Source organism: Peromyscus maniculatus, chromosome 3 (assembly GCF_049852395.1).
Source record: "Peromyscus maniculatus bairdii isolate BWxNUB_F1_BW_parent chromosome 3, HU_Pman_BW_mat_3.1, whole genome shotgun sequence".
NCBI lineage: Eukaryota > Metazoa > Chordata > Mammalia > Rodentia > Cricetidae > Peromyscus > Peromyscus maniculatus.
In genome coordinates this window covers 129,064,470-129,136,558 of record NC_134854.1, presented here as the reverse complement: position 1 = coordinate 129,136,558, position 72,089 = coordinate 129,064,470, and the positions used below count along the sequence as shown (strand labels likewise).

Genomic DNA, 72,089 nt, shown 5'->3' with positions numbered 1-72,089 from the left:
ATGAGTTTGAGCACTATATGGATTGGCAGCCTTTTTGTTTTCCTATTTGGCAGGGAAGAGGAAAAGGGAACTGGGTAGGGTGGTCCTCAGGGCTATGTCTCTCATGGGAGCTATACTTGGTCAAGTCCAAAGCTGTGTCCACTTTTGTCAGGTAGGTTCACTATGGGAGCATTTCCGGAAACACAATTTTTAAAGAGCTATGTGTATATTGCAACGTGTCATAAGACCAAGCCCTAAAGTCTGGCATCAATAAAAGGTCTAACAGGTCATTTTTTATCTCCATCATGGGCTCTTCCAGAGCACATGCCCATTGCATAGAGTGGCAGATAAGGTAGCCTATTGTGCATATATATTTAAGATAGTTTGTTGATACTTTGTATTTTATCATTTGCTAAATTTTTTTTTTATTTAAATAGCCTCCCTTTTGGTTTCACTCCATGCAAAGTAGTATATTTCAGGCTGGATTGTGAAACTGCTGTAAAGGAGGCAGTCCTATGTAAGAGTTGGCTCACTGGGAAACCAGAAGTTGAATAGGGCCTGGAGGAAGGTGAGGATTAAATATGCAAAGATTGAAAGATTCTCTGCCAGAGGACAGGGCCAGAAAAGGCTTGCGGGTGGCTACGAGTTGCATGCATCAAAGTAACACACACAGCCTGTCTTTAGGCAAAGGTACAGATGTTTGGAGCAGGTAATTGCAAGGCTTGATGGCCACACTGGTTTTTTTAAATTATTCTGAAGAGAATGCCTGGAGTTTCCCTTAGTTTTTCAAGTGAAAGAGATGTGATGAAAGGAAAAGCATCTAAATCTTAGAAGCATTAGAAATAGCAAGTCAAGGAGTCTGATGGACAAGAAGCACAAGTCGGAGCTCATCAAGACGTAGGAAGTTGAGGGTGCTGGGGAGATGGCTTAACAGTTAAGAGTGACTATTCAGTTGCCCACACCCATATCAGGCAGCTCATGAGCCTGTAACTTCAGCTCCAGGAAATCTGATGCCTGCTTATGGATTCCAAGGGCACCTGCACTCGTGTGGCATACATTCACACACATACATATCAATAAAAATGTTAATAGATGTAAAAAGGAAAGGCAAAGAGGAAGAAAAGATATTCTGTGGAGAGCAAATCTGTGAATTTAGCAGGTAGCTTCACACTAGACCAAGGAGCTCATGAAGGAATGGGAGAGAGGTTGAGTTTCTGTGTGTTTGTCTCCCCAGCTAGATTTTCGTGTCCCCATAGAGGAGGGTCTCTGAATTTCTGTCTCCTCAAGTGTCAGTGTGCTCCTTAGATCAAATCAGAAGCTAAACAAATGCTCGTACTTTCTCCACCTACTCCCCACCCACACATTAATTTTTTTTGTCTGTTGCCAGAAACTGCTGTTCAGAGGTGGGAAGACGATAGGTCAGCGTGACCAAGAAACTGAAGACTTTTTCTTTCTGGGTCATATTAACATGGATGACCAGTTAAACAGAAAAATGGAGAAGGACATTGCTAGCAGACTGGAAAATTGGTTTGCTGGGTAGGTAGCAGCTTGAAGGATTTCCATGCTTTGTTTTGCTTGGTTATTGCCTTTTAGTGGTTGGAAGAATAGAAAGCTCTGAAGTGGTCCTTTGATCCCCCTTTTTAATGTTATGAGATTCCTCGCTGCTGTGGCTAGATTTTCAGGCTCTTTGCTTACAGCTTTCTGAGGTCAGGGGATCAGTGGTCTGACATGCTTGGACTGTTCTCACTGTTTAAAACTTCAGCAGCTATTAGCTTTCTCTGTGTTTTCGGTGTCACACAAGCAGACACACACACACACACACACACACACACACACACACAGCCTGTCTGCTGCCATCTTATGTTTATGAGCCTTTGAAAACCTGAGGTTACTTTAAAAATTAGATAGAAACTATTTGAAAGTATCTTTGGAGATTTGATTAACATGACACCCACATGCAACAGAAATCACATCAAGGTCAAATCCAAGCCTAATTAGAGACGGAAAACTTTCCATTTCTTTGTTTCCATTTTTTATTTCTTTCTTCCTTTCTTTTCTTTCTGAGACAGACTCTAGATACATAACTCAAGCTGGCCTGATACTTGCAATCCTCCAGCTTCTGTCTCTAGAGCACTAGAATTATAAGGAGTGCAGTATTGTGCCTGGCTTTCACACAAAACAGTAAGCTGAAATTTGACATTTGCAATAGCTGTCCTTAGTCACCATGGCAATCCACACAGCGAAAGGGACATGGAAAAGTCGGGTGAAGGGTGTCATGCTTTGGTGCTTCTGGGTTTATCATGTCACCGATTAATTCAGCTTGGTGTTATTTGACAATCTGCATTTCGCTTATCGTTGGAGTTATTTGGGGACTCAGGGGTAACATGAAAAATAACAGTCATATTCTGAAACATTTAGCTGAAGCAGTAGGGCAGGAACAATTATAAAAAGCCACACTGTACATTTATTACTTCAGGACAGATGATTCTAGGTTTCATTGACATGCCCACTTCTTTGAGCAGATGGCCAGGAAAGGAGCAGAGAGTAGAAAGCTTTCGGCAATTTTGAGTTCACTTCCAACATTAGACCCCAGGATGGAATGCACAATGAGGTGTTATGCCATCTCATGCAATAATGGTCTGCGGTTGTCCATCCTATTTCTTGCCCCTGACATGAGGAAGTCAAGCTCTTCCAGAGTCTAGTCAACTGTTACTTCCCTAAGACTGTCTTTGTTGGTCGATGCTTGCTTTCTCAGCTCATTCAAATAACCTATATGAACATGACTAAGCATGGGCCGCAAGAGACCATGGTCCCAATCTTGTCAGGTTTCCTAGTGGTAGCTTTCCCTACCACTGTTCTCTACAAATCCTGCTTTACTACAGTCCCTATGAAGACATAGTACTTAGTATCAAGCTAGCATTAGCACTAACTAATGAGATAGGGACTTCTGGTGTGAGGTAAATACTGTGCTCTTATTAACAGAATCAGAGAACCTGTTAGTTTGCATGAGCACATATTAATCAAGTTTCCTAGTCCATAGATCCATGATACATTTGTGAAGTTTTATCCTTTGAACTTCAGTGAGAGGCTGTAGCCACATACTCAGCAAATTTTATTTTAGTGAAGACTCTTCAATGTTTTGTGGTTTGTTAATATCAAAACCTTATTTAAGGTTCTGAAGATGATGGAATGCAAAGCACAAGGTCCTGGGTTCAATCCCTGAACCTCTAACACCACCACAAAAAGTCCTTTCAGATGCCAGACACAAGTCTCAAATCAGAGGGCAATCAGCTGGTCTGCTCGAGGTGAGCTAAGCCCTCTAAGAAGGTACTTGATATTCCCATTGAGAGCCTTAGGAAATTCAGCCATGAGTCCAGCACTGAACAGAACACCTGACCAATCTCTCCCTTGGTTGTGAAAGAGATAGGACTTCATACCAGGGATTTAAATATGACCATTCAGAACAATTTAAACATATAAATCTAAATTCAGCCTTTTAACATGTCCTGGTTGGCTTAATACCTGGTAGAATCAGTTCACAGGGTGCACTTCTCTGTGCCTGCTGTGGATGTCACATCCCCTGGAGGGACTAGCATTTCCATAAGCTCATTCAAGGAATTTAGTGCTCCAGAAGCGGTTGTATTTTTCAAGCTTCCAAACTTGCCCCTGAGGTGCCATAAAAGATTAAGCTTGCCTCGTTCACAGGAAGTAGATTTCTTTTAAAATTCTCATTTCAAATGTATGTAATAAAGTATTCTGATCTGCCCCATGAGTAAAAGAGAAACAAAGGGGATAGAAATCATGATACAGAAAATATTAAAAAAACAAAAATGCTTCTCCTCCAGTTGAGATGTGTTCTCAACAATACAGTGTTGGGGTGTGCCATTGTACAGTAATTATGTTTTCTCATGTTTCTGCAGTAGCCTGCCTCTTGCCAGACTTCAGCATTTTAGCAGCATAATGATCACTTTGGAAGGGATGAGCACCCATTATAACCAGAGAAAGAAGATCCCAGAAAAAAATCAAATTCAGAAAATGCAGGAGAATGTACTTTTCATTGCTAATTTGTTTCATAGCTGTCTTTGCAAGAGAGAAAAGAAGAGTGTTGTTTCCAAGAGAAAAAATGAAAACTGCAAATGAGTTAATTTAGAAGCATCCTAAGATGCAAATCCCTGAAGTTCTGAACCTGTACTTGAGGTCCCTCCCGGAACCCACAGACCCTCAGGCTGGATGCATCTCTGTACCTGTGACTTAGCAAAGTGTGCTCTGCATAGCGTTAATAGATGCTGTCTGTTTTTGAAATGTTCTTTTGGCAAGTAGGTATATAAAATGCACTAAATTAAACAACACTAACCAAATTTCATTCCTATAGAGCCAGTCCTGAATGTGCTAAGAGCCAAAAGATTTCCTCTAAAGCCACATAAAGAGTTGGGGAGATGGTTCAGTTCATAAGGTGCTTGCTTCAACCATGAAGACCCAGAACCCATGTTAAAAAGATGATGATGATGATGATGATGATGATGATGATGATGATGATGATAGTAATAGTAATAGTAAAGCAGGATCTGTTGGTGTACTTGCAATCCAGGAACTGGAAAGCTGGGGAGGTGGAGACTGTTGTCTCTCTGAGGTTCATATCTAGCCCAGCTGAAGCAACAAGGTCCTCACCAGTAAGAGGTCTTATCTCACCTGGGTGGTGGTGGCGCACACCTTTAATCCCAGCACTCAGGAGGCAGAGGCAGGCAGATCTTTGTGAGTTCGAGGCCAGCTTTGTCTACAGAGCAAGATCCAGGAAAGGCACAAAGCTACACAGAGAAATCCTGTCTCACTCAAAAAACAAACAAACAAACAAACAAACAAAAAAGAGGACTTGTCTCAAAAAACAAGATGGATAGTGCCTGAGGATTGACAGTTGAGGTTCTCCTCTGGCATTTCCATATCCACATGTGGATACACACACACACAAACACATACATATACAAACACACACACACAAAGAGAGGAAAGAGATACAGAGACAGACAGACAGAGGGGTAGTTCCCAAATACTTTGAAAACAGAACCTTGCTTTCATGTCAACTCATTCAGGGATGGGTCTTCTAAAGACATTCTCTAGGAATCCTGCTTCTGTCAACCCCTAACATTAGAATTCTACAGCTAAGGAGAAAGGTTCTGTTTTTCTGAGGTCATCCAGGTAACTCAAAGGTGAAATTGCAGATAATTTTTGTAAGGAATGCATCTCTCTCCTCCCCTGTGTATGCTTATTCCCTGTTTCATAGACACACCTGTGATAATGGCATGTTTGAAAAAGTCCACTGTTTTAAATATTCTGGAAATTTTCTGTGGGGCCCAAGAGATCTGTAATATTCTAGTTTATGCTTTCTGTCTCCCACATGAATATTATAGTATTAGAGCCCTTCTGTACTTGCAGACATAATACACCCCCATTTAGTATGATTCAACTCAATGATTTTCCCATATTAGAAAAGGTGATATGCATTCAGTAGACATTATAGCTGAAATGTTGATCTTTTCCCAAGCTAGCAATATGTGGTTAATACTCCCTTGAGATACTGGGCAGTATCAGCCAGCCACAGCACGCAGTAAGCCATGGGAGGTTTTAGCTGACACAATGCAGTACACTATATGCTGCTTGCTGCTAAACTTGGATACTAGGTTGAATGAGTGTGTTGAATAGGCTGGCTTTGTGATATCTTCAACTTCTACTGGTGCTGCTAAATTTGGATACTAGGTTGAATGAGTGTGTTGAATAGACTGGCTTTGTGATATCTTCAACTTCTAATGGTTTTAATGGAAACCAACTCTCTGATAAAAGTACCTAGAACTGTATAAATAAATGTGACACACTGTAATTGAACTCTAAATCCTGATTGCTTCACAGGTCAGAAGGCAATGTCACGTTTGTTTTTGCTAAAGTTTTGTGAAAACCTGGGTCCTTTGTTGCCAGTTCTGATTTTTTAAAGGAGAACCATTAAGTTTAAACTTTGTCAAGTAGTTCAGATTAAAATATTAGATGGACTTGTGGGCAGAATACAGCCCATGGATAGCCCATCTGTCACTGCTTGTTGTTTGGAAATTGGCTTGGTTCTCTTTATTGACTCTGTGGGTCACAGTGGGGAGAGTATTCCACATTTCTTCAGGACAGTCAGATAGATATTCAAGAGACTGGGACTGTTTCTGACCCAGTTTCCCCTTCCCTGAGTAAGTAAATGATATAAACAAAGGAAGCTGAAGATGTGTAAGATATAGAGATGAAGTGAGATCAGTAAAGAACCTGTTTGCCTCCTGCTCAATGTTTTCCTGTCTTTTCATAGATGTATGTTTTCATAGATGTTTGGGAGGGGTTAATGTTCACAGAAAAATTTAATGGAAAATACAGGAATTCCTTTGCCTTCCTTGGAGCCACACATGTTCAGCCTCTCCCACTGTCAGTACCCTACCAGAATGAGTGTCCATTGATACACTATCAAGCAAAGTGCATAATTCACATGCTGGCTCACTATCCATGTTGTAAATTCAGTAGGTCTGAACGATGCACATCATGTACCCACCATTTAAGCATCATCTAGAGTAGTTCTACACCCCTTAAACTCTCTATGTTTGTTCAAGTTTGCTTTGTCTGACATCTATCTCTGTTTTTGGTGGATCAAGAGTTTTGTGTTTTATAGAATCTCATGCCACTGCAACTAAACAGTATTTGACCTCTCATAGTGTGAATTTAGAATTTCCTTCAAAAGCCCATGTGTTCATTGCTAGCTTGGGAATCTGACAAAGTGGTGGAGCCCTTAAGAAATGAAATCTAGCCAGGTACAGAGGCACATGCCTAAAATCTCAGGAAGCAGAGGCAGGAGGATCAAGATTTTGAGGCCAAGATGGGCTATGCAATAAGAGTCTATTGTGATGAGATAGAGAAAAGCAAAGGAGAGGAGAGGAAGGAAGCAATGAGGAGGGAGATGGAGGGGAGAGAAGAAGAGAGAAGAGCAGAAGATAAACAGGCAGAAATGGGGAAAGGGTCTAATGAGAAGTCACAAGTCATAGCAGGTCTGCCCTTGGTGGGTTTATTGAGTTTCTGGTACCCTTCTCTTTGTTTTCTGACCAGCAAGTAAGAGCCCCTTCAATCATGTGCTCCCACTATGATATATTACCCCCAAATAGCAGACCAACAAACCATCAACTATAACCTCCAAAACTCTGAGTCAAAATAAACCCTCTTTTTAAGCTTGTTGTCTTAGGTATTTGTTTGCTTACACAGCATCTATCAGTTCATGTTATCCAAGTCTGTCCTTGGCTTTTGATAGTCTTTTTCTGATCCAGCACTTCTAGATACCCTATTATCTGCATGTAACACAGCATTTTCTCTGATGTTTTTTTTGGCTTGGTATTTTTATTTGTTTATATTTCTGTTTTGTTTTGAAACTGGGTCTTGTAATATAGCCTAGGCTAATCTCAAACACATGATCCTTTTGCCGCCATTTCCTTAGTGTTGGTTTTATGCTCATGAACCACCATACCTGACTCACATTTATCCATTCTTTTGCTAATGGAAATGTTGGTTTCTTCCACGTTCTGATGATTATGAATATAATCGCCATAAGGTTGTATTGTTCAGGTTCTTGTGTGAACATCAGTTTTCATTTCATTTGGATAGACTATAAGAAACATATTGGGTCATGTGGTGAAATGATACTTAGCTTTATGGGGAACTGTAAAACTGCCTTCCAACATGGCTGCACTAGTAGTAATGGATAAACCTGCTAGTTCTGCTGGTCGCTAGGCATGCCCTCAACAAGTGACTTGGTATGGGAAATGTTTTCATCAGGTGCCTGAGCCTGAGAATACCTGAAGACAAGGACTTGGCTGATTTCCAGAGTTGGACATCTCAAAGCAAAACAGCATCTCACAGGAGTTTGGCAGGGGATAACAGACCTTCATGAGCAATCTGTTCTCATTTAGTTAGGCAGAAATTCATTTCCCCGCCACTATCCCTGGAGGAATCTGGGCATCAGGGCATCATAGACAGCTGAGGATTTCCCCTTCTGGCTTTAAAATACTCCAGTCTCTAGTCTGAGCATAGGAAAATTGATCTGAGTTCAGATTTAGATAGAATTAGAAGATTCTAAAATCTGGGTTGTGGCAAACTTTACTTTTTAACCTCTGTGACCATCTTTGCATGCAGCCGAATTGTGATATGATCATGCATTTGAGGTCAGCCTAGGCTATATGAGAAGACCCGGTATCAAAAATCAGTGATATGAGAGCAGGAGACTTTACTTTCACCATTATCCTTACACTACATGGATGGAATCTTCTTCAGATTTCAGAATTTGTCAGGGTCACTCTCAGATAGTCAGAAAACCTGTTTGGAATTTTTTGGTCCCCAAGCAACTACGGTTTAAGGAATTTGCAATAACCAGAGCCCAGACTCTTACATGATTGCAGAATTCACAGCTCCCAGCTCAGCACTGCTTTCAGCCTACTTTAGTTCTGCTGGTATCTACATAGAGAATGACAAGAGCTCTGTAGGTGGCTTCTTGGTGGCTTGATCCCCACCAGTTTGACTGCAGGACCTACAAGATGAAAGGTGAGAACAGATTCCAGAAAGCTGTCCTCTAACCTACGCGCGCGCGCGCACACACACACACCAGAATGTCTGTTCTGCACCCCAGCTTCCTATGTTAATAAATGTGATTAAACGTTGCTCTCTTAATTTTGGTAGCTTACCATTGTTCAAATCATATACATTCTCTGAACTTAATTTTATTTATCTCTAAAATGGTCTACCTCATCATGGGGTTTTCAAAAATATCAAAAATAAAACAATGTAAACAATCAGAAAATGAATTCTAGTTCATTCTCCTAGCTAAACTAATGGTCATCTGTTGACCAACTCTATGCCCTCAGTGCAATGAACCCATAGACTGTTGCCAATGTCAGCACTAAAGAACTGGGTCAACTCTAGCATTTCTTCCAGGTATTTTATTATTGGAATCAAATTTATTACCCATTGCATGATTTTTGCTGGTCAGTAGTAGGAAACAACTAAGGCAGCCCTACCTAAAAATATTCTCTGTGATGGGCACAATCAGTGTCTTTTCTAGTACAACTCAACCTCCACAGCAAATGTCGTGAGGAAGAATACATTCAATTTTAGTTATGTATTTATGTGTGTATTTATTTATTTATTATTTATTTATTTATTGAACTGATTCTCTAATACAAACCTGCTTTGAGATCCATATATAGATGAAGATGACCTTGAACATCTGATCCTTTCTCCTCCCTCCATATCCCAAGTGTTAGATTTTTAAGGCATGTACCACCACAACTGGTTTGTTCTGTGCTGGGAATCAAGGTGTGGTACATGCTAGGCAAGGACTCCATCAATGGAGTGACATCACAGTCTTAAACATTCAGTGTCATATTTTACATTTAAGTGGCCATCCATAGTCAGTGGCTACCATACTGGTTCATGCAGAACCCCCAGGAGCCTGAGAAGAAGGTAGTACAAGCAGGAAAAGGAATGTAGGCCCTGACATTTTATCGAAGAGATGGTTTTGCAACTTGGTACTAGCATGTATTTGACTGCACATGGTTTTTATTTATTTATTTATTTTATTGTCTTTCTGTAGTGAACCTTTGGAACTTGGTAATTCCAGGCAAACCTAACAAAAGCTTTGTCCTAAAATGAAGTGGGGAAGAGTCTCAAAGCCCTGGGTTCTTACAGAGTATAATTATGTGTGCTTTGCAAACAATAATAATCAAGGATTTGTTAGAAATATTTAGTTCATTAGTGCTTAAACTTTTCATTATGTGTGTGCATGTGTGCATGTAAATATGTGTGCCATGGTACTTGTGTGAAGGCCAAAGGACAATGGGTGGTAGTTGGTTCTTTCTTTCCATGATGTGGGTCCCAGGGATCAAACTCAGGTGGTCCAGCTTGATAACAGATGACCTTACCTAACACTTAGGCACCTTGTGGCTACTCATTGGTTTTTAAAATGGTAAGAATTAAGAATTTAAGAGTATTAAATAAAAACAAATGGATTTCCTGCCAAGTGTTTCACTGATGGGGCTATGGTAGTGACTTATTGGGAAACATTGTATTTGGTGCCTTACGTCCCATACATTGTCTACAGCAGAAATCTCTGAATGGAGCTATTGAGAGCAGGTCAGGGCCTAGGCCTGCTGTGTCCAAGGTCTTGGCCTCTTATTCAAGAATGAAATAACACAAACTGCAAAGTACGGAGGAAACTTTATTCCAAGCAAAACAACAGGACAGCTCAGGATACAATGCAAAGAAGCAGTGCCCCCCATTAATGAAGACACTCAAGGGCCCTGATTATTGTTTGGGGCTTCCTTCTATGAGGGCTAAAGGAGGTGGGTGGATATTAAGAGGTTTGTTTTGGAAGGTTCTCTATTTTGATTAACATATTAGGTTGCATAATCATTCCTCTACTGGGAAAGTCCCTTCCTGTATGTGTCTGAATTTTGATTATATGTCTTCCTAATGATGTCAATGCATAAGATGGTAAATAGGGAATTCTTCCTAGAAGTTTACTTTAGGACATAATTTTACCTTACTGTGCATGCATTCAAAACCAGTTTAGACCAGATTGGCCTTTCCATTCTTGTACTCAGACAGAAGTGGAATATAACCAAATCTTAGAATCTGCCTAAGTTTGATGGTTGTTACAGGCAGGAGAAAATTGACTCCATTGTTCTGAGTATAGTGTGTATGTACAGCTCAGTACAGGTGCTGCCACTTGTACATGTGTGTGCAGCTCTGTACAGGTGCTGTTACTTGTACATGTGTGTGCAGCTCTGTACAGGTGCTGCCACTTGTACATGTATGTGCAGTCTTATATGGTCACGTGCTACCAAGGGTACTATTAGAAGAGGCGTGTGCATAGCCCAAGCCAAGCAGAGTGCCAGGTTGCTATGCTATTCCCTATGCTCATTGCCTCAGAAAGTTGGCCTGTCTTCCTGAAAATTCACACTATGAAAAGCCTGGTATAACTAAATGGGCTCCACTTTTATGCCAGTCCAGATAAACTTTGACCTTGTAGAAAAATGGGTGAAATTTCTCTCCTATTAACATGAAGTGGTTCAAGTAAGTCTGCTTAAGAGGTTGGCCCCGGGCCGGGCGGTGGTGGCTCACGCCTTTAATCCCAGCACTTGGGAGGCAGAGGCAGGCGGATCTCTGTGAGTTCGAGGCCAACCTGGGCTACCAAGTGAGTTCCAGGAAAGGCGCAAAGCTACACAGAGGAAACCCTGTCTCGAAAAACCAAAAAAAAAAAAAAGAGGTCGGCCCTGATTTGAAGCCATGTTTACCATTTACCTTTGGGGAAATGCCTTTGGAAAAATGCTTCTCTGCCTCAGTTTCCTCACTGTCTCTCCAAAGTATGGTAGTTGGGTTATTGCAAACATTTACATAGATAAGTGCATAAATCTTTCAGTGAGTAAGGACACACAGCACGCTATGCAATGTGTTGTGACAAAAGGTAAAAACCAATGAAATAAGTACAGTTCAGTGGGAGATTAGAGACTGTGTGTTTTCCACTGCCTTACAGTGACAGCTGCTAACAGGGACAACTTCCTGAGTCCGCTAACAAAGAGTCCTCTCAATGGAAAGAAGCTAGAAGGGACAAGAAAACAGATTCCGTCCTGCAGTTTCTTGCAATTTGTCCAGGCTTCTTGCATTTTGGTCCCTTTGTCACATCACATCAACCATGTTTCTGTTGCTGTTTCTCCTTTCATTCATTTGTTAATTTTTGATTACTTAGTAATTTTTATTAAAGAGAAAGGGGAAAGGTTTTACTAGTGGCAAATAACGTTTTAGAAATGGAGGAATCCATGTTATTGACATCATTATGTCAATAATATATATATTGACATCCTCACCTCTGTTTTAGGAAGCCCTTGTGATTATAGTGGCCCATACATGGAGCCCTAGATACTTTCCCTTTCAAATCACTTAGAGATCTCTGAAAAGTTCCCATTGCCATATGGTATACATACCCTCAGGGCTTGAGAACTGGGTGGGGTTCTCTACCACAGAATGACTAGATATTAATAAATACTATGATGGTGAAGGGTGTGGGATCAGACCTGCCTGCTTTATTCAGAGTGGAGGTTCTTGGGGAGCCAGTAATTCAGGATAAGCATCATCTGGTGACTTGGCAGAATGCAAGTACTTAAACATGCAAAATTGGAAGCAGTCCTGGCAACAATACCAATGCAAAGCCCTGGGGTAATAGTTGGAAGTTAGGGAAGACAGGGGTATACAAAGGCCGTCCTTGTCATGCTCTTGGGAGCAGCTGGCTTGCTTTTATTCTTTGTCCAAGAGAAATGTCACTAAGAGACCTATCCGTTCTTTGAAGGTTAAATTATCATTTTTAATATCACTCTGTATTTAACTTGTTTGGTCTTACCATTCTTCTAAATGGGGCTTAAAAAATGACTTGAAGAAGTCCCTATGTCACCTAAACATGATTCAGAAGATAAGGTATTCTTCCTAATTTTGTTAAGCCTAGGTGACCTTTGCAGAAGAGGGGAGGGCACAGAGTTTATCAAAGGGGGAACTAAAGGGCTCATCCCTAGTCTCTACCCAACCACCCTGTCCTTTCAATTCCTTGCTAAGACACAATAGCAGCCCTGTACATATTATTTAGGCATCAACAAAACCGGTATTGGAAGAGGTTGTGCAAAGCACATATCACCTGGTTACAGAATTATAAAATGTTAGAAGCAAAATAGAGCAGGTTCCATGGCCTTCATTCTCTAAAGGACTCAGAGGTCCTACAAAATCACCCAGAAGATCCCATAGTTAATGTAGCAGTTACAACTGGCAGCCACATTCCAGAGTATACACGAGTCAGGCAGACTCCAACATGCCAAGTAGAAAGTATTATCTGTTTTCATCCCCAAATCAAGAAATCTGACTGCAACAAGGTGAATCTACCCTGATCTCCTTTCATTATGGTTCCACAGTGTGAAGAGAATCAGTTAGCAAAATGTGAAGATTGAGTTGTTCATGCTGATACATGGGTAAAATAGAATTGAAATGTGCATGAGGAATATCCAGAGCAAGGATAACCATGAGAATATTTGTAGCTCTGTAGGGATGACATTCTGCTGAGGGCCAAGGTCATAATTTAAAAATAAAAATTAAAAAAAAAGAAACAAGACCAATAGTGGCAGTAAGCTTTATGATGTCAATGGCTTGAGCAGGGGTGTGTTGGGAATGAAATGGGGGACTCATACATAGAAAGGGAGGCCACATAGAGGAACTGGTTCAGGAACAATGAATAAACCCATATGCTAAGTTCTAAAGGCAATCCCAAAAGTTCCAGGAGTTACCTACAGAAACAATTAGGAAAATAGTCCACAGTGCCAAAGGCAACTCGCTCAAGAGTGAAGAGCCAGGGTTTCATCCCACTGATGAAAGAGCAACAGTGAGCTGGTCCAGCAGGGACGTGTGCGGCAATGCAGGTGCATCCGGTGTGGTGTGGGGAAGGGGAGCCCAGGAAGGGTGAGGTCAAAGGCATGTTGGCCGTATTTTGACCATAAAAAGGACATGCCCCAAAGGGCAAGGCTACTAACTAAAGTCCAAGATAGTTTCCCTTTTTGCATTTGTTAATTTTTGATTACTTAGTAATTTTTATTAAAGAGAAAGGGGAAAGGTTTTACTAGTGGCAAATAACGTTTTAGAAATGGAGGAATCCATGTTATTGACATCATTATGTAGAGTCAAATCTTCTAGGTGACACGGCACACACAATCCACGTTGGTTTTCATGTACAAGTTTGGGGATGTTTTTTCTCTTTTAAATTTCCAGTTGAATATTTTAATTCATTTGAATTTAATTCACTGAATTCATTTTTTTAATGTGCTTTCATTTTGTTCTTCGCTGAAAGGAAAGAGAGAGGGAGAGGAGAGAGAGAGAGAGAGAGAGAGAGAGAGAGAGAGAGAGAGAGAGAGAGAGAGAGAGAGAGAGATTCCAGTTCTCAAAACATTACCACCACCACTCCCACACATGCACCTTTCTCTGTAAATATCAACCACACCATCTTGTGGCTAAAAGGTCTTTGTGTTCCTGATTTAAGTCACATTTCGAACTGTGCACACATTAAAATTTCTCATTACCTTCAATCATTAAATAAAATATGAATTCTGATGAGATGAACTTCTGTGGTGTTAATGAATTAGATTCTCACCATAAAATATTTATTGTGAAACGAAGGACAATTACAAAAATATCAAATACAAAACCTTTACTCAACATTTATGCCTTAACACTGGCTTGTGAACTGAGAAGCGCCTCTGTGATTACAGCGACAAAGTCCTCTGTTTTCTGTTCGGACTAATGCCACTTCCCTTCATCTTTGTCTGCATCGTCTCCTCTTTGTTTCTTTGTGATTATTTTTTACACATTTTTTATTAGTTTGCTTCCCCCTCTGCTCTACTTCGGAATTTAATATACTACTTGTGGTGAGGAATTTTATTTGTGTGTTTCATCATTATATACCCAACACTTAATATGGCCCCTGGCACACCGTAGGCACTCGACAAGTATTTGTCAAATCATGATAACTAATAAAGAGAGTTTAATAACTAAAACTTATCTTTTAAATAAAAATAAATGAGAGCAGTTGTAGAAAAGCAAAAATTAGAAAAATCTCTGTGGCTGATGTGAACTGGTGCTTGCTCAAAGAATTCAGTAAAACTGACTTGGATACATACATACCTCTGGTATTTCAAAAGATGCAGCAATTCAGGTCATGTTGCTGAAAGCGAGACTGTTAGGATAAGGCATCTATTAGTCAGTGATGTGTCATTAGTCATGAGAAGCCCTCTTACAGAAGCTGTGGTCTTTACCAATGAACTGGTACCTCTCCAAATCAACAGTCAAGTCAGAACAGCTGGGAAATTCACATTTTGATGTTTGCCAGATTCTGTGGGGTTATTAAGTGACATTTAGATAACCGATTTAAGCCCTGCCACTGGGAAGCTCGTTACTTGCTGAGCGAGCGGATTTCCGTGCATAGAAAGAAAGTGTTGGAAGTCTGTCTTCTTGAATATGAACTTAGGTCACATCAAACATGCCTTTAATGACATCCAATTTATACTTTGAATTCTAATAAGTGCTGATCACAGACACACACACACACACACACACACACACACACACACACACACACACACAGGGTGGGGGAACATAAGAAGAATCTATTTGTGAGCAAGAGGACATGATAGAAAGGTAGAAACAAAATTGTACATGGGTTCAAATTTGACATTGCATACATTTTAAGCCTGGCAGACGTCATTGCACTTAGAGAGCATGTTTATAGGTTCCCAGGTGTTTGCTAAGAGGAATGCCCACTTCTTTAGAAGGTTGACAGCTTCCCCAGATAAATAAAGCAGAGACAATTGGAATGAAGCCTAGGCATATGGAAGGGCATGCCCTAAATGGCTATTCTTCCCACTCCCTCCCCTCCCCCAACTCTTGCTTCAGATCCCAGAGAACTGTGTGAAGGGCAAGAAAGTGGCATCTACTAGCCAAATTGAGTTTGTTTGTCGCTTGACTCTAAAGAGCATACTGCCTTGGGAGTCTGCTAAATGCCGAGACAGAAGTTGCTTCTTCCTACCTCTGTAGATGTGCAAGAGCAAGGAGCCTGACATTCCTTGTGTAGGTGAGATACAGGGCATGCCTTTGAGTGCCTTGGTCTCCCTCTTTTAATCCTGTAAGAGCAAGGACTGTATTTTGTTCATCAGTGTGGGTCCTCCTGACACACAGTCTGTATGGTGAGTCACTTGTAGGTGTGGCTGATGGATGAAAGAGCACAGATTCACACACTTGAAGAGTGCATGAGAGGAGAAGACAGAACCTTAAAGATTTCAAGGTCCAAAGATCCTTGGGACTTCTTCAATTTTTGGCACATCATATTTTGAGCCCCTTAATTTTGTGTGACCTTTTTTGAAATACCATCTCCCTTTGGCAACTGAGTAATTTTGTCACTTGGGATTAAAAATGATTCTTTTGTAAAATGGCAAACCATCCTGACATTTCATCTTCAAACCTTTTAACAAATTTCTGTTCTCGTACAAAACTATTCATCCAGCAGAACAGAGATGTCTATCTGGTTTTATAAAACAAAGCACTTTTTTTTTATAGTAAGTGGCCAATCAGGGGAGCCACAGATGTGGAAGCTGTGTCAAAAGGCTAGGTGACTGGTTGAGCAACCTTCAATAAGTAATGCACTGGCCTGGGCCCTACTTTCCCCTTTTGGAGAAGTGCTTTCCATGGCCCGTTGGGCTCTGCATATCATTTATTGTTGAAGTTTTAAACCTCGCTCCCACACCTCACACTTTGATGTAAAGAGAAGGCCGCTCTACAGGCCTCCACTGATTATACTTTCAGAATTACAGTTTACCCGAAGGTGTCTACATTTTGATCCTCAGAACCCCTGAATACCCTTCCTTACATGGCACAGGGAACTTTACAGACTTGATGAGGTCAATCCTCATCACAGTCTAATTGCAAAACAAGAGAACTATTCTCAGCTGCAGCCGCGGGAGAGGAACACATGAGGATGGAAGACAGGTCAAAGGGAGGCACCACTGGCCGCCTTAACCATGGAGAAAGAAGACTGTGGTCCAAGGAATGTGAACAGCCTCTCAAAGCTAGAAAAGGCAAGGCCTTTTATGAAATTTCCAGAAAATAAAACTGCCAACACTTTTATTATAGCCCAGTGAGACTACAAGATTATAAATATTCACTGCTTAAACTTGTAAGTCATGGTTATTTCTTATTATAGCAGGCTAAAAAAACTATTAAGCATATCCTAAAATTACAAGAAGTAAGCAAGAGTCCAATACTGTGTACAGCTTACTGGGCAAGCCAAGACCCATTGTAAACATATCTACAATGTTGTTTGGCCTGAGCATCATGAGGGTTCCAAAATTTAGATTTTTTGGTATTAATTTATAAGTCCTTCATTTAAAACATGTATCTATACAAATTATGTATATGGAAATACATACATAGACACATATTTGTGTGTGTGCATGCATATGTGCAAATGTACACAGTCAAATACAGTCAGTGAGATTAATTTTTCAGCATGCTCTAGGGGCAGGGAATTCAGAATGCTCTAAAAACACAGTTGGCAAATGCTACCCCAGCTGAGCTCACGGTGGTGGGTGAGCAGAGCACACACAGTATAAAACCATGCTGATGAAAACAGCCTTTACTCTGCAGCCTTGGATTACAAAAGTAATAGTTTGTAAAACTTGGAGGCTCAAAATAGCACCTATATGCATATGAAATTAGAGTAAAGTACTTGCCACGTGAGCATTTGTACATGAGTTCAATTCCCAGACCCCACATGTATTAAAAAAAAAAACCCAAAAAACATGGGCATGGTTTTACATCCATACTTTTTTTTTTTTTTTTTTTTTTTTTTGGTTTTTCGAGACAGGGTTTCTCTGTGTAGCTTTGCGCCTTTCCTGGGACTCACTTGGTAGCCCAGGCTGGCCTCGAACTCACAGAGATCCGCCTGCCTCTGCCTCCCGAGTGCTGGGATTAAAGGCGTGCGCCACCACCGCCCGGCTACATCCATACTTTTAATCCCAGCACTAGAAAGGTAGAGACAAATAGATTCTTGGGACTGCTGACCAGCTAGCATAACCTACTAGGGAGCTCCAGGCCAATAAGAACTTTATACATACATACATACATACATACATACATACATACATACATACATACATGTATGTGTGTGTGTGTGTGAGTGCTTTGCTCGCATGTATGTTTGAGCGCCACTTGTTTGCCTAGTGTTACAGAGGCCAGAAGAGGGCACCAGATCTTCCTGGAATTGGAGTTCCAAACGGTTGTAAGCCACCATATGGATGCTGGGAGTCAAACCAGAGTTCTTTGCAAGAGCAGCCAGTGCTCTTAACCATTAAGCCATCTCTGCAGACCTCTCCTTTAAAGTTTTTTTACAAGTCACTCCAGCCTAAATTATTTGGATAATTTTGATGCTATCTCTGATGTGTTTGTTCACTTAGTGAACATTTATTGGCATCTAGGATGTTAGAGCTGAGAAACTTGGATTACATAATTTTTTTCTCCAAAATTATATATAAAGAAATAGCCTGTGAGGTTAAAGGTTGATCATAGCAATACAGCTAGAGTTTCACATGTGTTTGTTAACTCTTAGCCCCAGGCTCTTTCTCCACTGTTGACTGGAGTTTAGATGATGGCTTTCTAAGAATATCCTAAAAGTCTCATAAAATGCTTTTATAACTTGGCATCATGCACAGCTATTGTCTAACCTTCAGTCTGAGAATGTGCTTCCTAGGTGAGAGTTCATGATTTGTAAAAGAAGGAGTGGTTTTTTTTTTTTTTCACCTAACTCTTGGGTTAATACATAAAAGACACCCCACTTTCTTCAGGGAGAATGAAATGAAAGCCCTAACTATCTGCTTGTGCTCTGATCATCTCCTCATCCACACTGTATTTGAAAACTATGGATTTCTCACTTTCTTCTCATCTCTCACATAATACCATATTATCACATTGTCAGCAATTACTCAGTGTAATATATACTTAATATTAGATAAAAGTTAGTCATTCAGAGCCATCTTGATATTAAACCTAACACAAAGATGTTATTAAAATACTTGAGAACCCAGGCCTTTGCTGGAGCAATTTCCTAGATCTTTGCTCCTGATTTCAATAAATTCAGTCCTTGAAAGGAGAAGCAAACCAAATCTCTACCTGTCAAGTGATACAGTTATAATTCATTTCACTGTTGATACTTAAGGGGGAGTGGGATTTCAGATTGAAGGCATCAGCATTCCATGGGGATATTTGTTATTTGTCCCCATGCTAATTTTAAATCTCATCCTGGAAATGAAATGTGTAACTAAGAAGAATTGTGTTAAATGATCCCTGCACATTAAATAATCACTTGCAAAGACTGATCATTTAATAAACTAGTCTGAAAATGTGAAGAATACAATGTAATTTTTCTTTGTTAGTTCTGAATTCACTCAAAGACTGTGCAGTGTCTTGAAGTTATCACTGGAGATAATGACTTATAATAGGTCATAGAAATTTGGGATTGAAGAAGTATTTGTTGGATCATCCCATTAATGGTGGACAACCAACCTTTGCCAACTTTAATTTGCCAAGTATAATTCATTGTGTGGATCGTGTGTACTAAGCTGAGAATTCTAAAGTGGTATTTGGACCTGGTAGTAAAACATGATGTTATTCATTAGTGACATCTTCGTTGAGTAGAGAGGAGATTGACTAGCTGAAACAGAAGTCACTTACATTCTTTTGCAATTCCAGACCCCTCCATTTTAAAGGTGAGTATCCTAAGGTCAATATTTGCCAGAATAAATGAGCTGATCTGTGATCAAGCTGGCCTAGCCACTACTATTCCTGTCATAGCATTTGAGTGCTGCAATTATAAAAAAAAAATCCTGGAAATGAAAAAACAAATAACTTTATTTTCTTGGCTATCTAAAGACGTTAGCAGAAAAAAACTAATTTAAGCAGAAAATTTATTTGGATAGTGACATACTTTACCTAGGAAATTGGTGACAGTTCACTCCCTAGTAAAAAAGAATTTGAAGGCAGTTGTCCTGTGAGACACCATGTAGTTTAAATTGGAATTATGGTTTCAGAATTCATTTTCAAACACTCAAGAAATGTGTTTGAATGTCTTCCCTATACAAGATACTATATTAGAGTGGTGAGAAAAGCAATGAGATGTTTTGGGCAAATATTCCCCAGTCTTCACTCAACAGATATTTATTGAGCCATTGCCTTGGGCCCTGGAAATTCAAAACCGACTAAAATTCTTCAATAATCAAGTTGTGAGCCTGCTTGCCAATATGTAACACCATCACTAATGAATAAAGCACACTTTGTTTTGTGTTGTGACTTAGGCCTAGGAAGCTGCAAGAAACCAAAGATAAGTGCCCCATTCTGAAGAAAGTGAAAGCATAGTAAGGATGAAACTTTGAAAATAAATTTTCAAAGTAAATGCCAAATGAAGTTCATAAATGTCAGGCTTTAAAGACTTTAAAACTTTTTATAGAATTTAACACATATATAAATCAAAAAATTTTAAAGTCAGTCGTACAATGAATGGAATCATTTCATGTATAAAGCCATCAGTCATGCCCAGAAATAGAATCTTATCAATACCAATGTTCCCTTTTTCCTCTCCCACCCAGTGACCCTAACATGAGATCAAGATTAACTACAGTGTTGATTTTGAACACCAGATTCGTTTTTTTTTCTTTCTCCTTTCATTTATTCTCTCATACAATACATCCTGACCACAGGATCCCTCCACTCCTCCCAGATCCCCACCCAGACACTCCCCCAGATTCACTGCTTCTCTGTTTCCCTTTAGAAAAAAGCAGTTCTCTCAGTAATGTCAATCAAACAGAGCATAACAAGATTCAATAAGGCTAGGCACAAACCCTCATATCAAAGCTGGACAAGGCAACCCAGTAGGAGGGAAAGGGCCCTAAAAGCAGGCTAAAGAGTCAGAGGCACCCCTACTCCCCCCGTTGGGAGTCCCAGAAACACCCCAAGCTAAATGATCACAGAATGTATGCAGACCAGTGCAGAACCCATGATTGCTGCTTCAGTCTCTATGAGCCCTCAAGAACCCTGCTTAGTTTATTTTGTGGGATGTGTTCTCCTGGTTTCCTCCACCATCTGGCTTCTACAGTCCTTCCTCCCCACTCTTCCACAGGGTTCACTGAGCTCTGCCTAACGCTTGGCTGTGGGTCTCTGGCAGATTCACTTTTCTAGTTATTAACTTTTCTTTGGGTTGGAATTATATGGATTATTTTAAAGCTGGCTTCTTTTACTCAACAGTATTTTATCTATTACCTGCACTATGAATACCTATAGTTTGTCTAATGTCTTTGTCATCTAATATCATAATGTATATGTATACTAACAGTATTTCAGTGAGTCTGAAATAACATCTTTCATATTACTAAGGAAGTTGAATACTTTGGGGCATTTAGACATCATCTTTTATGAGTCTTTCAATTTTCAAGTCTCTCACTCAATTTTCTTATTATTATTTTATTTTCCTTAACTGGTTTTTGTTGGGTGATATTCAAGGTAAGAGCTCCACTTTATCCTTGGTAAGCATGCATGCACAAAAGACAAATCAATTAGGACAAAGACTCAAAACACATATGCTATCAGTTATGTGAAAAGAGAGATTTCAACATGAATGATGGCTAGATTGATGCAGATTTTTAAGTAAGTAAGTCAAAACCAAAGTGAAAACATTAAGATGTTCTGGAGGCAGCATTTTGCAAGAAACACCTACATCCAAGTGAACCAAGACAGATGTTATAAAAACCAGAAACTTAGTGAAGGGGTGAGTTGAACTGAAATTTGGGACTCAGAATTGTCGCTGCCCAGCTAATGCTGAGTCTTTGAGGGATTGCAAGTCAACTTCTGTGAATGTTGGAGATGATTGTTATGAAAACACATTGGCACCATTGTGATGGACATGAGGAATTAGAGTAGTGCTCCTGGATGCCAGAGGGAGAAGAGAAGGTTGGAGTCCTTTCCACCTGAATCCTTAAGTTTCACTCTAGCACCCCATAGTGGCCTCTGGTGTCACCAAATAGAATAGTAGGTTGGAGCTGATGGCAAGAGAACAACAAAGCAAGCCAAGGAAGTAGAAGTATTCACTCAACAGGGGGATGCCATCTTGACAGAAGTATTGTTTAGCAGTCATTAATAGCTAAAACTTTGGTGGTTACTGCTCTTTTCTCAGGTTTCTTCACCTTATCCCATTCCATGTCACAGCATCCTTGAAGAAGTGAACTATCAGGAATTGGATATAATTCAGTGGGTGATTCCATGCTGATAAACTAGCCTGCCTCCATCTTAAGCTAAAAGCCATCTTATAGTAAAGGCAAACTAGATTCATTCCTGCTTATGATTAAACATCTGTTTCTCATGGATTGGTCCATGCCCCACCTATAACCTTAACTACAAAACAGTTCTGTACTACTTGTTCCAGAAAATGGCAACCATGATTTTGTTTCAAAAGGTTATTATGACCACCCATTGTTATAATCACCTGTTGTTATAGCTACTTTGTTATGACCACCTTGCAACTGTGTCTTTGTTTCATGGGGTTGTTATGACCAACTTGTTATGTTTGTATTCTGCTTCTGTAATTCCACCTATTTGCCTGCCAACTCCCCCCCCCCATTGGAAATCCCCTACTCCTGATCTGTAAAATCTGTTAGCTTACTCATATCCAATGCTGATCTCTTGAACTCTGCTGTTAGGGAAAGACAGCCAATATACATGACTTTTTTTTAAAGCTTGCTTTAATTAATTTGGCCATGATTATTTGGATCATTGGTATTTCTCTTTGAATTTGTGGGATTAACAATGCATAGCATGCACAAGGCATTGGGTTCCAGTCCTAGCATCCCCTACCCTAAATTTGAAATATAATCTCCACTGAAAGATTTGGTAAGGAAACAGAGGCCAGGGATTTAAGCTGTCTATCAGGGACATACAGCCAGGAAGGACCAGATACCGTGAATAACTTCTGAGATAATGCTTATTCATTTTTATCCACATGCTCAAATTAAAAAAATAAAGATGATTTATTGTAAAAAAAAAAAGCACTAAGAGATTATGGTAAATGAGAAATGAAATTTAAGAAGAGGCCTCCTCACTTAAGGGAAATTTTACAATAATCAATACTTTGTGATCACATGAGCTCATATAGACATGACATCAACATATTTCTTCCTTGACTATTTGTATAGTCTTTATCTGCTTTTCCTTGGTATTTCAAGAATCTTTGTTAGCATGTGAGAATAACCACAGACTCTGTTGATATAGATTATGTTTCCCGACAGCTTTTGTTTTCTGCACTTACTGTTGCAGATGATAGCCATCTTTGAGTGAGAACTTCTTTCTCTGCTCTAGAATCAAAACTTGAGCCCAATCTGGTCCCAATGCATCAGTAGTTTGTTCATTGCCATTGTGTGATGGTTTGACCACAACTCATCTGAGGACAGGCACACTCATAGCTTCCCCCAACCCCCTTTATAACCAATAATTGTGATCTTCCCCTTTTTTAAACCTGTGAAGGCTGAGCAGTATATGAGAGAACTCATTTGCTCCTTTGTGCTCTGTAGAAAAAGGTAAGGCAAAAAAAAAAAAAAAAAAAAAACTTCTTTTAAAAGTTCCATTAGTGTGTTAGGTCATGGACAGAATCATGGACAGCGAAAGAATTCAACAAGTCAATATCTTGGTAGAAAAGGACATGTTTTTGAATGCACTGTAAGAAATAATAGTGGCAGGAGTAGAGTCAGAAGAACTATCTGCCCCAAGACTTTGAGGCTGTGGGTTTTTATCTGGGACCTAGCTTCCTTTTGGATTTAGTTCTCACTACCTCATTCCTGCCATGCAAATGAAGGCATATCTGATTGGTCAGTGTTTGATATTTGGCAGTGCTGGGTTTGTAGTTAACGTGCATGGCCACACTCACTCACATCATTCCTCTGCTTGTGATTCAGCTGGAAAACAAATCCTGTTTTTCCATTATGGAAAGCTCAAAAATCTGGAAGCTTCTGAGAGACACCCCTTGCCTTACAATTCTTGGCTCCTAGTGTCTCATACCTCTAAACCTCTTTTTCTACCATCACATCTTCTTGGACTCTCACCTACCTGCATCCTTACAAGGACCCCTCAGACTACTGGAACTTATTCAAACAACCAAGATAGTTTCACCAACTCAAAATTTCTAATTTGGAACATTTGCAAGTCTCCCTTTGCATTGGAAGGTAGCATACTTATAGCCAGACATCTTTGGATGGCCAATATTCATCCCTGTCTTACTTCTTTATCCTTTCCTACAATTTCCATGGAAGAAACTCTTCTTCATACACTGGCTGTTTTCCCTGTCCTATACTAATTCCCTTCACTGTGTTGTTCAGTGGTTGTGGGCAGCTTCTCTTTGGAGACAGCCTGGCCTAGATTTGCTTTCCCAGCTCTGCTTCTTCAGGGATAGGGCAGCCCAGTCATGGGATAGTAGCTCTTTGGTACATTTAGGCTGACTTATAGGTGCCTAGCTTCTGGGAAACTGAGGTCATTAATTAGCATCAATGTCTCTTTTGCTTCTGTCCTGCCTTGGAGTCTGGAGGTCCATGCTGACCTGAAAGATGGCTGAGGCTTCCCTCTGAGCCATCCCTTTCTGGCTTGAATTAAGTTCAACCATTTCATATCAACATCCTATACTTTACTCATCATGGAGCATACAAAGATGAAATGATGCAAAATCTCCATCCTCAATGCCCATTCTGCAGAACAAGACAAGTAGAATGCAAGAATACAATGCCATGTGGCATGGAGGTTTTTAGCCTATAAGTCCAGCACTCAGGAAGTAAAGGCAGATCTTAAGTCTGGGGCCATCCTGGGCTATGTAGTTAAGTCAAGCCTGTACTATACAGTAAAATCCTGTTTCACAAAACTAAAGGAAAAAAGGAAGAAAGAATTGGAAGGAGGATGGAGGAAGAAAGGTAAAAAGGGCTTCAAAATAATGTAGGAAATGTCTTTTTTCCTTGAAAAATATCAGGAAAGATTTCCAGCTAAGAGCCAATTGAATTGAATGAGGCAGAAAGTAACTTTTTTAGGAAAGGAGTTAGATTATAAGCATTTTGCACTTTCTGTATTCATCGATTATATCCCTACCTGAGGCATTTGGACCAATTTCTGTCATCAGCAAGATTCATGCATGACTGTTTCAGAATAATAAGAGTTTCGCTACTTTTTTTTCCCCAGCCCAGGCCTGGCAAAGAGAACGGTTTTGCATGAGAAGAGTGAGTTGCAGGACTCTCTGCTTTGCCTGTGGCAGCATGGCATAAATCCAAAGCAGCATTGGCTGTGTATTCGTGAGAATATGGTGACTTCCTAAGTACCTTGAGTCAGTGTGGGGAGATGCCCAATGACAAGAAAGCAGCCACACAGCAAAGCTCAGAGGACATCAAGCTGAGCTGCAAATCATGATTCTCTCAATCTCTAGACCTTGACTTGGGACAGCAGAGCAGGAGACCTAATTCAACCCACCTGGTGCACACCTGTGTGGTGGTATTGTGTTCTCCAAAATATTGTGCACCATAATAAACTTATCTGGTGTCAGAAAACAGAACAGCCACTAGATATAGAGGCCAGAATATGGTGGCATACATGCCTTTAATCCTAGCATTCCAGAGGCAGAGATCTGTCTGGATCTCTGCGAGTTCAAGGCCACACTGGAAACAGCCAGGCATGGTGACTCACACCTTTAATCTCAGGAAGTGATGGCAGACAGCAGAAAGGTATATAAGGCGTGAAAACCAGGAACTAGAGCCTGGTTAACCTGTTAGGCTTTAGAGCAGCAGTTCAGCTGAGATCCATTCGGATATGAGGAGACAGAGGCTTCCAGTCTGAGGAAACAGGATCAGCTGAGGAATTGGCGAAGTGAGGTGGCTGTGGCTTGTTCTGCTTCTCTGATCTTTCAGAATTTACCCCAATACCTGGCTACCAGGTTTGTTTTTATTAATAAGACCTTTTAATAAGCCTGGACATGAGTGGGGGTAGTGAAGGGCAAGGGTCGAGGGAAAGAGAGCTTGGGGAAGCAGGAGATCCCAGCTGGATCAAGAACAGAGAGGGAGAACAAGGAATAGGAGACCATGGTAAATGAAGACCACATGAGAAAAGGAAGAAACAAAGTGCTAGAGAGGCCCACAGAAATCCACAAAGATACCCCCACAATAGACTGCTGGCAATGGTCGAGAGACAGCCCGAACTGACCTACTCTGGTGATGGGATGGCCAAACACCCTAATTGTCATGCTAGAAACCCCATCCAATGACTGAGGGATCTGGATGCAGAGATCCACAGCTAGGCCCCGGGTGGAGCTCCGGGAGTCTAATTAGTGAGAAAGAGGAGGGTTTATATGAGCGAGAATTGTTGAAACCAAGGTTGGATAAAGCACAGGGACAAATAGCCAAATGAATGGAAACACATGAACTATGAACCAATGGCTGAGGGGCCCCCAACTGGATCAGGCCCTCTGAATAGGTGAGACAGTTGATTGGCTTGATCTATTTGGGAGGCATCCAGGCAGTGGGACCGGGCCCTGTGCTCATTGCATGAGTTGGCTGTTTGAAACCTGGGGCTTATGCAGGATTTCTTGGCTAGGCCTGGGAGGAGGGGACTGGACCTGCCAGGACTGAGTCTACCAGGTTGATCTCAGTCCTTGGGGGGGGGGGGGTGTTTGCCCTGGAGGAGGTGGGAATGGGGGGTGGGCTGGGGGGAAGGGGAGGGGGGTGGGAGGGGGAAGAACAAGGGAATCCGTGGGTGATATGTAGAACTGAATTGTATTGTAAAATAAAATAAAATAAAATAAAATAAAAAAAAGATTCATGCTACATACCTGCTCTATAAAGCAAAGGACCTTGAGAAGACAGCACACAGGAGAAGTGCTATAGCACTTCTAGACCCTGACTCAGGACAACCCAAGCAGTGAACAACCCAAGCAAATCTTTGCATACTTTCAGCAGCATACAGCAAGAGCAGTAATTAGAACTAATCCACCTTAAGAAGGTGCTGATGCTGTAGAAGTGAGAAATGCAGAAGCAGAGCTTCCTTCCGGAAAGTGTCTGGAATCTTTCTGTTTCAGGCTTGTACATCCTCAGCAGAGGACTTACAATACTGCCAAAATATTGGGTGGCTGCCAGACTTCATGACAGACTGCAAAATTGAAGGCTGTAGCAAATTTTGATCATGCCCCAATTTGACTTTGTGAAAATCAAATTTTAAAGCATCTGTATTTGTAAATGTTACTAAGTACTCTTTAAGTTAAACATCAAAATGATAACCTGTGAGCTCATGTTTACTTGCTGGCTACTTTAGCTTTTGTAGGTCACACAATACCCAACATTTGTAGTAAAAAAAGGTATTTTGCCTCATAGTTTGGGGGTATAGTCCTTTATGGTGGGGAAGTCAGGGTAGAAGGAGCACGAGGCAGCTGGTCACATTGTGTCCACAATCGGGAAACAGAGGAAGATTGAATGTTAGTGCTGAACAAGACCCTAGCCAATGGAATGGTACCATCCATAGTTTCCACTTCAGTTAATTAGAAACCCACAGACATATTCAGAAGTTCATCTCCTCAGTAATTCCACATCCTGTCATCCAGTCAAATTGACAGTTAGTACACTAACCATCAAAACCTATAATCTTCAAAGAAAAGCCTAGAGTTTGGGATATATTTTCATTCTGTCTGAGAAGACCCTCTTGGAGCTAACAGTTGGTTCATGGCCTATTGAGTGAGTGGATATATATATATATATGTATGCTAGTGTGTTTTGACACTCGGTCCCCAGGTGGGAGTGCTGTTTTGGAAGGTTTTGTGATCTTTGGGAAGTAGAGCCTGGCTGGAAGAAGTGGATCACCAGATGCCAAGCCTTGAAGTTCCACTTTTTGTCCCATCTCTCCTCCCTGACCCACAAAGATATGAACAAGCAGCTCCACTTGCCCCTGATGCCACAGCTGAGAGAAGGTCCCACCATGTCTTATCTGCCATGATGGATTGTATTCTCAAAGCTCAAACAAAATAACCTTCCTCCTTTAAGGCACTTCCTGTTTATTCAATGCAATGAGAAAAGTGACTAATAGTTTATGCTAAAAGACAAAACAAAACATAAAACGGTGATTTAAGTGAAACATTCCTGTGGTGTCCTATATATAAAGCTAAGGAATGGCATCTCCCAAACAAAGCTAAGGAAAGGCACACGGGGCGGGGCAACAAGAAGCCAGAATATAGTCACGGATTAATAGTAAGAGGAGGAGTGTGAGGTTGATGGAGGTAGTGGTTGAGCAAGATCCAGTAGGACAGGACAGAAGTTAGAAAGACAGAGTGAACAAAGGTGTAAGGAGGATTAAAGAGACAAAGCTGCAGAGGCATGAACGCTGACTGAGATGCTGAAAACCCTTCAGGCTGCGCTTTCGTCATACATGGAAACTGACTTGTGATCACAGCATATTGGGATAGGTTGAGAACAGACTTCTCAAGAATGCCACAAAATTCAAAGAAACCACATGCAAAGCACACATATCAATTTTGAGTCAGAGTTAAGTGTTTAACAAACACTTGCTCACCCGTGACTGACAGACCAGTAGTAACTTCTAACTTAGAATCAAGTGCCTGCCAGGCTGCCAGGAATCCCAAGTACAGTCTTCCTGGGTGGCTTCTGTGATGGGGCCTGGTGAAGGCATAATGCGGCTAGAGAACTACTGCCACCTAGTGCTGTTCCCGTGCCATAGCATAATACTTTGCTAACGTTTGTCAGGTCACCTGTATAAACAAACCAGTCACACAAGTCACATCACTAACACACAACTACTGTATTATGTATTAATAGCTTATATATTTACTGTAATATACTTTAATGGATATTTTAGAGAATAGTCCTTCTGCTTGCTTTTTTGTTCTTTTAAGTTAAATTGAATCAGCCTCAGGCAGGTCCTTCTCAAGTATTCCAGCAGAGGTTATGTGATCACAGGAGGTCACACTCCAAGTGTTACTGATAAGGACCCTCCAGAGGGACATGATACAGAAGTGGAACACCGTGATGGTAAGCCTGACCCTGTGTATGCATCAGGTAATGTGTGTGCTTGTGTCTTAATTTTAACCAAAAGGAAATAAGCTTTAAAATATAAAAGTAAATTATACAAGTCAGATTAAAGAAGTGTATGGTAATACAATGTGCTTCTGTTTTTAAATACAAGTCAAAAAGATCTTTTAATAGTTCATAAGGTTAAGAGATTTCAATATGCTAAAACTTTAACTCCTGAAGAAAACCTTTTTAAAAATTCAGAGTAGTCTTGTGTGTGTGTTGTTTACGAAGTCTACAGGAGTGTACATAAGGTCTCCTGTCTTTATGTGCATTCATCACTCACTCACCAACTCACCCAGAAGAACTAAGTGCTGAAAGCTTCAGGCAGGGCAGTGGCCTTGCACTGTGTGCCAGTTTTCATATGTGGTACCATATCGTCACTCTGATTACATCCACCAGTACTTACCATTGTACAATAACTGCCTATCATGTTCGGGACAGCAACGCTGTATACAAGCTTTATCTTAGGAGTGATGGACTAGACCATGTAGCCTAGATGTATAGCAGACTACATCACTCAGGTTTATATAAAATTGAAATCACTTAAAGATGTATTCTTTGAGTTTATTCCTATGGCTAAGTGAAACATACATACACCACACATACACAGAAACCATGTGTTTAGCCCTACCCTAAGGCAAATGTTGCTGATATGAACTAATTCCACTTCTATGATGAATATTATTCTTTTTTTAAAGATTTATTTATTTATTTATTATGTATACAATATTCTGCCTGCATGTGTCCCTACAGGCCAGAAGATGGCACCAAATCTCATTACAAGTGGTTATGAGCCACCATGTGGTTGCTGGGAATTGAACTCAGAACCTCTGGAAGAGCAGTCAGTGCTCTTAACCACTGAGCCATCTCTCCAGCCCCTGAATATTATTCTTCATCTCCAACTTAGAGCCCTAGAATTTGCTTTGGCCAATTAAATATGAGTAGAGGTTGTTATGTTTCATTTGGGAGTGAAGGCCTTTAGGTGGCAGCGATTCATTCTCCAAGTCTTTTCCTTCTGCTGTGGCAGCTAGTGATTGTGACAGAAGAAAATTCCAGTAGGGGGGTGTTACAATAGTAAAGTATCCTAATGATCCTCCAATAGAGTATCCTGGAGAGCCCCATATCCACCTTATTTGAGCAAAAAGTAAACCTTGGTTGCATTGAACTGCTGGTATTTTGTCATTTCAGCAAAATATCAGATGACTTGGATACAGTCAACTGGTACACATCCCACCATAAAAACAGAGCCAAGGAGAAAGATGTAGGAATTATGATGTAAAAGGTAAGGGAGACAGTAGAACCTTGGCTCCCTTCCTGCTCTGTGCTCACCTCTCTGCAGTGATCCTCAGCTGTGCTGGAAGTGTCACATGCCATGGGAATATCCAGGTGAGTTGTGGAAACAATTTTGTAGAAAAGTTTAAAAACCATAAATTGCCCAACATTTTACCGCTTTGCAAAATCTTCACTGCTTTGCCTGTCAAGTCAGAGATGGATGCGGTGATAGGAGGTCTCAGCAAACTGCAGCCTTAAGTATTGTCCCAAACAATCATTTTTCACAAATAACACAACCTCTGTGGACCTATGTAGGCTCTGGAGGATCAGAAAATATTACAGCAGCTGTGAAAGCTGCACATAACAATTTCTTCAAACCTTGCATTATTCTACACATAACTGAAATATGAGAGTCATTAATAAAATTGTTGACACTGAAAAGGCTATGAAAGATGTACTGTCTCTGATTATATTCCTGCTTACAGAGCAGGTTCCCCTCTAGACCTGTGTAGAGCAGACAAGATCTGTCTTTTTTTTTTTTTTTTTTTTTTTTTGGTTTTTCGAGATAGGGTTTCTCTGTGTAGCTTTGCGCCTTTCCTGGATCTCGCTCTGTAGACCAGGCTGGCCTTGAACTCACAAAGATCTGTCTGGCTCTGCCTCCTGAGTGCTGGGATCAAAGGCATGCGCCACCACCTCCCAGCAAGATCTGTCTTTTATCCACCTGTAACTGGGATTTACAGTAGGAGGTGCTGAAGTACACATCTCACAGCAATAGCTGCCAGACCCAGCACTCGACAGAAGCACACACACCAGCATATGATCGTGGTTTCTTAATACTCAGGGCTTTATCCAAGAAGCATGGTTGCTTAGGTATTTTTCCAGTGATACTGAAAGATGAAGCTATGGATAAGTAAGTCCATACTAAAGGGATGAAATTAAGTAAAAACAAAATGGTGAATTTAAATGGAGGAGAGATGAAAGAAGAAGGACCCAGAAAAGATAAATAAATGGGAGCTCTGGTGATGCTAGAGCATTGTGGAGAGAGGGAGAGAGAGAGAGAGAGAGAGAGAGAGAGAGAGAGAGAGAGAGAGAGAGAGAGAGAGAGAGAGCAGCCTATGCTTGTCAAGGATTATAGTAGTTCTTTCTTGCCTAGACAGTTCTTCATTGACTCAGGGTTCAGACAGTTTGAAGGGTACTTTTGAGAGAAGCATGTCAGAGTAAGAGCTTCCTTAAGTAGAAACTAAATACTAGGGTTAGGGGGCTGATTTCATTCAGTAAAGTGCTAGTTGCACAAGGACTTGAGTTCAATCTTAAGGACCTGAGTTCAATCTCAAGAATCTAGATAAAATATATATTTTTTAATCCAGGCATGGTGGTAAGCTTCACTTGTAATATCATACAACACTACAGAGGCAGAGACAGTGGATCCCTGGGGCTAATTGGGCAGGCAGCCCTGCCTAATTGCTTATTCCTAGGTCAGTGAAAGACATTGCCTCAATACACAAGGTGGGTGGCTCCTAAGAAATAAAACTCAAGGTTGAGCTGGGCGGTGGTGGCACACGCCCTTAATCCCAGCACTCGGGAGGCAGAGCCAGGCAGATCTCTGTGAGTTTGAGGCCGGCCTGGTCTACAGAGCGAGATCCAGGACAGGTACCAAAGCTACACAAAGAAACCCTGTCTCAAAAAACCAAAAACAAACAAAAAACAAAAACAAAACAAAAAAAAAACCAACAAAGTTGATTTTTGGCCTATACACTCACTGACACACATGCTCCCCCATGCACCAAAAAGTGAATTCACACATGCACAAATAGACATAAAATAGAAACCAGACACTTGCTGTGTGTAGAAAATTCTACAGATAAACAGTTTATTGAAATTCTGCAAACTCGATATAAATTGATCCTGTGATATCAAAAATAGATATATATGTGTGTACAGATATGCACATTTATGGATCACGTGGTTGAACTCTTCTGTCTTTAACACTCATCTGTTCCCCTTGCTCTCTGCTGCATGTGCTCTTGGGCAGTCTAGAACAATCTGGAACTGAATAGCCCTTTCACTATCTAGAATAATACCTTAACACCACTAACTCACCACAATGGCTCATGAAGTTCTTTTTAACTTGATCATAAAAGGCATGGATATTGCATACATTATTAGAGAGGACATAGCTTGGACAATCTTTGTTCTGTTTTTGACATTGGGTAATCTGAGTGCTGAGGATATAAAAGTGGCTTGGCTAAGGCCACAGAGTGATTCAGGGACAGAAGGCAGAGTGATATGGAATTGACCGAGGCACTCTTGCAAACTGGTTTTCAGCTTGTGACTTTTCAATGAGGCAAATTTTCTGGGGGTCAGATGTCTTAAAAGCCCGGATTCATTAGTTTTCTCTGTGTGTTTCTTCCTTCCTCTCATTCTCTAACGCTTCTTCCTTCTTAATGGATCTTACACCGTTCTGGTGTTTTCCAGTTTTCTTTCTTCAGTGAAAACATGTTGATAAGGCATTGTCAGTACCAAAACAATTCTCTTCTGGCGTATTTTAATCCTTTTACCACATATTGATCCGTTTTCTCTTAGAGAAGCCATTATGACTCGGCTAGTTTATATCCTGACAGTTTTATTTTCCAGGTGATTATCGCTGTTCTTGCAAGTCTCTGCCTCATACTGATGGATGTTCATTTGTGGCTATATGAGGACTGCTGAAATTGTTTTTAAAAGTCAGCTGTATTCCAACTCTCCCTGGAACAGTCGATGTGTTTTCCGAATATTCCTTTCCATGCTTCCGGACAGAAGGGGATGGTGTATAAGGAGGTTTGTTTGCTTAAGGTGGACCCTAAGAACCCAGCCTCGAATTCTTGGTTGGGTGTGGATAGCATTGGGTCTGTTGCTGTTTCTGCCTCGGTACGATCTTTTGCAGAGCTCTCGGCTGTGTCGCCGTTCGCCTTGTTGGAGCCGCCAGGGGACGCTGTGGCCCGGAAGCGTAGCGGCAGCTTGGCGCAGACCCTCCCCCGGCGTCCCGGCACCGCCCTGTCCCAGGCTCCTTTGCGGGTAAACAGACATGGCCGACGAGGGAGATCGCCCGGACGCTGCGCACAACATGGGCAACCACCTGCCGCTGCTGCCTGGTAACCTCCGGGACGGGCGCCTGGCCACGGGTGGAGAGCGAGGCCTGGGGCCGACCCCTCAGGAAGGATGGGGACAGCAACCTGGGTGCAGCGGCGAGTAGGGGAGCTTCTCAGGAGCCTCGACCGCTGCAACCCTGCGCTTTCCTCCCGGCCTCTGTCTCCTGGGCTGTGGGGGGATGTTGGGGCGAGGGACTTTGGTTTCCAAGAGCAGGGACCCAGTCCTGTCCATCTTTCTCCTTAGCAAGCCTCCATGGAAATGCACTGGGACCAGGCGACGTCGGAAACCGGGTTACATTAGTAGCCGTTCCTTTTCTTGCACGTCTGTCTTTTAATACCACTGACAGCTAATATGTACTAAGCACTTAACACGTCACGCGCCACGAAGTGAATGCTTTGCATGCCTTTCCGCTTTTACTGCTACACCTGTCACCTGTTCAGAACCTTGCTTGTTGGAGGAGAGATGTGTCGACGAATTGTTAAATGTGTGTACAATTTAGTGACATGGAAGCACACACAGTCGCAGAGAGACAGGGCTCTGCGGTGTGCTGATCTGTCAGCACAACAGGTATCGCTTAACTACCTCTCTGTCGAGGCCATATTTGGTGTTTTTTTTTTTCAGGTGCGAAAATAATATGCTTGCATATTACCACTCAAGAGAGTGGTATTACCAATTTCTTTGCCCTGTTCACTTTATGTCTGCATACTTTGTGACAACTTACATTGTAGTACTGAATATTAAAAGGGCATGAATTAGTGGTACATACTATTCCTAGAATGCTATAGACAACACAGACTATTGCCCGGGGCTTTGGGTTATAAACCACGCAGTGTGTTAGCTTTTGTTTGTATGAAAACCATCACTATACACACCATTTTATTTTAAGGAGGTTCACAGTTGTGGTGAGTCTATTGAGGGTAATTATAATCTCAGGTGCAATTCATTTAGGGCCAGATAAGCAAGTGCTGTTAGGTTTTTTGGGATTTGTGTTTGATTCATTGCAGTGCTGATTTGGATACTCTTGAGCTGTGTCTCCAACTCCTCTTGTAATTTTTCAAAGGTAGGGATTATTCTGGGGTTAGAGGATTTGAAGAACAATCTTGTAATGCAGATTTATTTAGGATACAGTTGTGGTCTAGGTGAGTTGTAAGTTGTTGAAAACTTGCATCTTCAGTCACTTGAGTTAGGTTTTTTTGTGGGTTGTGAAGAAATTATTTCAGGTTTCAGGTAGTTGCCTCGGAAAAGCTGTGCTTTGGGTATAAATCTGTTCCTTGGTAGTGGTTTAGCCTGAAGGAGGGAAAACCTGGGTGCCGTGCCAGTGCATTGAAGGCACCTTTTGTCTAAGTCACGGGTTGTTTGTGAAGCTCTTTATAAAGTTTATAAAGGTAGGTAAGTCATCTTTCAACAGAAGAGATTTTAGTGATATCAGCTCCACTGTGGATGTGCCAAAGGTTTAGGGAGAGTGGCGGAGCGGAAGGAGGAAGCTCATGTTCTGTTGGCATTCCCCTAAAGCTCCTGCATGAGTCATCAGTAGCCCTGAAAAGTCTGTGTTTTCTCAATTTAAAATATTAGAAGGAAGAAGCTCACCGATGTTGTAGATGTAGAATAGTGGTTATCCAAATTTTAAGTTTTTATTGCTGGAGAAACTTTGGCTTGCCCCTTGAAGCTATGTCATGGAGAAAGTGATCATCTTTAAGTGCTAAGGAAATTGCTTAACATTTTAGGTGTGAGGAGTCTATACTGGACAAATTTAAATGCTCAAAGATAAACATTTCCAAGTGGGAGAAGTGGGTTTTAATTTGTTTACGAGAATGGCTACCATATATAACAAATGCCTTTAAAGAATAAAAGTAGAAAATGTCAAGTGTAAATTTTGTATAACTGCAGCCCTTGAGCTAATAGAAGATATTCTAAGTTTGCTGTAGTAGAGAAGAGAATGGGTCTCTCCAAATGTCAAGTAAAATCTAGGTTTTTAGAGTTACAGATGAAAAAAATTACTTTCAGGATGTTTTTTCTCATTTTAGTTTTGTCTTTATCTTTTGATGAAACTTCCCTATTGTCAAGAAAAACATGTTCAGAAATGCTAAACATCAGCTACCTGCATACGTCTTGAAATATGTTCTTCTCTTTAACAGAGCCTTATGTCTAGGAATTCATAATAAATATAAGGTTCCAGGCATTTACTTTATTATTGTAAAATCTTTGTATTTTCTGTTAGGAACCTACTTACAGGTGGTTTGATTTAAAAAAAAAAACAACAACAACTTTCTCAATGAAAACACCAATTTGTAATCAAACCTTATGCATTTAAAAGTTTTTTGGGAGGAGCATTTAAAAATATATGAACAGAAATGAGATTTTGTGGGGTTTGATTCTTAGTTTAGGCCAGTGTTTCCCAACCTTGAAACTCAACATTTCAAGCTGGAGAACCCCTTCTAAGATGTACCTCAAGCAGTACAGGGTGTTTAGCAGCATGCCAGGCCAACACCTAGTTGGATTCCCAGGATTTTTCTAGTTGTAACAGTCAAAGATATCTTAATACGGTACCAAATATCATAAATGGACACAATTATGCTTGGAGTGGGAAATGAACCCATAGTTGGTAGGAAAAAAGCAATTCTTATTTAATAGAGTAACACCTCTATAAAGTAGTAGTTTGTTTTGGTGTTTGGGGCTTTGATCTCTGCCCTTGGTAGCAAGAATATTTTTTTAGGGGGGGGAGGGTTTTGAGACAGGGTTTCCCTGTGTAGCTTTGCGCCTTTCCTGGAACTCACTTGGTAGCCTAGACTGACCTCAAACTCACAGAGATCTGCCTGGCTCTGCCTCCCAAGTGTTGGGATTAAAGGCGTGTGCCACCACCACCCAGCAGTAGCAAGAATTTTTAAAGTAGATCAGCTTACTTTTTATAATTTCAAAAAAATATGTGCAGAAACAGTTCTTAAATCTCCTTTAAAATTGTTTTTCTTCATGCCGTTATTTTTAAATTTAAAATAACGAAGCAATGTTTGTATGAAAATAATTGCAAACATTTAATTTTTAAATATATGATGATGACCGCTGGGAGAGTAGTCAGTGCCCTCTGCCAGGTTTTAATGGAATCTTTTTCCACTTTAACAGATCTTTCTTGCCTACTTATTTCTTCCTTGCTTTCTTTTTCACAGAGGAACTCTTTACAGCTAAAGTTTGAAAGCTCCTCAGATTATTGTGTCAAGCCTTCATTTTTTTTTCTTCAGATGAGGAAGCTAAGCTTTAATCAGTTGGAATTTATTATGTAAGGGGTCAGAATTAGTTTTGATAGAGAAGAGAAAAATCGTCCATACAAGAGATTTGCACATAGTTTAGCTGTTTCCCTTATAAAGCTGTACCGGTTGCTCTGCTTTCTAAAAGTACAGTGTGAACGGAGGGAAAAGGGAATGTTACAGTGAAGGAGCCTGATGGCTGATTCCCTAGCCAGATGATTAAGGGGAATGTCAGCCCCTAGGTCAGGTGGACTGTATGTACTCTTGATGTGAGGCGAGGAAACACCACAGTCCTCAGCTGAATCCTGAGAATTACATCAAGTGGACCCTTATTGAGGGATGCTTTGTAAAGCACCAGATAAGTACTCTGAATGATCAGGGCCTCCCCAGCCAGGTAAACAGAAAATTGGCCTGCCAGAGGCTGGAAAAGAGCCTGATACCTAAATATAATGTGGATCCTGGAGGGGAGTCTATAACAGAATAATGGAGATTAGCTAAAACCTAAGGAAATCCAAATCAGGAATTTAGTTAATAGTAATGTGCCAGTATTGATGACTTAGTTGTGACAAGAATACTGAATGAATGTATGATGCTAACTATGGAGGAAGAGAAAGCCTTGGCATACTAGAATTCTATTTTTCCAACATTCCTGTAAATCTTAAAGTATTCTAAGTTAGTTGATTGTGAAGAACAGGGAAGAAAGGAGGAAAGCACTCTCATGGCAGAAAGAGCATAGGCCGGGCTCCCCGCTGCCTCTGCACAGCTTTCTTTATAAGGAGGTCTGTCCTCGGGGCAGGCTGTGTGAAAGGGAACAGAGTTGGCTGGTTTTTGCATCTCATTGTTTTTCTCCTGTTATTCTACTTCAGCAGAGAGTGAAGATGAAGAAGATGAAATTGAAATGGAAGTAGAAGACCAGGATAGTAAAGAAGCCAGGAAACCAAACATCATCAACTTTGACACCAGTCTGCCAACGTCGCATACAGTATGTAATTTAGTCACGGAGCTAATGCAGCAGATGGACCTTTAACTGTACTTGGAATTTCCTAAATGCAAGTGACTGAAGGATCCTGCATATTAGCTGACCTGTTGTTTCCCAGTGCATGTAATTCTACAAATTGAAATAATGTAATAATATATTCTCCTGTAATTCTTGACTATTTTCTAATATGCAAACAGATAATGTTAACTTTTAAACTTATCCTGGGTGTGCCTCTTTGAGGAATTGTCTTCTTCTGAATGAGTCTACTAGTAACTGAGCCATTAAGAATGTATTACTGCTGGGATGTGGGGTGGAATTCTACATACCAACATTCTGTCATATGAGTTGTCATATTTGGACACAGAGGGGTTTTTGGTTAAAATAAGATATTTTGAGCTACAAAATGCTAATGAGAGATTCTTTATAAAAATTTGGGGTTCTAGTAGGAAATACTAGATCAAAAGTTAGAGTTTGATGGAGGTGTCTTCTATAACCAAGCTTATATAAATAAATGCATGCTCTGTTTATGTAGTTGACTCTACTATTCTTTAATCTCTTAAGGTGTATTGAGTGTCTGTCTTGACTCCGTGTGTGTTCTTGAATAGTACCTAGGAGCTGATATGGAAGAGTTTCATGGTAGGACTTTGCATGATGATGACAGCTGCCAAGTAATTCCAGTCCTTCCTCAAGTGATGATGATCCTAATTCCTGGGCAGACGTTACCACTGCAGCTTTCTCACCCGCAAGAAGTCAGCATGGTGCGAAATTTAATTCAGAAAGACAGAACCTTTGCGGTTCTTGCGTACAGGTAAGAGGATGTAAATCTGCTCCCCCATGCTGCCTTCTGTGTTGACACAGCCAAGGTCAGTGTAGCAGCCAAAGCCACCTGGAATTTTGCAGAAGATGTTGGATAAGAGTGTGAAGCAAGCAGTCTTGTCAGTATCTAATATTTTCATTACTTTGTAAGTCAGACATTTACTTTTACAATTTAGCTGTGTCTGGCTCTTGAAAAACTTCCATGCATTTAATGGAAAACCTGCCTGGAGTCTGAATTCAGAACTGTTTTTATTCAAAGACAGCTGGGCTTTTAAATTTCATACAGAGGTTACTTTTCCCTTTCAAAACTCACAAGTTGTGCCAACACAACAGCGGGAAACTGAAGCTGTCCTTCAAGTAGCCTTTGGCAAATGAAGGCAACATGTGGTGGAGACAGGAAATGGAAACAGGAAGCCTCCCCATCATCCCCAAATCCTCCCCCCAACATATATATGCATAGTGCTGCTAATTAGCAGTGACCATCATTGTCTAACAAAGTGAAAGAATGTTTACTTTGTGAAATACAATTTAAAACTCTTTAGCCGGAGGTTATTTCAGTGACTCTAACCCCCCCTTATTTAAACTGTGCTGCTTGCTTTCTGGAGCCTTGTGTGCTAGCTTTACAGTGAGGGTGACTGCTGTAAATTGTTCTCCCCTCTGTATTGCTTTTGCTGCTTTTGTGTATTTAAAAGCTAAAGCTGAAAACTCTTCCTGTAAATTTTTGTCTTGGAAGTAATATGCAAGAAAGGGAAGCCCAGTTCGGAACAACAGCAGAGATCTATGCTTATCGAGAAGAGCAGGAGTTTGGAATTGAAGTAGTGAAAGTGAAAGCAATTGGACGGCAGAGGTTCAAGGTCCTTGAACTTAGAACACAGTCAGATGGGTAAGAAACTTCCAACATCCTAGAGGGAGATGACTTTGTGGCAATGTACTGTTTACTTGATGTTTTATAGTTTCATTGTTCTCTTTGCCTTCTAAGGGGAAAGTCCAGAGTTCCCAACCTTGATGGTTAACAGAGTCACTGTCAAGTGTAAAACTGTAGGGACCTCAGTTTCAGCTTCATCTCCCAGCCCAGAATGTGACTTAATGTGGAGTGGGGCTGTGGCAGTGTTTATAAATTATTTCTGGGTGATTGTAACATCCCTCCAGGTTTGAAAAAACAATACTGTAAGCACCAAAGAAGCACCTGTTGAGGCATTGCTTCTTTGAGATTGAAGAGCTCTCTGCAGCATGAGAGAGTAGAGGGCAAAAGCTGTGCTCAGTATGCTCACCAGGACAGGTGTGCAAGTGGCAGCATTGTTCTGCTGTTTGAAAGCTACACTGAGGAAGGCATCTGCCATGTGCTACACCTGAGCTGTGCCAGCCACGGAGTTTGGGACTGTGTGCAGTGTGCGTTTTCTATCATCCCAAGATGTCTTTTATATGAGGAGTGAAGAAATGCTTCTGTCTCTGCACTCTGTGAAGTTTAGAAGTTTCCTGAGGATCCTGGCGTAGTTCACATAGTTAGGTTTTCATATGATCAGAAAATACTGTGTTTATTTTCCCATTAAGTTCTGCTAATTTAACCCATCCTCCTCAAAGGAAATGAAGTAGAAGCAAGCATTTCTTTTATCTGGTGTTATGTCTTGTTTCTGGCACACAGGAAGCACATGTAGTATCTTAGGGGACAGCCTCTGGGCTCTGCCTGTTTGTAGGGAATCTGGTCTGTGGTCAGAATTGAAAGTTCTGTCATGCCGCTTTTATTTCATATGGCATCTGAGCACAGGAAGGTTTGAAGGTTTTAGGTACCAACAAGAATGTAAGCTTCATGAGGGCAAGATTTGTTGTCTGTTATGTCCATATTATAAGCAGCTGTAAATATTAATTTACAAAAGTGTGTATGAGTCAGAATGCATTTTGGGACAAGAAATCATGTGGATATTGGGTGGGGTATCCAGAATAGAGGGGCCTACTTTTCTCCTAGACCTTCCCTAGAACATGTCATTGTACAGACTCCAAACCTTTATAGGGTTGTATGCCTGAGGTCCTCAGTAGACAAGTTGCTGGAGAAGTGACTGAAAATGTTGTGGTCTACATTTAGGACAGTGTTAAGTGAATGAGTACAAAGTGATCTGGGGGTCTGTTGTGGTAATTAGCTGGTAGTTTTGTTACTGTGGATTTTGCTGACACTAATAGTTTTTAATTTACTTCCTGTATACATCTTGTTACAGTTTGATTATCTTTGAATATTATTTTCTAGAAGTGACAAAAGAAATTGAGTTGGGAGAAAGTCTGTATGTGACTTTAATAATTGTGTAGAACTCTCAAAGACAAGCTGGACTTAGTCACTGTCAGAAAGTAGGCAAGAAACGTGGTTGCAATGTAGTGAAGATCACCATCACACTGATAGAGGTGGACTGGCCTTGGAGAGAATTCTCTCTAGTAGTCTGTAGACCTACTATATATTAAGGTCTCTCAAAAAGACGTGTCTCAGTTTGAAAGCCCACTGTGGAATAAGATTTCTTTTCCTCCACTCCAACACTGGTCCTGAAACTACCGTCACTTCAAATGGGCAAGTGAAAGAAACCATGAAGGTGGTCCAGGGCAGTCTCTTCTTTTTGCAAATGATTGATAAGCTAAGTCCCAGGGAGGTCACTTACCCTATGCAAGTAAATACAGATGACTTCATCCACATTCTGACTTCCTAACTAGCTGTCAGCCATTATACCAGGATTATTCCTTAGCATATTGGGAACTTAATTCTAGGAAAGCTGTAGTTTAAGATTCATCTTTTTGTTTTTAACCAAATGACACTGCATATGTGAAGTACATGGTTAGCTTCTAACCTTTCCTGTTAAAGTGTTTTTCAAATACATAGACTTAAAAAAACACACACACACACATAGAAGGGTGTATACGAATTGGTTTAAGACTCTTTATAAATCTGTTTCTTAGAAGTGTACAGAAAAAGACAAATTAACATCCTGTTGGAATTCTGAGACTTCTTATCTGTCATATTTGGGATAAGTAATTTTTAGTCAAAAAAGTTTGAAATATATGTATTATAAACATTTTAGCTGAAAATTCTAATAGTGTAACATTTTGATTTTTGGAGAGACAAAGTTGTTTACTTTGAACTTGGTTTGCAGATCCATTTGGATGTAGATGCTCTTGGATTTTCTTTATACATTATCCATCTAAACATGTGGGTCACTTTAACAGGCATTACAATATAAGTGCAAAATCTTAAATTTTGTAGTTTTTTTCCCCTTAATTTCTTGTGTAGCCTGTTATAAAATCATGTTGTGATAATCATAAAGTAACTCTCATAAACACGTAGGGGAGAACCAACACACACATATACATACACACACCCCAGGCGTGTTGAACAGGGACCACGAGGGCTCACTTCCTCCCAGTTCTGAAAGTTGGTACTGCAGACAAAGGCCTAGCATGGTCGAGGACATTGGTTCCACAGTGTCTTTGGTGCAATAAATTTTTGTCTGGAAACAGGGAGGGAGGGAGGGAGGGAGGGAGGGAGGAGAGAGAGTGTGTGTGTGTTTGTGTGTGTGTGTGTGTTTCCTTTCTTTCTCTGTTTTTGCTACCTGGTTATTAATGACAAAGAGTGTGTGAGGCTCACAGCCTAGAGATTTAGGGATGGAGAGTTGTATTATCTAAGAAGATCAAAGAGTTAGATGTGTCAAGATAATCTGTAGGCTGTATGCTGAGTTTTTAAAATAAATTGTGCTTCATTTGTGCCTGCATATTTATCTGAAATGTATAATCTCTTGAGTCTACAAGTGAGACTGAAATCTAAATTATGTCTTATATTAAGATTTATTAAACAATTGTTTTGAGAATTTCTTATATACATATATAGCATTTGGTCTATTTGTTTAAAGTGGGGAACTTGGGAAAATCTTAGTATTTAAAATTATCCTATATCGAGAAACTCACTCAGTGTATCTTAAAATGAACAACATGCTTGATTCTCTTTATTTTAGAATCCAGCAAGCTAAAGTGCAAATTTTGCCAGAGTGTGTGTTGCCGTCAACCATGTCTGCAGTTCAGTTAGAATCACTCAATAAGTGCCAGATATTCCCTTCAAAACCTGTCTCTTGGGAAGACCAGTATTCATGTAAATGGTGGCAGAAATACCAGAAGGTGAGACACTAATTTCTTATACATCTTCTAGACTGAAGATAGGTTGCTTTTAAAAAGAGTAACAACTGTCATGACATTGTTTAGACACTGTAGTTTGCTTGATCATAGATGGATTTAAAAATAATTCACAGGCAGTTGTTTACGAAAGATAACTTGCAGTAGTGGTGAAATGTCACACAATTGTAAGACACTGTTGATACTATGCTTATCGTGTATGTATTAACAGCCTGTGGCTCTTGATTCCATAGAAACCGTAGAAAACTCTAATCCATATTTGGCTTTTGAGTTAAATGCAGCCCTGAAGAAGGGACAGGATTGTTTGGGCTGCCATTCAGTGGCAGCAGAAAAGAATGCTGTCCTTAGACCTTTCACAGGAAAGCTTTGTCTGTTGTTTTGTGGCATACTGCTGATCACAACAGAAATTGACTTGAGAGGGTAAAGTATTGCTTGTTTGGTGCTGGCAATGTAGTTCAGTGGTTGAGGTCTTGCCTACCATGTTCAAGGTCTTGCATTTGATTCCCAGCACAGAAGAAAGCCAAGGGTGCTTGCTTGTTTGGGCATTACAACTTAGGTATTCCTTTGGCTAAACAGTTCACCTCTTAGGATAAAAGTGAAAACTGTCCTGCTTCATTGGTTAGATATGTACCTCACTGTAGGTGTATGTGTCAATACCTTTAGGTATAAAACATGCTTTCTAAGTTGATGATTTCCCCATAACTGAGAAATGTACTAATTTCTAAGTTTAGAATAAATTGGTTTTTTGGTACTTTCTAAAAATACAAGATTATTTCCATTGTAAACATAAAAGTTCTGTGAATCTTCCCTTACTCTTCTTTAAGTTAGGATAGGGAAGGCTTACATTTTGTTGTAGATAGCATACCATCCCAAAGTGATGTGGATTAGTATATAATTCTCGTGACAGGCTCTCTCTCCTTTTCACTGCTCTATCACATTTAGTGCTCTTCAGTTTCTAGAGAACTTGAGGAAGAGTGGGTGCTTGATGGTCTCATAACTGTTAAGGTATACAGCTTTACCCATTTCTGTTAACATTGATGCACAGTGCAGTATGCTTTAGTTTTTCTAAGAATGCTCTACAGAGTATAGTTAGACTGCTTAAACACTTGCTAAAAGAACCTTGAAAGTAATGTTATGGAAACTTTGACATTGTTGTTGCAGGCAGCTTTGGTCTATCTGTACAGTACTTCCTTTTCCAAACTGGGTATAGAGATTTTTAATATATCTACCCTTATTTATTTGTCAATACAACATTGGGGAATTAATGTTCATGATGATTTTAAGCATAATTCTTAGAATAAGTATGTCAAAAGGTAGTTCTATCAAGGAGTGTTGTTTTGTATTTATCAAGCAATTTAGTACTCACATGTCTGCTAAAGAAGTGATTATGTGGCAGATTAATCCTCTCAAGATGCTTGCTTCCTACATGTCATGTCAATATTTAGCTGTTCATTTTAGTAACTGCTATCTTTTCAGCAGGGCTTATATTGAGATTTTTAATTCAGACTGGGACGGTAATGGGAAGTCTTAACTATCTGAAGTTTCTAAATTTACTCCTCTTTGAAAATTAGTAAGTATAGGATGGGACTGTAGTTCATAACTGACATATTGACCTGTATAACAAATCCTGTCCTGGCGATAGGACCTTGAAATTCTAAACCTAAACTTCAGTTAAGTAAATAACACAGCTTGTGAAGTTTAACATTTATATTACTTATTGGTTAAATTCTTTATATTCTATGACAACAGTGCCTCAGTATGTTTAGATTGAATTTAGAAATTTTTAGGTATTGTCACTGGCTCAATGGGCAAGGAAGCTTGCCTGGGTACGTGTGGCCTGGATTCCTGAGTCTTCTCTGTCATCCTAGGTTTGTACTCAGGAGCCCTCACTGTGGGAAGAGTTGCCAAGGCCTTAACAGAAGGAACTAGGGAATGAGGAAGGCACATGAGGTTTAAAGAATTTTTTTTAAAAAGCCTTCAGCCTTTTTATTTCTCAGATTGTTTCAACAGTTTCCTTGTTTAAGCTTAGAATGTCTTAGGTTCTGAAATTTGGAATCTTGTTCACTAGGTTGAAAGAAAAAATGTTGCTAGCAAATGTATGTTGTTCCCAGGTGACTAGTAAACTCTGTTGTATCTCTCAGACCCATTCTGGGCCCAACGGAATATAGGCTGTAAAACAGGGAAGTGCTGCAGGGATGGTTGGTTGGCCAGGACTTCCTGTTGAGACTGCATACTGAACTTGGAGGTGGACATTCTGTTACCTTGAAAAGTGGACCGTGTATTGCTTGTGTTTAGACAGACCTGAAGTCAGTTCAGTCCTCTTCATAGAATTTATTCACACTCACTTGTACAGCCCACCACAAAGTAAGGCCATACTAGATGCATCCTTCTTCCATGGCTGAGTAGTAATTAAGGTGGCAGAGTTGGGAGATTGCTAGTGTGATTTAAAGGTGGTTATCACACTTCTAATAGGAAAGATAAAGGATCCAGGAGAATATGGTCTTCCTGGGATACAGTTAGTTATCTTTGAAAGTATATAAACTGCCCAGATCATAAAGTAGTAGTGAAGCTTCCTTAAGTGTTCTATGTAGCTTCCCATTCTGACAAAGTAGCAGTAGAGAAGGTCCAACAGACATATGCCTACTCAGCATATTGGATATTGAGAAGGAAAATGTTAGCCAAGTTAATTGGGAAACACTTTAAACTCATTCCATGAGAGATCTTGATTTCCTGAGATTCAGGCTTTGACACTCGTGTTTACATTTTTTTTTTATTTAATCATGGCTGCTTTCTAAACTCACTAGAATGATTGGAAGAGACTGTCCAAATGGCAAACTTTTTCATCCCTCTTGAAATGCAGTCCCCTTTGTCCAAGCTCTCAGCCTGTCTGTATGTAAAGCTTGCTATGTTAATTAGAAGAGTTGACAGAAATATAAAGTAAGCAATGTGGAAATTAGAAATCTGTAGTGTTTGATGCTCATCCTTCCAGCCTGTGCTAAATAAGCAAGATGTGGTTGTTCTATTCATCATGGAGAGTAGGGCAAAAATGAGGACAAACTTACAAAGGCATGGCCTTCATGCTCTTCACAGGCTGTTTTTTTTAATGCTCTAGAGTTTATAAAGATACAGATACTCATTCTTGTATATGCAGAAGCTACAAGAAAGGTCACTACTGTTGACCTTCTCATTACTAACCACGTCTTACAGGAGATTCCATTGTATCATTTGATAGACACAGCATCATTCCTTTTTAAAGCTGCAGCAGGCTGCTGTATGGTTTACATTGTAATTTACACAGCTAGTCCTCTGACACCTGCACTAAATGTACAGATTCCCTTTACAGAGGGACCTACGTATGTATGCTCAATCTTGATAGTGAGGTGGAATGCCAGTAAAGGCTTGAAGTTTTATTTTTACAGCCCCTTATAAAGGAGTTACATACCTGCTGGTATTCATTGTTGTCATGGTTTCACAGTATACAACCATGTTTGTTGATCTGCTAAGTGTGCCTTGTGGATTTAATTTTAACTTGCATAATTACTTACAGCATTTTACTTACGGGACTTGTGTATTTCTTTGTCTATGAAGTTTCTACCCATATTTTTCCTACTGGGTCACTGGCTTCTAAGAACTCTTGACCTTTATCATCTTTGTAATCACAAGCATGTCCCTGTTTGTCATCTGTTAGTGCTGGTTGTGGTGTGCTGTTTTACAAGGGGGGGAGGGGAGAATGGGCATCTTAGTTGTATTTTAGTACACTGCCTTCGTGTTCTAAATTTTAGTGAATAACTTCCTAAGGAAGAGCATGCACAGTTTTTCTCTTGATAATGAATTTCATATAAACATGAGTCCATGTGCAGTTTATCCTGGTATTAATGGCACTGTTTCCAGGTGGCTTGTCTTTGTCCCATTTAGTTTCTCAGAGTTTGCTTTTGCTCACAGTGACTTGAGGGGCCACCTCAGACCAGGTTAGTTTATCTGTTACTTCTGTTTTTGTGTCAGGCTCTATGTACTGGACTACTGTAGCAATTCTCAAGTTCCTAAGTACTGTGAGTACAAATAGGGCCTCTGGCCTTCTCACTGCTCCTTTTTACTGAAACTTTCTCAGATACTTTTCTAGAATAGGTGTAGTCAGGTATTAGCACAGAGAGACTTGTGATTTTTTTTCTCTTGCACACATACTATGCATATATATTTGTGTATCTACCACTAGTTTATAAGCCACTAGAATAGTTAAGATCCTACCAGCTTTCATTACCAAGAGATATTTGGGAAATGAAAGAAAAACAAAAACTGTCAACTTCCAGCTTATTTAACTAAATTTTATCATCTACTTTGCTCGCTGTAACAGATCAAACAAAAAATATCTCTGGGCCCCGTGTAAAAGATAAAAAGAGGTCAGTGGGATGATTTCTTTTAGCTTCCCCCCACCCCTCCATTATTCTGTTTCATTGGCCTTTCACGGTTTTTAAAAATTCTTGCAGTTTCATTTTAAGGGCCTTTATGTGTGCTATCACTAGTAAACTGTTTCCTGAATGACTGTAGCCTCTGTGAAGAATTAGTCCTTAGCCCCTTTAATTTCCTAAACTTTCTGGCTATTGAAGTAAACCCTTTTACAAAGTAAGCCTTGGAGCAGCTCTGTGAACTGCTGATTGTTATCAGCAGCCCCCTACACAGAGGGTAGAAGCCACTCAGTGCTGAAAGTCAAGAGGGACTCGGGAATTGGAGTGTTCAGTTTGGGCAGCTGCTCTGTAAAAAACCAACAGTTCTGCTCCCTTCTCTTGTGTGCTTACTGTTAAAAGCACTTTACACACATCTGTTTGTACCTGGAACTTTTAGAGTAAGAATAATAATTGGATTAAAGATTTTTAGAAGTCTTTTTCTTCCATGGGAATTGAGACACTAGTTTGCTTATAGGTTGGGGCCATGCAAAAGGATGGCATCATTCAGTGCATTCCTGTCACTGTGTTAACATGTCACTTAGCTTCTGTTTTATTATGTAAATAAATGATTTGGGCTTCTCTTGATGTGTGGCAAAATTACACTTTTGCCCTACACTTTATAATGCCTTCATACTCCAGAAGTGCTTATCTTGATGTGAAAAAATGTTTAACTTCTTAGCCAGACATGTGTCAGCAACCCAAACTGAAACTTTTCCTTGGATTCTTATAATTTTGTAACTTAAAGAATTTCTAATTTTAAGAAGTAGATTTCTTCCCCAAAAGTATAAACCTTGTGTGCTGTGATTTCACTTTTTTGTTGTGTTAGCCATCTATTACATCTCTTAATACATAAAAGTGATCAGCACATTGAACAAGTGGTTAGGGTAAGACCCTTCTGTGCATATCCTAGCTACTTCCCACTACCAAATCTGTGACCCTTTGCCTGGTTTCACCTACCTTTAGAATGGAGATACTTCTAGGGGTCATGTGGTATTCTAATAGTTCTTGCTATAGTATTGTTTCCATGGCGACTTGTAGATAATCATCTATTGTTGTTGGTAGCACATCTTTAAAAATCTGTAATTGAACCATGACAGTAACCCTTAGTATAAGGTATATGGTCTTAGATGTAAAGGATAACTTACTGGAGAGGACTTACGTCTTTTGCTCTGGCCTATTTGGCTGGACTCCTGAGCTAACCCTGATTCGGAAACTGTTTTTAGGTAGTCTGAAATAGGACGTTTATGCCAGGCTATATTTATTTTTTTTCTTTCAAGTATCCACTAGTTTGAGGTGTAGTTCATGGTACTTCAGAAAGTCTATCTTTACCATGTATAAATTCCTAATATTGGCAAACAAGAATCATGTCCCCTTGAAATACACCTCTAAACCCTGTAATGGAAGAATTTTCCTTTGACATGATTACTGAATACTTTATATATTTAATATGTATTATATATAGTCTATAGCAATATTCAGACAGTGATATCCTAGGTCTTATCATTCATTTCCTGCCACTGATCTACCCAGAACAATGAACAGTTCTGCATAACACGTCTGTGGTAAGTGCCTCATATTGGTATCACACATCTTATTCTTTTATACTTGTTATAGCCCAGTTTGTGTAATACAAAGGTACTTACCATTTCATTTTCATTGCCTATCAATCTCAGTACAGCAATATGCCATGTGAGCTTGTATAGTATAGAAGCAATAGGCTGTGCATTGTAGCTTAGGTATATAATTAGACCACCCTGGTCTGTGTTGAGTGCTGTTTGTGATCAGCATTTCTCAGAGTGCACTTGTCATTAAGGTGTTGAAAGTGTTTGCCATCTATAACAATGCCATTTCAGATAATCTATTGGTAATAATCTTTTTAAAATTAGAAAATGTTTTTGTAGGATTAATCATTTTTAGATGCTACTATTTGTAGTATTCAAATCTTTTCCTTGAATTTTCATAAGTGACACTTTTTGTTTCAGAGAAAGTTTCACTGTGCAAATCTTACTTCCTGGCCTCGGTGGCTGTATTCATTATATGATGCTGTAAGTAACGTGCCAGAAACTTATCTTTTATTAAAATTTTTATAGTCCTGACATATTTAGCAAAATAGGCTGACACATTTTTGGTTACTGAAATTATGAAGGGTCATGTGAAAGTCACACTATAGCTAAGAATTCTAACATCACAATATTGTTTTCCAAACAGGTACATTTATATGTATCTCTGCATCACTAGCATTAAGTGGTACATCTATACAGGCTTGTGTGAAAAGTATATGCACTGTCACTGCTAACAAAATCACAAAAGACAGAATACTAGGATAACTTAAAGAATCTTGATTTGGAATACAATGACTGTCTTCAAAACCCAGTTTCTATCAGTTACTCTGTGGCTTGAGGCAGATGGGTATAATAGTAGCTATTGCACATAGTAAACATTAAATAAATACTAGTTGTATTTCTTAGTGAATTCCTGCCCAGAAATCTAAAGAACTAGAAAAATAAAACAAGTAATTTGAGCATGTATGATGTATGTACGACTAAAAGAAAAACGCAGTTGGCCTCTGTCCTTCAGCAGCTCATGAGCCTTACAAGGCACAGATGCATTCTGTAAAAATGTGTTAATGCCTGGAAAAAGACAGACAGCAGTTTTTCTGTAGAAACTAGTTGCTAAGTGAGGTGTGTAGACAGTAAATGCAGAGGTATACCACCATTTGCGATGAGCCAGAAAAGGGCTTGAGAAAAGTCAGAAGAGGCCAGTTCAAGCAGCAGCCTAGAAGAGTATGCTAAGCATCCAGAGGCATTTAGAATCACATACTTCTTGGGATAGATATCCTAAGAGTGAGAAGCCTGGGAAGTTGACCTACTTGCTAGTCAAAGGAGTTAAGAGTCAACCAGTTCTGCCTTTAACAGACATTGCACCTGGTCTCAGATTTAGTACCAATGTATGATTTTTAAAGGGACTGAACCTTATTGTGACTACTTTTATTTTAAACTAGGAAACATTAATGGATAGAATTAAGAAACAGCTACGTGAATGGGATGAAAATCTCAAAGATGATTCTCTTCCTGCGAATCCAATAGGTATGGCAAATAGAGCAAGCTGTGGCATGTTGTTGGGGAGGGGGGGCTTCAACATTAATCAGTTTAAACTAACCTTTGAATTCTGAAAAGGCATTTGTATCTCTTTTACTTTGAATTTTTCTTCAAGAAATTAGTATTTTAAGCAACAGAGTCTTCATATTTCGTTAATTTTCTAATAACTAAATTTGAACTGCAGAAGTGGTTGAATTGCATTTGACACTTCCTGTTCTTTATAGAGCCTTTACAAGTGAATCTGGCTCCAGAACTTAGCTTTATATGTCATCTCTATATTTGTAAGTCAACTTCATTCAAGTATATGTTTGACTTAAAGGAAGGTAACTGGAATATAAGTACATATTAATGATTCCTAAGTTTAAAGTGTGCAAACCTCACCCTGTCTTTTAAGACTTTTCTTACAGAGTAGCTGCTTGTCTTCCTATTGATGATGTGTTGAGAATTCAGCTCCTTAAAATTGGTAGTGCTATTCAACGACTTCGCTGTGAATTAGATATCATGAATAAAGTGAGTAAAGATGACATGTCTGTTGTGTAGATTGTAGGCCAGGCTACACTGTTGAGACCAGGAGCTACCTCTGTTTTATAGTAATATAGTCATATACTGGAGAAGTACCTGGTTACCTGTTCTGATTTGTGTTAAAAAGCTTCTCTCTAATCTGAAATGCTCTGTAATTTAGGCCATTCCAAATTTGGGGGATTATGAATGTTTTAACAGTAATGTCTTGGAGGGGTGTGTGTATATACATACACACACTTTTGAATAAGGTATATTAAACCTAAAAATTTGAAATTTTGTAGTCCTTAAATATTAATCCTAGGTTCATCTAAATTTATCTAGGTGGAAGTGTGATATACATTTGTACTCTTGAGAAGTTTATTCATGGTTTGGGTAACATACCTGTTTTTCTACTTCAACTTTTAGTGTACTTCCCTTTGCTGTAAACAATGTCAAGAAACAGAAATAACAACCAAGAATGAAATATTTAGGTAAGATCTTTATTACATTTAGTATACCCCTCTCAATACATTTCTAACTTACAGAATTTTTCCTCTAGTGCCTAAAAAATATACTCAATTAAGAAAATAAGCACAGGTCTGGGGTAAGGCTGTCTCCCAGGCTGGAAATATCCACAATGTCTATACAATATGTTTTTCCTCAATTTCTGTTTAATATTTTATTTTCTTACATAATGAGTGCTTCAAGCATTATCTTTCAACTAGTTACGCTAAACAGAACCAAAACAGGGCATGTCTCTGAACATGTGCTAACACTGTGATACAGCAGTTTAACACTTTGATGAATTCATTAGAATTATAAAACAAGACAGTAAATCAAGAAAATAAGGAAACTGATGTCTGCAAGGCAGCCAACTGTCTAAAGATGATCTGCCAACCTCCTGTATTCCTGTACTTATATCTGACACAAAATTCAAAAATTAAAAAAAAAAAAATACCCCGAAGAAGGAAAAAATTAGAATTACTGTTTTTCTTTTCATTCTCTTATTCTCCATATTGCTTCTTTGTTACAGTTTGTCCTTATGTGGTCCAATGGCAGCATATGTGAATCCTCATGGATATGTACATGAGACACTGACAGTGTATAAAGCTTCCAACCTGAATCTGATAGGTCGACCTTCTACAGTACACAGCTGGTTTCCTGGGTAATACAGTTGTGTTCAGTTTTTTTGTTGACTCTTCATTTAGTCTTAAGTGAAGCTTCTAGAAATGATACGAGGCAAACAGGACAGGAATAATTTTAACTAATCTTCATTCCATCAATAGGTAGAAATGAATGGGGGCGGTGTATATCACTGCATATGTTAGAGCAAAAAACTGAAATATTTGTCAGCTCATTGTAAAACTTTATGATCTACTGTAACTATAACTATTGGTTGATCCACTAATATGTGGATCAGAGGCCTTAAGCAGGGACATAACACGATGTAAAAACTAGTAAATCTTGCTATATCTAGCCTGCTTTAGTCACACCTTTTTACTTTGAAATTGGATAGTGATTTTACTTGCTATCCTGCACTTAAAAAAATCCTATTTGATATCATTGTGAAGACTGTAAAACTAAGTATGTTAATGTAAACACTACACGCAGAATACTCTACCTGAGGAAAACGGTAACTTGATAACTTGAGAACAGAAGTGCCTTGTTTTCGAGGAGTTCATGCTCTCCTTCCTCTACCTCATCTATATAGCTCCAAGATTGCTGTTCTCTAACAATAATGTAGTAGAAAGCAGTGAGGTTAAGGCTGGAGCAATGTAGTCTTTGGCAAACAGCAATATAAAGAAGCTTGTAGTAATAAAATTGTCAAAACATAGTATCAATACAGTATCAAATTATGAGAAGGTAGTTTTGTAAATTTATGAGGTTTCAGAGAAATTACACAACAAGCCTAAATCAAAAGTATAAAATAGGTTTCCTTAGCTTGTGTTTTTCCTTCATTTTACAGGTATGCATGGACCATTGCCCAGTGTAAGATTTGTGCAAGCCATATTGGATGGAAGTTTACAGCCACCAAAAAAGATATGTCACCTCAAAAATTTTGGGGCTTAACTCGCTCTGCTCTGTTACCCACAATTCCAGAAACTGAAGATGAAATAAGTCCAGACAAAGTAATACTTTGTTTGTAAGTGCACTGTAAGGATAACTCTCTAACAGATTGTTTTCTCAAGTCAGATCTGCCCCAGACATCACCGCCTCTGATGTATGTGTATAGCGGTTACAGCATTTGACTACCAAGTTCAAGAGCACACTTGCTCAGAGGATGAGAAAGCAGTGTAAAACACAAGGTTGGATTCAGAAGTACCCGCTTCGGTAGCTTGGTGCCATTAATTATCCTGTTGAATATGTGGCATTGACAGGATAAGAAAACACCATTTGCAATGATGAGGAAGGCTAGGGAACAGGATAGGGCACCACTGCTCTAAATGATGAAATGTTCCAGGAGCTAGGTTGGCAAGCACAAGAGAGAGGCAAAGCAATGTATATTACTTTGAAAGAAACAAAGTCCTTTTAATTTTCTTTAGCTTGTCTGAGATACTGATTTGTAAATTTTGAAAATATTAAAGAGTAAAATAAGCAGTTTGAACAGAAAAAATAGCATTTTGTGTATTTGCACTATTTATTTGATAACCCTGTCATGTGTAAGACCCCTTTAAATAATAGTATATGTGCATTTTGCATTTATGTGAACAGTAGATATTTCTGGGATTATACCCTTTAGGAAATAAAGCAATTGAAGGGCATCTTTAAATAAAACTTACCAAACTAACACCTATGTCCAAACCTACACTATTTAAATTATGTAAAAATCGAAGTGATCAAGTAAAATTTAAAGTGAAGTACAGAAATGTAACTCCTCAATGTCATTTTTTAAGTTCCACTTCTGTTTCATTCAAGCTGCAGTCATAGTGAGGCGGTGTAATCTCACGACCCACACAGTTTCCCATTCCTTGCAGATAGTACTGTTTACAGGAATCTCACACAACATAGCAGCTTTGAGATCACTCCATTTGTATCCTTCCTGCTATTTATGCAGGTGGAATGACAACAGCAGGAACTCAATGTTGTAAATTCAGGTATTTACTAACCTGTGTAAAGAAGTTTCTGAGGCTCCCCTTTTTGCAACATAACCCTGTTAATCTTCCTCTTATTTGGGCTTCATCACTATAGTGATTTTAGCAAACTCCAAAAGCTGCTGTTTGCTTACATGGATACCAAGTGTCTAAATCTAAGCTGTATCCATCTAATTAGTAAAATAAACACTTGTGTTCACTCTTTGTGGTACCTGGTAGCACTCTCAACACCAGCCCTTCAGTTATTCCTGTAACAGTCTAAGCTTTGCACACAAAAGGAAATCAAAGTCCTGTGTAAATGAATGGTGTTGTGGACTAATTAATTTTAAAATCACCAATCAGCTAAGGCAACATAAAGTAGTTAGTTTAGCATACACAAGTGTTCTTTTGGAGTTACCACCTCCAGTCTAAACAAGTGACAACTACACTTTTCTCACTGGCATACTCCTACAGACTTGGAAAACTCAGAGTTAAACCTATATGAAGAGGAAGTAGACTTGCTTAGTTTTCTATGCGTCCATACTGAGTTTACTCTTGCTGCTGTTTCTTAGGATTTAAGTAAGAAACGGAAGGAAAGAAAACCAGTCTTACCAAGACGTTCCTATTTCCTGGGGAGCTCATTTTAGGTCTTCTTTATGTGACTTAGAAGTTCATCCTTTTCCATTTGGTAACCACTTTTCTTCCACTGTTCGCGCAACTGCTGCAACAGGGCCCCGATTTCCTTCCCTGAAGAAATGCCCACTTTCCTGATGTCATGTCCACTCACAGGGAAGGGCGGGACAGACCACTGCTGCATCTCCTTGAGCAGGCCATGTTCTCCTTGGTACTTGAGCAGCTCACAGACACGGGCAGTTGCGTCTGGTTCCCTTGACTAAGTGACAGAGTTTTTCACATATTAAACACTCACAATTTTATTCTACCACTTAAATATTTATATAAAGTCTACAGTTTGAAAAATTGCTTCTCCAGTTAGTGAACTATTTTTCTGACCAAACCTAATATATACTTACATCTATAACGAAGTCTTGATATGGTTTCAATGGTTCTGAACTATCTGTTGCTTTAATCAAGTCTTTTCTGTTTTTAACTATAAATAAACCCAAGTTTTTCTCTTCTTTTGAAATTTTCAATCTCAAATCCAGTTTTGTGACATCATCTTGTACTTTGAATAAAGAGGCCAAAAGAGTCATTGGTTTTGGTGAAAAGCCTTCAACATTTTTACTGACTTTGTTAAATTCTTCTAAATTTGCATTAGCAGGTAAACCTGTATGGCCAAAAAAAAAAAAAGGGGGGGTCAATTGTTTTTAATTATAAAGAATGTGTAGTGTTCTTTCTCCACTGCTTATCAGCCCATCTGTCACTCCCTTAACTCCAAGGAAACCCTATCATATTCTTGTTTCTGCATCAAGATGTAGCAGGAGGCTGAGGAGCTGTGGTCAAGTGCACAGCAGATGTCTTCTCTGTCATGCTCCTGTCTGCACCCATTCCCTACTCAGTCATTTTGTGTTTCTGTTTGGAATATATTAGCTATAATTACTGACTTTGTTCCTACATACTAAGTATTCTTGTAGAAGTGCTAACTAGGTCTAGCGGCTATTATTTCCAACCCTTTGTGATGATAAATCCACCCAACCTGCAAAGCCAGTAAGTGGCACAGCTTCAACAAATCAGTGTTCACTCTGCACTATTCTTTACCCACAAACTGTCCTAATCCTTAATCCAGAGTTTATCTTAGAATTTCATTTCCCCACGTAAAATTCCTTAGCTATGTAACACAAACTATTTTACCTCATGTACTTTAAACTAGGTATTTTGTTGCTAGAAATTCATACATAATTGTATAACCTCACCTATGTGAGGAGCCACACCAAGATCATAGATCAGATGGATCAAATGGTTTACATGGTCACCAGTAAGAATTTTCTTCAGTTCTACCCAAATCCTCTCTCCTGATATTCCAGCCAAACCTTTGGCATTTTCTGCAATTGCTTCTAGAGTCTCATGGTCATGCTCACCAGGTTTGTCGACAATTCTGCCATAAAACCTGTAAGACATTTGACATGTGACTTTGTTTTTCTTCAGGGTTTTTTAAATTTATTAAGGAAAACAAACAAACAAACAAACAAACAAACAAAAAACCTGCAAGATAAGCCTCAGAGTTTTGTTACTTCTATACAGGCATGTATCACCACATAAAATATTTTCCACTTCTACTAGGGTTGTCCCATATACATCTAGGTGATAGATCAACAAACGTGCTGTTTGGTCTGGTTTTTTTTTTTTTTTTTTTTTTTTTTTTTTTTTGTTGTTGTTGTTGTTGTTGTTGTTGTTGTTTTTCAAGACAAGGTTTCTCTGTGTAGCTTTGCGCCTTTCCTGGAACTCACTTGGTAGCCCAGGCTGGCCTAGAACTCACAGAGATCCGCCTGCCTCTGCCTCCCGAGTGCTAGGATTAAATTGGTCGGTTTTTAACAGACTGTTTGCATATACCTGTTTAGACAACTTGGATTTATTGACATATTTATGCTCTGTTACACAGTATTCTGAGTGGTCCCAACTAGTGAACAATGAATGTTCTTAGATATATACTAGCCAGGTAGGGTTATTTTCTTTTAAGGTTAGAATTTTTATTATTTTTTTAATCACTGGTAAGAAACTATCAAGATACAACCTACAGAGTATTTGTAAATGGTATATCAGATAAGGCATTAGATTACAGAAGCAATTCAAAAGCCACCTGCAAAATGTATAAATGGTCAAAAAGTATATGAAACATGTCCAGAATCACTAGTCACCAGGGAAATGCACATGAATCACTCTAGTAAGAATGGCTGTTATCAAAAGTAGCAGGTGCTAAAGAAGCCATACAGAAACACACTTGTACAGCTAAGCAGGAATAAAATAGCACAGGCACAGTGGAAATGGGGAGACTCCTCGGAAGACCAGACAGGAAGTCAGGTCAGTATCAGGTTTACTGTGTTCACTGTGGCTCACTTTTGAAAATAAACTGATTAACTGTCAGATAATGTAGCACACTGAACATATGGTACAGTGGCTCAAACTTGTGGTTAGCAAAGCCTGGCCTTGAACTCATGACCTTCCTGCCTTAGGCTCCCTCAAGGCTTAGGATTATAGGCATATGCCATCACTCTTGATGCAATATCCTGTCAATTATAACAATAGACAAAGCTAGAGATGACTGTTAAATAATCTAGACACAAAAAGACTAGAAATGCATAATCTCACAAGTAGCCAAAAAGGGGTAAGCTTAAAGCTGAGGACCAGATGACGTATCAGTGGGCAGTAAGTTACAGTTACACACGAGATGACGTTCTCATCACTGCTGCAGAGCAGAGTGACACAGATAACAAAAAAGCGTGAAGGGGATTGAATGTTTTATCATAAACATAGGAAGTGTTTGAGGGCAGATAGGGGCTGTACCTTAAATTACAATGTATCCTAACATTACATCTACATGTATAGCAAAAATTCAAACCACTGCCACCCACAAATCTATCCATGCATTTCACACTTACCAAGTTTATCCACCTTTTAAGTATGTGTATTTATACTCTGATCTGTTTTACCACTCATCTAATAGCATTTTCTGTCAGTGTGTCATTTTGTGCTGAGGCATCTGATCAGATTATGTTCCAGAGCATCTCAGACTCTTAGGCTCTGTGAAGGCAGACACGTTAAATCATTCCTCACTGTGATCAGAGCACCTAGCCCAGTACATAGAAGGACTCAAACCACAGGATCAATGAAGAAAAATGTATTAGTAATTTAAAGGTTTTCTATAGAATGACTTAATTATGTATATTTCAAAATCAAAGTCAAAGGGTTGCTACCTCATGACTAAAGATAGGTAGGTACTTGGGCTGTCTCTCTTATATTCCTGCTGATGTATATGACACAAAGCAGGTTTGTGCTCAGGAAAAAACACTGGAGTTTTCTATTGTTAAAATTTATAAATTCTTACCTGAAGTATCTTAAAATGCGAAGATAATCTTCTTGAATTCTCTGTTTAGCATGTCCAACAAATCGAACTTTTTTATTTTTTAAATCTGCATAACCATTAAAATAATCAAACAAGGTACCATCAAAACCTATTCAAGAAAAAAAGGGGAGAAAAATCATTATCAAGGATTTAGTAGGAAGGAAAAAGAATCATCTGAAAACTACCACACAGTAAAAATTCAACAAGTGTAAAAAAAAATGAACAAAATTAATTTACCACCCTTGTATAAAGTGGGAAGGAGGGGAAGACACCAGACAAGCTGATTTTCATATTAATACAGAACATCAACAGCAACAGATAATCTTCTAAATATATATTCCTAAAATAAGAATTGCAGGAGAGACCCTGCCTCAAAGGAGTAGATTGAAAGTAATACAGAACACTAAATACCTTTTTCCAGCCTCTATGTACATGCATACACACCTGTGCATACATTCAGACATAAGAAAATAAACCTTAAACAAAAGCACAGTAACAGACATAGTAGACAAAAACTATTTGAAAATATGAATGTGCTTATTGGCAAGAAAAAAAGCAAGCAAGCATCTTGCAAAATACTACAAGCTTCAATAATATTCTGGGGAAAATATGTCAGTACCAAAAGAAACTAATGGCTTATTTCCCTAATATGCAAAAGCTGTTTTGAAATAAACAGACCCAAGATGGTAAAGTACCTATTACCTCAGCATTCAGGACACTAAGAGAAGCGTTTCTAGGATGGCCTGAACACATAAATTCAAAAACAAAAGCAGACCTTATAAATAAAAAAACAGATTAACAAAATCCAGAAATCTTAATAACATTTCAACCTTAGTCATAAGTTTTTGAAAGGCTTTTCAGATTTCTCTCTGACTGGGTAATATCTGTCTGGTAACAAGAGGCTGTGGCAAAGCAGGTACTCTGAGCCTACACCAGACTCTGTGAGCTGATTATGCAATCACCCACACACTGTAACAAGACCCACTGATGGCTCTGTCACTAAAAAGTAGGGAGGGAGGTTGGTCAAGTACTCTAACTAGCTTAGAAACAGTATTAAGAGTGAACCATTCATCTTGACTCCCCTTCCAGGGGAAATCTCAAACTCACATAGATAGCTACTTACCCCAAGAACTCAAAAGAAACTGAATGCTAAATTCAATTAGCTAAGCATATTGGCCAGTCCCTGTGAGATATTTCACTCTGTGCCATCAGGAACACGAGAAACTGCTACAACCTTTGGAAAATGACTGTCAATTTAGCTGTTTCACATTAAATGCTGTTTGATTATTCTAAAAGGAAAAACACTGGCAAGCTCAAACTTAAGTCTTTAAGTGTTTCCAAGCTGTTTTGGATCTATACATAAGCCAACTACTGTACCAGAATTTCGATTTATATGACAATTTCCAAAAGCTCCATATGAAAACAAAGCAAAAAAAAAGAAAGAGAAGAATGCTAAGTAAGCAAAATAAGACTATAGAGTGTATCTTTCTTAAGATCCTGTTCTAATGCAAGATTGACAGGACGGCTAACTCTCTTTCCAGCTACCATGTACAATCCCTTCATTCCCATCTCTAATATTGCAAAAAGGGGGAGGTGCTTGAACCAGTAAGAATTCAAGGACAACTGAAGAGAAAACTAGGCTAATATAAGCATTGTTTTTGTTTTGCTGATTACTATATTTAAAAAAAAAAAAACAAAAAAAAAGACTAAAGATACAAACAGCCTGGCTCCTGCTTCAGCTAGAGTCCTAATTGTTCCATTTCCAAGCCACACATCAGGCATGTTATCATGAGTTAAATGGCTTCATAGATCTGTTGAACAGATTAAATTTACTCAATGTGCTTACTGTGCTGGGCACATGATAAGGCTCAGCAAACTTGGCAAAACAACACCAAGAGTGGCTTTGTTTTATATGAAATACTACTTTAAAGACTTGGTTTTTCTGTTTTAGTGAAGTATACTGAAAATATTCTTGTTGGACAAGACTCTATTAAACCAGTTGGAGTAGTTTCAGTTTTAATTACATAAAAAGAAACACATATATATATATATTTCATTATCTGGGCTCCTTACTGTCATAAATGCCTAGGCTCTGGAAGCTCCCACCATCACTAACTAACCTGAACTACAGAACTTAGCATTCTGCAGCTTTATATATTCATCTTGCCTAAACTTACTTTCTCCCTGAAGTAATAAACACAAAGAGACTGTGTAAAATTTAAAGTATAAAAATTGGTGTAGCAGAGATGTACCAAAATACTATCACAACTCATTTCAAGTCCTAATGTTTCTCCTCACTTTTTTAATATCACAGAAGATTAAGCTGACAGGTGTTTCATTATCTAGGGTAACTCTATTGCTGCTTCCTAAGACAGATACTAACAAAGATTTTGAGGTTGTATGTAGAGGCAGTAACAAAGATCTGATAGTTATTTGCCATTCTATACAACAGTTTTGGACACGTGTATAAAACACAGTGCAGAGAGAAAGTGATTGGGGGAGGGAGGTGTTACACATTTCTCTTGCACTGTCTAGATACAGTAAGTTAGCAGCCTGAATGTGCAAATGTGTCAGCACTACTGTTAAGCACTGCGTTGTTTACCTCCTTAATCGTCACTATAGTAGAACAAGGGAATCTGGCAAACACTCCTGTTGGCAGCTAGTGCGTAATACAGAATCTGAGGCCAGAGATGTTGGTGCCAGCCAACAGGATATACTGGCTCTCCCAAGTTAGTGCAACTTAAAAGGTGGACAACATTTCCATAGCGCAAGTTTACCAAGGAAAGGAAACACTCTGACAAAGAGAATTAACATGCTGTCTCGTCCTCAAGAGATTACCTAAAAACATGGAATTTATGGTGAGATCTCTTCGTTCAGCATCTTTCTGCCAGTCAGTTGTGAATTCTACCTCAGCATGCCTTCCATCAGTGGTAACATCAATCCGGAGTGTAGTAACTTCAAAATTTTCTTCATGAAGCTGCAATTAAACACAAATTTGTTGTTTTAAATTGTAGCAAGTATGAGTGTGCATGTGTGTGCCACAGCCAAGGACAACTTGCCCAAGTCTGTTGTCTCCTTCCACTATTGTGGTTCTGAGGACTAAATTCAAGTTGTCAGGTTGGACAGCAGGTGTCTTTACCTACTGAGCCTCCACAAAGTTTTTGTTTTCTTTTTAATTAGTTTTCAATATCACAAAGTATTTTAAAAACTTGTCTTCATTAAGGCAGGGTGCTGTGATACCTGCCAATTACTGTATGTCTTTTAAAGTCCATTAGTTTAAACATATAACTTTGTACAGAAACATACACTTCAAAAAATGCAAAAGAATAGTTTCTTTAAAATACCCACTGTGATTAAGATTGGTTTCAGAGACAAATGTCTAACTAGGAGAAGTGGGTGGCAGGAAAGATCACTCAATGCACTGGGCTCCAGTTACTCCATTTCAGAGCAAGCTAGTCTCTGAAACACTACAACAGCTCCAGTCTACAGAGAGGCAAAGACCAGTTTCTGGAACATACACCACTGAGCAGCAGCTGCTGAAACAAGTACTGTGTATCCTGAAAGGAGACCACCTCCAGCTGCAAAGGCTGGTAACAACATGATGTGAGCTGAACATTAAGAAGGATCTGGACATGGGATATGAGAAGAAGCACATTTCAAATGCCATATTAGCAATAGTCAGCACAGAGATTTTTCCAATCAAACAGGAGTTTAGGACCTCTTCATTGTGACGTTTGTTCTAGCATTCCTCACAGTTTCACATACTTTTCCAGACACAAAGCTGCACCTATAGTCCTACTATAAATTAAGGCTCCTGAGATACAATTACATATGAAAGGAAAAGAAACGGATTTGAAGCAGGAAAACTATGTGAAATTATTATCAGAAACATACTTTCCCTCCCTATGCAAAACCAGGGTGGACCAAAAATAATCAAGATTTGGAGCACCAGAAACTGTTGGTAGTAGAAATGAAACACCACAATGAAAACAGGATTAAGTGGAAATCAACAAGCCTTGTCTTTTTCCCCATTTGATTTTCAAAATATTACACAATTGAGCTTATCCCCTGGCACACAACTCTGCGGAATTCTGATCATTACTGAAAACTCTTAAGGGCATCAGGAGTACTAGCTCACATTTTCAGAGACTACCAACCATAGGTCAATTTGCTGAATATTGGGAGCATGTGTACACAACCTTTTAACATTGTGATATGACACTGTCATCTGCAAATGGGATGGACTGCATTCACTGCTGTCTGGGGACACATGTCCAAGAGACCCAGTCCAGGCCTCGTTAAGAGCATCATCCAAATACAATGAAAGCCATAGAAAATGCACATTTAAGGAAAACTTAAGACAAACAGAAAATGTTTAAAAGAAACACGTTGTCAAAACAATTATAACTAATAGCCTATGGAAAAGAAAATTTTTCATTCTGAAACAAGAACTGAACACTAAAAGAAATACAGTCCTATGCCATATAAGGACACTTTAACAAAGGACCTTGCTTGGTATATCATATTATATACATATTACAGTATTTGTGACAAAAGTATAACATATGCAGGACATACTTTACTAATGATAACAAACAACTATGTTACTAGTTTCTGTATTTACCACACTCATTTATAGTTATTTTAATGTACATCACATGTCATTCATTTAACATAGGAGGTATGTTCTAAGAAATATGTTGCTAGGCAATTTCATTAACAATTTAATTGTTTTTAAACTTTTTACAATAACATTTGAAACATAAGATACAGCTATAAAATAGTTAATATCCTGTTGTAAATCATATTACTCTTTTTAAAAACTTTTTTGTTAACCAGACACAAATTAGTTTAATTCTACCAGAGAGGGGGTAGTGAGGATCACCCCATACCTTAGCCCACTGGCAAGTTCACCAAGTGACACACGTGAAGCTGGTCTCCTCCATGACAAGGGTAGTACCTCGTGGAGTATGTCCAGAAAGACCTGCCTCAATCTGGTTAAATACATTCCCAGAACACTATATAAATGATGCAGTCTGAAATGCAAACTCTGAACTGAATTAACCAAAGACTATGGTATTAATCATACCCTGGAACGATGGGGAAAGGAGAAGTATCTAGGCTTGCTGAGGAGAGGGGTGGCAGGGAAGCTGAATCTCAGAAATCAAGAACCTCTTTACACCTGCAAATTAAAAACAAAATCTACAACAGAGGACTTACTTGGTTTTACCTCACAAGTTGTAAAAGTGAGTACCAAACTTATATAAGTAGCTCCAACGGATGAACAGGCAAGATTTCAGGGGGTAGGAGTCACTGACATTTCTATTTATACTTTTTAAAAATTTGGTACTGTTTGAAAGCATTCCGAAGAGCTTCCACTCACCCTGGCAGTGATCGTCCCATGCTTCTCTCCTTTGTTGTTTATCATGCGAACGCCAGCTGACTGGAACATCTCCTTCATCTGAGTAGGGGTGGCAGTGGTGGCGAAATCCACATCCTGAGGCTTCACCCCATTTAGTAAATCCCTCACTGCTCCTCCTGCTATTCTTAATTCATGATTCTCTTTGGCAAATAATTCTGAGGAAAGAAGATCTTGTTGTTTGTTTCTTAACACAATGTGATTGAAGATTAAAACTGAGATAAGCACAAGGTCTTGTCATCTCTTACAGAGAGTAGAGATCACTGAGCAGTCTTGTATGAGAATGAAAACAATAGATAGGCAGTGGTGTGTACACCTTTAATCCCAGCACTCAGGAGGAAGAGGCAGGGAGATGTCTGTGAGTTCAAGGCCAGCCTGGTCTACAGATCATGGTCTAGGACAGCCATGACTACACAGAGAAACCCTGTCTCAAAAGAACAAACAAACAAAAGTCCAAACATCTGAAATGGGTCTCCTCCACTAGACTGCCCCTAAGAACTTTGAGAATTTCTTTCTGATCCAGCAGATAGTTCAGAATTCCAAGATGCCTTAAGATCATCACTGTAAGTATGAATTTCAACAGAAAAGAAAGCAATGAACAATTCTGCTTGCTTCTCTGTGATGTATGTGTATATTTTAGAATAGAATTGTTCTATTTCTTTGGGAAAAATGTAAAGACAGTATACTTATGTATGAAACCTATGATAAATATTATAGCCAAGAACTCTTAAAAGACAAAACTGCATATATTGTTTGAAACCAATTTCAATCTGTGTTATACAAAGTATAAACACTATCCAAGGCATGCCTTGCACAGTTCATGAATGTGAACCCTGTTTTCCAGTCAGTTTCAGTCTGTGTTCTTAGCTACAAATTAAGAAAACCTAGCAAGCAACTAGCTTCAACCAGTCCACAGGCTAAGAATGCCAGCAGACAGCAACTTAGTCCTACAGAAGAACTCACTTCATTTTGCCTACCTCTCTGATGTACCACACAATGCATTTTAAACTTGTGTTGACTGATGACTTTCTCTGTTCTATGAAACCGCTTTCACATTGGAAAATGGAATCTGAGGTAACCTAAGTCTGTCTTCCTGGGCTATGGGCACTCAAATAGCTCCCCGTAAGAAGAAAGTTGAGGTTTTTAAGTGGATAACCAAAGCATAATGTCTTCTTCCTGAACACATACAATCCTCTTCAGATCCCACTTCCTCAACTCTTCAAAACACACTAATCCAGGCCCCAACATTGTAAAGTCAGTTCCAAAGCCCTCTGTGAAAGGCCGCAGGGCTCTCCATAGGCAGTATTCTTCCTTTACTGAACAGAGCAGCCTGTCCTGTCCTTGGGGATCATGCCTTCAGTTAAATCCATCCCTGGTCACAACTCAAAATGTAATCCTCAACTTTTCCTCCATACTGTCCTTCCACCGACTCTCTTCAAACTGAGCAGTCTCACTTTGTAGATTGTGTAAAATGGCTCAACTAAACAACCTTGCCTTAAACAAACATGGGCTCCTGAACAAGATACCACTTCCATAAGCCCTCTCCAATAAGTGTTCATGCTCCCTTAATTTCTAATCAAGTTCTGCCAACAAATACTGCTGTTAAGGGTCTTTAAAATATAAAAATCATGTTCACAACTTTCATAATACTAAGGAGATGCCGGGCGGTGGTGGCGCACGCCTTTAATCCCAGCACTCGGGAGGCAGAGGCAGGCGGATCTCTGTGAGTTCGAGGCCAGCCTGGGCTACCAAGTGAGTTCCAGGAAAGGCGCAAAGCTACACAGAGAAACCCTGTCTTGAAAAACCAAAAAAAAAAAAAAATACTAAGGAGAGTCCATGTCCCAAACAACTGAAAAACTACCCAAACTGGGATCTATTTCCTTTAACCCTAAACCAGGCCTCTAAACTCTGTTTATTCTGACACAGGGCTCTGGAGTGTCTTCATCTCCTTGTCCAATGCCAAGGCACTGGCCCCTTAAATCCAGCCTCCATAGCTGGATCACTCTAACGCACCAGAATACAATATACTAGGCAATGTCTCCTACAGATTTGCACTGCAATGTCCAAATTCTCTAGCACAATACACAAAGGCTCCCATATCTAACTTCTGTGTCACCTCTCTCTAATCTTTGCCTCACACTTTGCCTCCACCAAACTCCCTGAAGTTTACTTCCACCTTTGTTTGCACTGAGCATGCCACTCAGAGTGCCTTTCCACCATGTTCAGTCCAGCTCACTGGCCAGTGTTCAGACTTCTTGTCCAGTACCATCAACTAGGAAAGACACTGCTTACAGACAGCAGTGAAATGGGCGTTAAGGGTGTGGCTCCTCAGAGGCTGAGCTCACTGTGCTCTACACCTAGGGACATATGGGCAGCACAAATTGAAGTCGATGTATACTTTAAAAAAAAAAGAAAGGACAGAAGTTAGGGGAGTAGGAAGGTAAAGGAAGGAACTAGAGGACTTAGGATGATTATGGTCAAATTGTAGGAAATTCTCAAAGGATAAAAGTATCTTTTTGAAAAGATATTCAAGAAACTATAATATTTGACATCTTAAATATTGTTTCTGTAAGGAGGGGTGATAGAGAATGGGAAACCAGTGGCTGGGAGAGCTTATGAAAAAGAACAGGTTCAATCAGCCCCAATTAGAGCTGTTAGGTCTGCAGTGTTCAAACAGCAGCTGATAGTCACTTATGGTTACGGAGCATTTGAAATGTGTGAGTCTGAATAGAGACATGATGTACCTGTTAGATGTATCCTACATGCATAAATGTGACAAGAATAATCATTTTCACAAAAATCATACTCCTATAATAGCTTATTAGTTAGAGAAGGGTAAATAGAACACCTGGAGAACTATTAATTTCACGCATTTCTTTTTAGTTTTATAATCTAACTAGAAAAGGTTATCACATGCAGGCTTATCAGGTTTATATATTTCTGTTGGACAGCAAATTTCTAGCATTTTTCACTGATTAAATCTCAGTGAAAACCACATCATAAACTTGCATTTAAATCCTCTACTCCACCTAAAGAACTTAAAAGGATACCTACTGAGGAAAACTATCGTCTCATGTGAAGAACACAAAAGTACTCTTGGGAATAACACAGTAATTTTAAAGCAATGGTTCCCCCAGTCTGTTCAACAGAATTAGTCTGCAGAGTTAGAACAAAAGCAATAGAAGTTCATCCTTCTGAGAGTCAGTAGGATGTAGGACAGAATCCCAGCTTTTATGTTTTAAAAGTACTTCAAGGGCCTGTGAGATGTCTGAGTGGATAAGAGTACTTGCCACCAAGCCTGATATCCTGTGTTGCATTCCTGGAACACACATGGTGGAGACTACTGACTTCTACAGAGAACACGCACCCTGCTCATCCCCAATAATAAAGGCACCCCAAGTGCATCCTAGGTGATTTACACACCCATAACTCACTGTTACGCTGGAAGCCATTCTTAACATACCTACAGGCTTTCATCTGCAGCTGTGGACTACTTCAACATCATCTGCTCACAGTAAAGACCAACACTGACAAAACTGTGGCAACAGCAATTTTCTGTCTGCCTCCAAGACAAGCTTTATAGGTGGACACAGGAAAAAGAGGAAACTATTTTTATTTCCTTCTGTTCTCTCAGAAAGCAATTATACAAAAAAAAAAAAAAAAAAAAGTAACTTCACTGTTTACAAACTGGATGACACCAGACTTCAAATTTAAAATCCAACTCCTTCAGTTAGTTATTTGGGAAATAAGACAAGGAACTTTACTTCCTAAGCATGTGTTTCTTCCTCCATACAGAACACACATCAGGGTTTCACTACATAATGTATGGTAAATGGGATTCCTTAGAGACATAGAAAAGTTGTGCTTCATGCTGCAGTCAATTTCCCCCTTCTAGTGATTGGGTTTATGATTTTTAATTTATCCCAAGTAGGCCTTTCTTTCATTAGCCCCACAATAATTATTTCAATGTTGGCTAAAAGATGTTACCCCTTTATATCTCTGTGGTGGACAATTCCAAAGTACAGAAAGCTGCCTTAAGCTCTCACCTGTCAGGCTCTTTAACCCTTCTGTGAAAAGCGACTGGAATTCTGGAGACTGCAACTTCATTGTAAATAGGTATCGCTTTAGAAGGCACAATCTACTCCAACTACAGCTCAGGACCTGCCTGTGCCAGGGATACAGGCACCTCTGCATCTGGAGACAGTCAGCAACCACACATCTACAAGGCAAGCACATGGGTACGCTAATTAAAACTTCAAAACGAGACAAACAAATGCTGTCAGAAAGCTCAACTAGCAAACTCGTCCCTCCTGATGAGAACCTGGAAGTGACCCTTTAAAGAACGCTAAACCTCCCGGGTGGCCGCTACCCAGTTCTGTACTCCCGATACGTTTACTGTATCGGAAGCAGGAGGAGATGAGAGTCCCAGGAAATGAAACATTAGGCTGGCAGGAACAGCGAGGTCTCCAGAATACGTCAGTTACACGTGCTCATCACCCTCCTCCACCCCACGACGGCCTCAGGGGTGTACTGCCTCCAAAGTGGGAATTTGGCGGGGTTGCCTCGGCAGTTCTCGCCCTCTGCTCGATCTTCGCGAGACGGCAGCTCTTAAAGGACCCCGAGGAAAGGGAGGCGCCGCGGGGAACGGCCACCCTCGAGCAGGCCACGTGTGTCTGAAACGCCTGCTTTTCGCTCAACTCTGAAAACCGCCGGGAGCCCACGGCCCAGTGGAGAGACCGGGCGTCGCCAAGCAGGGGAGCACCTCCGACCTCCCGCCATCTCCCACGGGCGCGTGCCACGCGGTAGCGGCGGGGTGGACTCGGTACCTTAGGAACGCACCATTCCAACGCCGAGGGCCTGCTTACTCGCTCACCGCACCGCCACACGCCCACTTCCGGGTCGCGGCGCAGTGACGTAGGACGTACGGGGGAACCGCAGCAAATGAGACCGCACGCCAGGTTCCGCCCCCTTCCTCCGGGCGGGGCAAGGTTTTCCAAGTGACCGGGGCTCCTCCTGAGCCTGTGCGCAGGAGTAGGCAGAGTCGCGGGCATTTTAAATGGAGGAAATAAGCCGTGCGCACTTTTCTGTGTTTGAAATCCCCCCCAACACGCTTTATCTAAACAGTTACCAGCGTTGTGTGACCGTTGCTACCTGGTCTGGAGACTTCGCCAGGCAACACGAAGAACTTGGGTTTAAGTCCTTTGCAAAGTGGAGAGACTGGCAGAGAGTGGGAAAACGGACCTGCGACTTACAATTCTTTAATCTTTCTAAGTACGGCTTAGTATTTCTGTGCTTCCTAGCACCGGGTTCCTTCTCTTCTGGGGACATGGGTATCTACATTTTGAAATGACAGACTGCTTGTCCTACTCTGAGATTCAGACACAGTGGTGATTTCAGTCCAAAGCCTGAAGGGAGCAAAGCTCAGATCACTCGGTTTTACCCCAGAAGACTGAGTAGATAATATTAGGATAAATCCTATAAAAAGAGATAACTGCACTGAGGTAAGATACAAGGTTTAACAGAACAAACTCAATCTCCAAACTAATATAAGCAAATAACAAAAATAACATATTAGCAAACTGAATCCCACAACAACATACACAAAAAATTCGTCCGGGTAAGCTTGAATTTTTTCTTTTTTCTTTTTCTTTGTTTTTTTCGAGACAGGGTTTCCCTGTGTAGCTTTGCTGGAACTCACTCTGTAGTCCAGGCTGGCCTCAAACTCAGAGATCCGCCTGCCTTTGCCTCCCGAGTCCTGAGATTAAAGGCATGCTCCACCACCGCCCAGCTTTATTCCTAATGCAGGGAATGCAACTTAGAGTTAATATTCAGAAACCAGTTGAATTAACTCACCGTGCCAACAGACCCTGAAAAAAGGAGCCATAGGGTCACCCAAGAGACACAAAAGAGCTCTCGTATTTATATACACTCACTTAGAAAATTAAGATTAAAAAGGACTTCCTCAGTAAAGTAAAAGGAACCTGGATAAAAATCTATAGCTTACATCAGACTTAGTAGAATTTGGATCATGTCTTCCTTAATATTTGGAACATAGCAGTTATTCAGTTTAACTACTTATTTCCAACATGTAACTAGTTCATCATTGATTAACAGAAAGCAAAAACAAAACAAAAAAAAATCTGCTTTATGATTGTATACAAGAGACCTTAAGAATTCCATCAAGAAACTCTTGAAACTGATAAATGCTTGAAGCAAAGTGGTAGAATATAGAATTAACAACAATAAAAAAAAACTGTCCCTGTATACCAGTAACATGGAGAAGAAATTATGAAAACAATCCCATTCAAAGTTGTCTCTAAAAATACCCAAATAAACCTATCCTAGGAAGCAAACGACCAGTATAATGAGAACTTTAAAACACTCCAGAGAAATCAAAGAAACTAGAAGAAGGAAAGACTGCAGATGCTTTTGGGTTGGTAGAATCAACATTGCGGAAATGGCCATTTAACCAAAAACAATTCACAGATTTAATGTAATCTCCATCAAAATATCAATGTCATTTTTCACAGACATAGTGTCTTAGGGCTCATATTGCTGTGAAGAGACACCATGATCACGGAAACTAAGATAAAAAAAAAAAAAAACATTTAAATGGGGTGGCTCATGTTTTCAGAGGTTTAGTTCATTACCATCATAGTACAACATGGTGGCATACAGGCAGATGTGGTGCTGGAAAAGAAGCTGAGATTCCTACATCTTGACACACAGGCAATAGGAAGTGGTCTGAGACATTGGACATGGCTTGAGCATATATGAGACCTCAAAGCCCACCTCCACAGTGACATAGTTCCTCCAACAAGGCCGTACCTACGCCAATAAAGCCACACCTCCTAATAATGCCACTCCCTCCCTATGAGATTATGGGGCCAATAACCTTCAAACCACCACACATAAATATAAATAAAACAAACTTTAAACGCCATTGAAAACACAAAAGACCTGAGATAGTCAAAGCAAACCTCTAAAAAGGAGTAAGCTGGAGGCATGACTAAGTCACCACAAGAGTTACCATGCATGTCGTCAAGATATATCACAGAGACAATAATAAAAATAGCATGATGCTTGCTCAAAAATAGACATGTAGATCAATGGAACAGAATGGAAGAATCAAGCATGAACACACAGTGCTGTGGATATTGTTCTATACAAATAAAACACTGGTGGCCAGTGACGAGGCAGGAAGTAGGTGGGACAAGGAGAGAGGAGAATTCTGGGAAGCGGAAGGCTGAGGGGAGAGACACTGCAGCCACCGCCAGGACAAGAGCATGTAAAGATGCCGGTAAGCCACCAGCCACGTGGCAAGGTATAGATTTATAAAAATGGGTTAATTTAAGATAAAAGAACAGTTAGCAGGAAGCCTGCCACGGCCATACAGTTTATAAGTGATATAAGCGTCTGAGTGATTATTTTATATGTGGATTGTGGGACTGCGGGGCTTGGGGAACCTGGAGAGAAGCCCTCCGGCAACAAATGGCGCCCAGTGCTGTGGATATTGTTCTATACAAATAAAACACTGGTGGCCAGTGACGAGGCAGGAAGTAGGTGGGACAAGGAGAGAGGAGAATTCTGGGAAGCGGAAGGCTGAGGGGAGAGACACTGCAGCCACGGCCAGGAGAAGCAGCTTGTGAAGACGCTGGGAAGCCACCAGCCACGTGGCAAGGTATAGATTTATAAAAATGGGTTAATTTAAGATAAAAGAACAGTTAGCAAGAAGCCTGCCACGGCCATACAGTTTATAAGTGATATAAGCGTCTGAGTGATTATTTTATATGTGGATTGTGGGACTGCGGGGCTTGGGGAACCTGGAGAGAAGCCCTCCGGCAACAAATGTCGCCCAACGGCTCGAGCTTCCACCGTAAACCTGAGAATATTTAATAACCAATTCTAAACAGAGCCAAAACCAGGTTCCTGCTTCTTGTCTCATATGAGCAGCTAGATGGCGCAAAACTCAGGTTTGAACACTGGCGGGTTCCTGGCGTGTGCGTTTGACCAGCAGTATGGCGGTAATGAGGAGTCTGCCAGCGGCACATTAAGCTGTGTGGTAGATTTAGTCTTTACTATTATTTAAAAAAAAAAAAAAAAAAAAAGAGGTTTCTGGGCTACACGCTGCTTTGATAAAAGCTTAGACCCACTATTTCTGAGACTTGATGACTCCCAGAGCTGGCAGAAAATGTACCACTGCCATGTTGGGCAGCTAAAGTGGGTGGAGCCAGCAGCCACAGCGCAGTTTCAGTCTTAGAATGGTACAGTTTAAAGCAATAGGCTCAAGGCTCAAGGTAATATAAAAAATAAGCCACGTAACGATGGCTACCACACAGAGAATCTGGATTATGTTGTCTTTGATATTTGTAACTGAAGAAAAACATTTGATTGCAAAAGCTGTTGAGTTATGCCAAAATGTATATTTTAAAGGTACCTTGACTTCAAAATTTGGATTTAAGGATATGTTGCTTTGGAAAAGAGGTTCTGCTTTTGTTTCCACAGAAAGCCAGAGGCTATGGATTTGTTCCAGATTAAGATACATCAGGTTTCACCAGCCAAGACCCCCTGAAAGGTCTCCGATGACACCATGGCCCAGATGATCCAGCATCCAGAGCGGTTTCAAGACAACTGGTTCAAACAATACAGCCTCACGGACTACCCCTTAGGTCTAAAATTTTCTTTGCATCCCCATAAGATACAGCGCCCCCCTCCAGCAGGAAGTAGTAAGAGATGCTACGCCCAAATTCCCAAATATACCAAGCTGGCTTTAGAGGTGGAATTGGCTCACTCCCCCTCTAAACCCAGACATATTGCTTTAAAAAAAAAATGGTTAGGCAATTCTTGTGTCCCAAATCAGAAGAGCCCTCTGGTGTGGGACAGAGAAAACCAATATTTTTATTTAAAACAGATTGATTATAAATGTGATCTCTTTCTAAAAAAGAAAAGGGGATATAATATAGATATATAGGAGGATATGGAGATGATAAGATAAAAGGATAGATTAATTAACCTACTTTTAAAGAACAACTTGTTTAAAATGCTTTACATTGGTATAGATTTTAGTTTATGTTTAAAATGTTTTACATTGGTATGGATTTTAGTTTATTGATACAAACTTGAAGTTAATATTGTTATACTGTGTATATATATATATATATATATATATATATATATATTTCTATTCTTGTTTGAGGTA

At 39.8% G+C, this 72,089-nt stretch overlaps 2 protein-coding genes across 6 annotated transcripts; one reads left to right on the top strand and one right to left on the bottom strand.

Annotated features, from left to right (window-relative positions):
* Positions 1-32,995: 32,995 nt before the first annotated feature.
* Positions 32,996-54,597, top strand: Crbn (cereblon). Of its 2 annotated transcripts, none has more exons than XM_006974456.4 (11): positions 32,996-33,151; positions 37,255-37,370; positions 37,973-38,175; positions 38,917-39,066; positions 42,167-42,326; positions 48,766-48,828; positions 49,785-49,869; positions 50,276-50,391; positions 50,809-50,873; positions 51,416-51,547; positions 52,349-54,597. In XM_006974456.4, the coding sequence occupies exons 1-11, from the start codon at positions 33,085-33,087 to the stop codon at positions 52,527-52,529; spliced, it is 1,338 nt and encodes a 445-aa protein (XP_006974518.2). In that variant the 5' UTR covers positions 32,996-33,084; the 3' UTR covers positions 52,530-54,597. The 2 variants fall into 2 exon arrangements, with proteins under 2 accessions (XP_006974518.2, XP_006974519.2); XM_006974457.4 differs by having other exon boundaries at positions 33,047-33,151; positions 37,258-37,370.
* Trnt1 (tRNA nucleotidyl transferase 1) lies at positions 38,118-67,801 on the bottom strand. Of its 4 annotated transcripts, XR_013050053.1 has the most exons (10): positions 67,717-67,801; positions 66,937-67,109; positions 62,855-63,048; positions 60,310-60,448; positions 57,454-57,580; positions 55,325-55,518; positions 54,485-54,738; positions 54,066-54,345; positions 47,741-47,860; positions 38,118-38,253 (listed from the first exon to the last, which is right to left on the bottom strand). XR_013050053.1 is itself a non-coding variant. In XM_006974458.4 (9 exons), the coding sequence occupies exons 2-8, from the start codon at positions 67,082-67,084 to the stop codon at positions 54,097-54,099; spliced, it is 1,305 nt and encodes a 434-aa protein (XP_006974520.1). In that variant the 5' UTR covers positions 67,085-67,109; positions 67,717-67,801; the 3' UTR covers positions 50,862-51,605; positions 54,066-54,096. The 4 variants fall into 4 exon arrangements, 3 of the variants coding, with proteins under 3 accessions (XP_006974520.1, XP_006974521.1, XP_076423603.1); XM_006974458.4 differs by lacking the exons at positions 38,118-38,253; positions 47,741-47,860 and adding an exon at positions 50,862-51,605; XM_006974459.4 differs by lacking the exons at positions 38,118-38,253; positions 47,741-47,860 and adding an exon at positions 50,862-51,605 and having other exon boundaries at positions 67,730-67,795.
* Positions 67,802-72,089: the final 4,288 nt, after the last annotated feature.

Bases quoted from the DNA above. Each gene is read 5' to 3' on its own strand.
- Crbn (XM_006974456.4), top strand. From the start codon at position 33,085: ATGGCCGACGAGGGAGATCGCCCGGACGCTGCGCACAACATGGGCAAC. The intron at 37,371-37,972 runs GTATGTAATTTA...GTTCTTGAATAG, and splicing joins GTCTGCCAACGTCGCATACA to TACCTAGGAGCTGATATGGA. The intron at 48,829-49,784 runs GTAAGTAACGTG...ATTTTAAACTAG, and splicing joins TGTATTCATTATATGATGCT to GAAACATTAATGGATAGAAT.
- Trnt1 (XM_006974458.4), bottom strand. From the start codon at position 67,084: ATGCAGAGGTGCCTGTATCCCTGGCACAGGCAGGTCCTGAGCTGTAGT. The intron at 60,449-62,854 runs GTGAGTGGAAGC...GTTTAATTGCAG, and splicing joins ATGGGACGATCACTGCCAGG to CTTCATGAAGAAAATTTTGA. The intron at 54,346-54,484 runs GTAAGTATATAT...TCTGTCACTTAG, and splicing joins ATCAAGACTTCGTTATAGAT to TCAAGGGAACCAGACGCAAC.